The 72,089-nt window shown below is 35.9% G+C and overlaps 2 protein-coding genes across 2 annotated transcripts; one reads left to right on the top strand and one right to left on the bottom strand.

Moving 5' to 3' along the window:
- Nucleotides 1–4,672: 4,672 nt before the first annotated feature.
- On the bottom strand, nucleotides 4,673–40,610 carry LOC124534475 (protein singed wings 2). Its single transcript, XM_047110371.1, has 9 exons — nucleotides 40,379–40,610; nucleotides 29,608–29,800; nucleotides 28,649–28,808; nucleotides 22,164–22,326; nucleotides 20,660–20,817; nucleotides 12,618–12,791; nucleotides 10,720–10,878; nucleotides 9,737–9,937; nucleotides 4,673–4,887 (listed from the first exon to the last, which is right to left on the bottom strand). Exons 1-9 carry the CDS (start codon nucleotides 40,395–40,397, stop codon nucleotides 4,702–4,704), a joined length of 1,413 nt encoding a protein of 470 aa, XP_046966327.1. The 5' UTR covers nucleotides 40,398–40,610; the 3' UTR covers nucleotides 4,673–4,701.
- Nucleotides 40,611–45,366: 4,756 nt separating this feature from the next.
- Nucleotides 45,367–45,984, top strand: LOC124534170. Its single transcript, XM_047109881.1, has one exon. It carries the CDS (start codon nucleotides 45,367–45,369, stop codon nucleotides 45,982–45,984), a length of 618 nt encoding a protein of 205 aa, XP_046965837.1.
- The last annotated feature ends 26,105 nt before the right edge of the window (nucleotides 45,985–72,089 follow it).

Consider the following 72,089-nt stretch of genomic DNA (forward strand, 5'->3'; position numbering starts at 1 on the left):
ATTCGCTAGACAATAAATTCGACCCAGAATCGTATGTTCGGAAGTAGGAAATGACTCGACCCAAATGACGGAAACAAGTTCAGCTTATTTGTACTCATCCCGGATACACTCTAAGAGATTTCCGTAGCTATACTAGAAATTTCGTAACAATTGTCCTCTTTACTACCGAGATCGAAATAGCGGATAACATTGCACGTCCTCTAACTTATTCTATTTATAAAACCAAAAGAGAATAAATGTACGGTCTATGGATAATGCGCACTTCATTTAAACTAAAATCTTGAGAAAAAAAAGATGTTAATAATCTATATTAATATATGTAATATGTATCTATTTTATTTAAATTAAACTTACAACTTGGATATCGATTACGATAAAATTCCATAATATATGAAAAAATGATTCATGTAATTATTTGATTTTTTTTTTGTGATCATATATTTCGTCGATTCGTATCGATAGAATTTACATTTCAATGTTTTTTTTTAATTATCTTATAAAATAGCAATTCCAAAGAGCTTATAAGAGCTCATTCAAATAAAGTATATTTAGATTTTAATTTTTTCTTTAATCTCATTCACCTCATTGTGAATACATCTCATCATTCTACATTGTCTAAGAATTTTTCTGTGGCACGATTTTCTTTCACATTAGCTTCCTTGCCAGCCTTCAGTAGACGAGAAAATTTTGAATTTCCCTTATCGCTTCTCGTTCGTATTCAGAGCACATAACTTCAATTTTCATTCTTAGTGATTGTTTAGTTATATCCCTCACGACTTCACTGCAGTTTAGGACCGCTGTTCTCGCTCGTATTTTAAAATAATGAATTAATGCAAATTGCTTTATTTCCTTTAAATTTACATTACATATTAAGAAAATATATTTACTATCCTATTAGTTTAGAATTGTGTTAAGGAAATATATTCACTTGGTTAGGTTACTATTCTTACGTTTTTATTTACTTTAGTAGGTGAAATAAATAAATGTAAATAGCTGCTAGCATACTTGCCACCATTCCACTAGTTAAGATTTATACAGTAAATATTTTAAATTAATATTCGTATATATTTAAGCTCTTAATGTTATTAATACTTTCACACCGTCTGTTTTCAGTTATTTTGCAATTTTATTTTATAGCTTTTTTATGTTAAAAAATATTTTATCAACAGAATCAACAGATTTTTAACATGTGACGTCCCGTGACAACCGCGTTGCTTTGTGTATCGAGTTTCGTATTAGACTATAATAAATTCTAATAATATTACTGAGAAATTTTACTACACATCATTTTTTTATTGAAATAAATAACATTTAATAATAATTTCATATATACACATAAATAATTAAGATGAAGATACCAACTTCTCACTTAGTATGAAGAAATCTCCATTTTGAATATATCTAATATTTAGTTTGATATTTCATTGTAAATAAATTTAATGATTCATAATCAGCAAGTAAATATGTGCTTGTAGGCCGTTTGCTATATTTCTATTGTGAACAGTAGGTATATTAACGTGAGATCTCAGAAGTTCTCTTAAAAATCTTTACAAAGGGGTGGCCCTTTGTAAAGATTTTGCCAGAACGCGATTGCAAACGGGCCCTTGTGAAGTTGAGCTAAGCTAAGGGTCCGGTCACAATTTGAATGAATTGATAAATATAAAGACCTATTCTATACATCTATTATTTTTACACTATGAAACGGGACTAATGATCGATAATTTTTTTAGCAATTTGTATCAAATTTAGTATGCTTATCTTAAATATACTTACATATAATAGTTTATTTACAAATAATGTCTTGAAAATTCACAGCAGCGCGATTTACAAGTTATTTTCTACCTCGCATAACCACTCTGTGGAGCCAGCTTTCGCCGGCGGTTTTTCCGAACCGATTTAGGAACCTTCAAGAAAAAAGCGTACTCCTTCCTTAAAGGCCGGCAATGCACCTGCAAGCGCCCCGATGTTGCAGATGTCCATGGGTGGTGGTGATCACTTCCCATCAAGTGAGCCTCCTGCGAGTTTGCCACCAATAACATAAAAAAAATAATTAAATCTGACTTATAAAGTTGTCTCAGGGCTTTTAATAGAATTCAATGAAAGTTTATTTATTGAATGAAGCGACATCTTCATATTATAACATCAATTTCAAATGAAAAATAGACAAGCTAGGATTAGAGTCCTGTCAAGTTCCTAATGCAATCCATAGATGGCGCTTAGCAAAGTACTGTACGCCATCTATTGTATTTACATACAAACTCATAAGGACCGACTCTCTTCCATATTTTCTAAAAGTTGTAATGCTTTTATTGCCAGAACATAAACTATTTTACCATTGCGTCTATTTCTTTTCAATTTAAATATATAATATTCATATTTTACAATTGCAAATAAAAAGGTCGATATTATCTTTCCATACGACTTATTACTTGTGCACGTACACTGCTGGAAAGACGGTTGGTTCTTTTAAGAAACAATTGAATTTCTAGTACAACACAATATTTTATCAAGTATATGAATGGAATGAATTAAAATGAAATACAATTATTTCGAGGCGCATAATAATTTATGATATATTTATAGTAAATACTAAAAAATAAGAGTACAAACAGCTTGTAACGTCTCATTATGTATAATGAGAAAATCAGAAGGTTGTTACTTTATTCTTAAATAAACATAAATCTTATAAAGTACGAAGTTATATAACATATTTAATGTAAAAGTGAAAAGTATGTAAATATCCCAAAACTCGGCATAGATTTCCTCTCTCATCTTAAGGAAAATATGTTGCTCAATTTCACCCTCCACGAGCTTGTCCGTTCACGATATTATCTTTCACCACCGAACACGAGTTGTATTTCATATACAACACAAGCTGAAAACTCAGTAAATCGTGCCCAAGTACGATCTCCTAATCTTCGCTTAATATTCAGGTATTCTATCTCTCGTCTACATCGGCTAATTTAATATGTAAGGTAAGGAGTTTTTATGCATGTGTAAGGAGTTTTTATGCATCGCCCTCCCACTCGACGAAAAATAACTCTTAAGAAATGTGACATTTGGCTTGCCATCGGTGCTATAGTGCTGATCATAGAGATAATCTTGATATTATTTTATTATTGAAATTTGCAGTATTTTTTATTATATTCTTTGTGTTTTACCTCGCTCCTGGTTGCTAATAGTACAATATAATTAAAACTCTATCATTAAAATTCAGCAACCGATGTTGTAAGCATTAATTATACCCGATAATAAAACTAAAACGGGATACATTTGATATATTTATTTTATTAAACATAATTACATAATCTCATTTGCAAGCAACGTCAAATAGTATAAAATATTACAAATATTATTTATTGAGGTACATTTATTATGCCAACAGATAAATACTTAAACTTTTTATAAAAAATATAAGTAATTGTGAGACATATTTAAATTTATAAATACATAACAATCTTAAAAATATTTAAAAATCGAAGTGTTTTTATGTAAATATATTTAAAGACAATAAGACTAGCATAGCGTTACACTTACAACAAATATCTTTAGATATTTCACATTCATCTCAATTATCTTAATATTGCACTTTTTAACTAAAACATTAATTGTAATTTTAAGCCTATAATACTAGAAACATTACATTTGACGAATGTAAAGAGAAATTAAAAAAGAAAGGTAAATATAAATCTACTTATTACCTGTAGCACCTGACAGTTGCTAAATATAATCTGTACCTTTTTGGCACAGATAGAAGCAAAAAAAAAAAGAAAATGTCTATTACATTGAATTGACATTATGTCATTGATTGACATTTGAAATAATAATATACATCTATTCGTGGAAAAATAGCGTTGTAAACTTTGGTGTTATCGTAACTTTGAAGCATAATTAAGTGGATATAAAGAGTTAAATAGAATAGTGTTGTATTGTATTAGAAACAGTAATAGATTATGAAAATAATTATGTTTGTATTGCATTATAAAGCAAGCTATTATGAAATCGCATCGAATATGTAGTATTGTAGAACGAAAACCGAGTGACGTGTCAAAGATGTGACGTCAGCCTTCAGGCAGAAAAATAAAGGGCCTTGTCGTCTTGATCTTGACATCTTCTTTCAAGATGGACGATCTTGGGTGGTAGCAAAATTTGAACTGTCAGTTGAAAATTTGATGAATTTCATAATATTTTGTGGATATATAATTAAACTTGGTTAAACAGTGTGCATTTATATTTATTTAAAATACTTTAGAAAGTGGTCGATTATAGTAAGCAAATCAAAGGTTTGGTTATCGTTCTATATATGTTGATACATATATTTGACGATAGTATGGTGACCACCGAAAGGGATTAGTGTAGAAAAAAACTTCTTGTTACATGGATATTTGTGGTAACTATGTGAGATTATTCCAGCAGGGCCATTCTGTTAAATGACACTTCATACATCACTAGTGAACCGTTTTAATATGAACTTATGGTTACACTACATTTTTGCGTGTATTCTGTTAATTATTTAATTATTCTGTTATGAGTTTTAGCATGTTTATACAGAAAAGTTTTATTTGGGACTAACACTATCAAAAACGGTACATTTTTACCTTATTTTGACAGTGTCGTTTTAATGACAGTTATGTTCGGAAGCCGATACAATATTGTTAGGTTATTTTTTTTATTAAAAGACATAAGTCTATTTAGTTATGATTACGGCATAACTGCAGATATCCAAGGTAATTCCCCCGTTGTTCTAAACCGGTGCCAATCGTATAAGAACTTGCCAATAACTGACGTTATAAGCGCCAGAAGGATCAAATTAACAATATTAATAGTACTTATCGGCATTTTCATGTCATTGTTCCGGCAAACGTTGCCTAGTGACATTGTACTTATCTGCAAGAGAATAAATGATCAACTTTAATAAAACTATTCAGTTAGTTAATAAAAACTCAAAACATTCTATGTATGTAAGTCTCATTTTTTGTTTAAAATAAGAATAATCAATTTGTAACTAAGGGTTTTTATCAAAGAGCACGTATGGTCATTATATACAATCAAAAATGAAAATGCAATTTCATTCTCATTTGGCTTTGGCCTTTTTTTTCCGACGAAATGATTGGAATAGTATGAACTGTTCATGACTAATCAGTCATGAAAATAAGTGTCAATAACAGAACAATTCTTTAAGATATTCCTCTGAAATCATTATGTATGTTATGTGAGCATTTTTATAAATCATGTAATAGATAGCCCCGCAATTGAGCCTCGTGGTAAGAGGTAACCACCGCCCATAGACAGTGGCGCTATTAGAAATATTAAACATTCCTTACATCACACCTATGCGACGCTAGCATTGGCAAAGATCTCTTGCAAACGTAACCTGCACAAGTAACCTACACAAGATCACTCATCCTTCAAACTGGAACACAAGAATATTAAGAATTGCTGATTGGCGGTATCGAATGTTTATCTAGCGTAAATGGTTACTATCTACCCTGAAAAGAAGATACCTGAATAACATAAGGATCCTGCCTTATGTAATTCAGTGAAAAACTCCACAACACAATAATATCATTGACGACTCATATTATTAGGTTGTTATCGCATTGTATTATCATCACAGTCATTGCTACTACTATTTTAAAATGGTAGCAATGACTTATTATTATTTTACCCCTTTAATTAAACCTTAAAATTGTGTGAGGACAACAATAGTCCCAAAATATTGTCGATTCAATAATGCTGTATTGTGAAGCTCGCTTGAATGAAATATATTTCATTTGATTTGGATTTGATTTATATCGCCAGACGGCCTTTAACCATTTTACTATTGACACATATAATTGGGCTATTGCGTCAGCTTAAAAACGTGTCTAACCTTTTCTATATGTTAGAATAAAATATATTTTCAATAAATTTTCGTACACTGTGGTGTAATAAAAAATTTTTGATTTTATATCCAATTGATCACCATTAAAAGGTATTTACAGGATGATTATAATACTTAAAAAATACTGAATCAAAGTCACCTGCTCTTACAGCCTTATTCAACTAAGCACTGCTTTAAATTTCCTTAGTCTGTAAATACTGGTAATATACGAACCCGTTCGGTGAGCCAGCGAAAACACATCGCTACCATTAAGGACGTACACTCATTTGCAAGTGCGGTTTTATATTTTTTTATTATGAAATTGAAATAAAAATAGGAGTATTGATATTCAATCTAAAAGATAATTAGTATCCGTTTAACTTTATGATCAGGATTCTATAATTTCAAGCACCTTCACCACTGACACATACTTGCATTCAAACTTCTTTTTAGTAACGGCCGACTGAAGGAATATTTTCTGTTTGTTATTGTTTATGTCGTAGTAAGCTACAAGAATAGAGTAAATACTACGTTTTTATGATCATAATCACAATGGGCTTTGCGTGATTTTTTTAAATAGAATATAGTTTTATGAGTAGGATATATTTTAGAGTACGTCATATTCAGGACACAGTGCGTAAAGCAAAATTAACATATCTTCAACTGACAGTGAAATAGGAGAGCATATATTGTGAGTCAAATATTTTTAAGTTTTACGAACAAACATATATGTTTGATTCAATATCAAATGCAAGAATATTTTATGAATAAAGAATAAAGACACTTATTGATAGCAAGGATAACACTACCACCGTATGCCATATAAAGTTTTCTAAACCGTTTCTCGTTACCCAATGCAACGTCCGATTACATAAACAGCATAAGTATTGTTATCAAAGGTTTCAAGTAAATAAAAAGAAACAATAGGTCAATAAATTGAAACTTATGTCAAACACATTACAGAGGAAGTTGGTCTCGAAACGATTATTATTAAACAAAGGTCCATTCAGTCACTAAGATTTTTGAAGTGCACACTTACAATCGCCGTGCGCTTAAACAATGTGCCTATTATTACTGACTAGCGACCCGACCCGACTTCGCGCGAGTGCAATACTGATACTAAATATACTACAGAATTTGTTTATTTACGACGTCACATTACAAATTTCTAAAATTATCAGTTATGCTTTGTAATATTGTCAATGTTTTGTATACAAAAACATTCCTCTCGAATCACTCAATCTATTTAAAAAAACCGCATCAAAATCCTTTGCGTAGTTTTAAAGATTCAAGCATACATATTACATAGGGCTATAGGGACAGAAAAAGCGACTTTGTACTATACTATGTAGTGATGTCACTTAATTTGTCGATATATTTAAATAGCTTTATTTTTCCATCATGTTCCTTTACCAAATTAGCTTAACCTTCCTCGGTTCTTCGGGTCATATTGACCCGAATCTGATGTTTAACTGGCAATAAAAGTTGTAATTTTTAATATAATTTATTAAGACTTCAGGACAATTATTAATTATGTATTCATTCTATATCAGTACTGTAAAATTATAGAAAAGTCTCTTATCTTAGCTAGAATAAGTTTTTTCCATATGAGGTTCCTCGGGTCAATAATACCCGAGTATGAAAAAAACCCTCGGGTCACAAAAGCCAGTGTTCGTTAACAATGATGCTTTGTTGAATTCTAAGGATATGGTTACAATTTATAAATATTAGTCAAACCTCAATCATCACTGATTGTGTTATTGTTGAAAGTAAATTGAGAAAAATATTTGTTTACATCTGCATGCGGTTACATTACATTAGTTTCGTGAGACGATTATTTTTATTTGATTCATTTGTTGTTTGGATCGGACGTATTCCGCTAGTGTTTGAAATGGCTCACAATTTGACTAATTCTATGATTTCGCAAATCCTAAACTACGATATAAATTCTGAAGATAAAATAGTTAGTGAAATGGAGAATTATCCTAAACCTGTGTTTCATCTACTGTTGCATTCAATTCAAAAATGGTTCTCTCAATAAAAATGTAATTCTGTTGAGCACAAATCACAAAAAAAAAAACAGAAATACATCATTCAGAGCAGAAGAAACCAAAAATGATCATGGACAAGAAAAGGTGCTGTAGACTTTCTAGATAAAATGGCATCGGTCTATAGTTGTGACAACAAACAAGAAGGTGGCCAATAGTTATATTTCATAATATGATTGATATTTCATGTTTCTATGCTTTCTTATTATACCGTGACACCCATCCAGACTGGAGACAATTTCTAGAGAAATTAGGCATGGGATTGGTAAATGATCACATCGAGCGTAGGCAAACTCTTCTTAGGACAAATGCTTCGCGGGAATTAGTGCTATGAAGTACGAATACAGTCAGATGTAACCGAGACAACTAATAATTCAACTACTCAGAGTTGTAATAAAAGGAAAAGGTGCAGTGTATGTCCATCTTCAAAAGATGTAAAATCTTCAAAAATCTGTAAAAAATGTAAGAAATACATAATATGACTAAAACATTCTGAAGTTTTGAGCCTTTCGTGTTGCCAAGATAATGAGCAATATACGTATAATATAGTCGTTTAATGTGATTTTATTCGTATTTAATAAATATGATTTAAAAATATTATGATTTAAACATTAAATTTTGTATTTAATTCAAAACAATTACTTCATATTTTTGCCATCGGGTCAATATGACCCGAAGGCCTCCAGAGTACAGTGTATTTGAAGAACCGAGGAAGGTTAAACCTTCAACTCCAAGAGAGACCTTGGAGATTTGAAATAGCTGTAACTATGTTTTTTATAACATACCCTATACCCTACGTTTTTTGTACTCCTTACAAGTACTTGAGACTTAAAAGCGTAACAAATAAATAAACAATCTTACTTTCATATATTTCATCAAATTCATTAGGATTATATTTATTACTACGTGTTAGATTCTTGATACCACACAAAATAATAGCAGCGGTTTATTCAAAACAGTGTTATGTTCTTTACTTTACTTGTTGATATGTACAAGTGAGTTATATAACAATGTCTATTAATTTTAACGTTTAATATATATTTATTTAATATACTGTATTTATTTTCAAGAAAGAGAAGAAAGTATCAGGATCAGAAAGGATCGCTTAAAACTGTTAAAGGGGTTAATGTAAAAATGTGTGTTTCCCCTTGGAAATTTAGGAATGTGAATATTTAAGAATTTAAAAAGAGATATGTATCTAAAAAAGTTCCAAAAATTTCTTAAAAATAAAAATAGGGAATTTATTTTCTTAAAACAATTTACCGAAAAGTGAATCTATATATAACTTATCGACTAATTATTCTTCCAATTAAATTATTCATAAGTAATAAAAATATAAGTTAATGGTAAAACTTTGTCTATTATAATATATTCTATAGCTAAACTAGTTTGAAGGGTGAGTGATCGAGTGTAAATTCAGGCACAAGGGACATAATACGTTTTAGTTCTCATGATTGGTAACGCATTTGTAAGACAAGATTTCTCATAACACGAATATCTATGAGCTGAGATGGCCCAGTGGTTAGAACGTGTGCATCTTAACCGATGATTTCGGGTTAAAACCAAGGCAAGTACCACTATATATTTGTCCTTAATTTGTGTTTATAATTCATCTCGTGCTCAGCGGTGAAGGAAAACATCGTGAGGAAACCTACATGTATCTAATTTCATCAAAATTTTACCACATGTGCATTCTAACAACCCGCATTGGAACAGCGTGATGGAATATGTTCCAAACACTCCTTAATGGAAGGGGAGGCCTTATCTCAGCAGTGGGAAATGTACAGACTGTTACTTTACTTTATAAAAAATATGTTCAACTCACCTGAACAAAAGAAATAGATTTGTCGTCTGATTTAGCACATCTTATATCTGTTAAGTCCCGTATCACCCTCTTATATTTCAAGAGCAACCCTTGAAATCTCGGTATAAAGTGGCAATCGCATCGCCACGGATTGTGTCCTAAAAACACATGCATTATATTGTTGTTCCCTTGAAAGGCTTTATCGAAGGCGTACACTGGTATCTGAAAGATAAAAATTACATGATAGTAGTCAGTAGAATAATAAGTTGAAATTCTTGTCTACCACTATAGAGACTGTTCTAAAAAAATAATGATGTATTTGTCATCATTTAAAGTAAAATAGTTTTTTTTTTATTTACTAGCAACCCGCCCGGCTTCAAACGGGTGTAATGCTGATTCCAAATATACTACAGACTGTCTTACAGTGTTCACAGTTTTTCAATCATTAGATAATGTTACTATGTAACATTACATAGTTTGCAATATAATCGCAAAAATGTTTTATGTTAGTGTTTTTATAAAAACGTATTTATTTACGATATCAGATTAGAAACTCCTAAAATTAGTATACTTTATTGTACATGTATTATAATATAAAAACCTTCCTCTTGAATCTATTAAAAAAAACCGCATCAAAATCCGTTGAGTAATTATGAGACTTTGTTTTATACTATGAAATGAAGATTTAGATTAAATAATGTCGTATAGCATAAAAAGCTGTTTAATTACCCTGTAAGTCTGTACGCAATGTCAATCATATGTTTTTAATTGAATTTAATCATCGAATATAATCATCACAAGAAACATTATAAAAAAAATTATTAATACTTAACCAATACTTTGGAATTTCAAGTATATATAACAGTTATATATGAGTCTGATTTGAGTTGCTTTATGATTTAAAATGTTATGTCATCTGCTTAATGACAGAGTACAAAAGTTTAAAAGATTAACAGTAATAGAAAATCCAGTTCCCCTTACTTTTAGTATTAGTTATAATTCACCTGCTTCAACATGTTTCCCCGGAGACTTAGAACTCTAAAAGTAGTAAACCACTCAGATCCTTCTAGTTCCTTGACGGTTTGAATACTGTTGTTGTCAAGGTATAAGTCTACCAGCTTCTGGTACTGAGGATTTTGGACCAGCTGTCGAATACTGCTTAACTGGAAATGACAAGGAAACATTATAAAACATTGTTTTAGTTTAAACATATTTTCAACCAAACTAATTTCATTTCAAATTCTTATTCGTTCTCATATTTTATTTAGTAAGTCCACATATGTCCATGTATATTATGTGTTTATAAAGTCTAAGAGTGTACTGGCAAATGGTCAACTTTATGGTATGTAAACAGCACATAGAGACATCAGTTTTAAATATTATATAATGTTTAGAGAACACGTAAGGCATACACAAAATTTAGAATTAAAATTAATATTTATCTCAAGCTCCTAAAACGCAAATTAAAGTGAACTTAGATAATTTCCTATTAATCTTGACCCTTATTGGTCGCCTATTGTGTCATCGCTGCCGCTATCCAATGAGCGTTCAGATTTAAACCAAAATTTGGCCAAAATTGGACCATTTTTGCAATGATGATTACTGAACAAAGTCGTTCCCCCTAGACATCATTTTGTGATATATAAAATAATTCTACTAACGTTAATGCGTAGACAACAATGGAATCTGAGATTCAATGACTTGACAAGTCAAGCCATTTAATTACCCCCTCAAACCGAAATACAGCACAAAAAGTATAACGGTTTGGCAATAGAATAAATGGTAAATATTCAAAAGTTATGATTATAGTTTTAAAGTCTGTTTAGTAAACTAGCATCGTATTTTTATCAGACTGTCTTTCCAAATTATAGAATATTATTGGAAGAGATGGCTAATAAGCCATAAGTCCGCCCCTTGTACAACACTTTTAATGTACTACTTTTGTATTTTTTTTTAATTATTTTTTTTTATTTTATTAATTTTGTGTTCCTTTTTGTGTTTTGTTTGTGGTGTGCAATAAAGAATAATTCAAATATTAAATTCTGAATTATTTAGTCATATTTTTATCGAACTGTCACATATTTTTTTACTTTAGTACCACGAATTTCGAAATATAATATACAAGTGAATACAAATGCAATTTCGCAACGAAATGCTTGCAATCGCTTTTAATCGATAACAAAGGTACGAAAAATTCCTTGACCAAACAAAATATCAGTTCTCCAATTACGCAGAGGAAGCAATTAGATCTTGTTACATGTGTGAATCCAAGTGACATGATTGGAAGGAATTATGTTTGCGATCAGCGAATCAGACCACACACACAAATAAAACCCTCATTTCATTACGTCGACGCGGCACTTCAATGCAAACATTTGTGTTAGTAAGTACTATATACATATACATACGTTTCTTATTACAAAAAAATCTCTGTTACAAATTTAAAACAACCAAAAAAGGGACGTATACGAGGAACACCCAAGTAGTACGAAGTTGTTTTCGCTATATATTACTTATTAAACAACAGATACGATGGAATCGTTTGAGAATCTCATAATCGAATTACTATGTATTATCATTATTCAACTTATCGATCATTAGATAACAGTAAACAGACCGGATTATTCCGGTTATTAGACAACAATGAACTGACCGAATTAAAACAGATTCGGCCCACGGGTTCTAAAATGCAATGTCTAATATACTGGCTCAATTGCTATATCAAAGGCAATAACACAGCAATACTAAGTTCGTGAAAATATAACTATAACTTACTTACTATGGGATACCTTTTTGCATAATATAGAAAGCTCTTACTATTAACGATTTATTAATAAACAATATCAAAAAAGCATACATACTTTTATTAAATATGTATATGTATGTATATTGTATATATTACCTTATTTCCTTCAAGACGAAGAGTTGTAGTACTGGGCGGTAAAGAAGAAGGAGGGCTCTCTAGGTTTCTCTTTGAACAATCGACTGTGATTAATGGAATCACTGTCCCTTTACGATCAGAGACCACGTGGGTCATTGCGCAAGCACAAGGATCCGGACAAGTCTCTCGCACCATCTAGATCATAAATATATATTGTTGGAATGAACAAGCAACATCGGCGTCACTTATAACAAATTCCCTTAAAAAAAAGGCGGGAGTTTTGCGGCTGACAAATTTCGGATCGGCATTATGATTATAATAATAATAATAAAGTCATTTATTTTCTCTCTTCACAAAAATACTATAGACATCTTACATACATACTAGACATACATAATAGACATCTTACATAAGAAGACATTTGTGAGAGACTGGCGCCCGTGATGGGTATAAGAATACCTATATTACAGGTCTCCAGGTCTTTATGTCTGTGTAGTGTGATTATTGATGGTTTTTTGTGTTGTAGACTAAATGTTTTTCTTTTATGGTTGATTGACTGTTATTGTAAATTCAGGATAATTGTTTTAGAGGTTAGCCTACTTCCTACTTCTGGTTCTAAAAATATACTTTTAAGGCAATTCATCATTATTCGTCATTATTAGTGGATACTGATTTCTAAAGAGGATAAATGATTAATTTTAAATTCATCCTTTTAAGGATAACGACTTTTCGGATATCCTCTGCATGGGTATCTTGCATATGCTTTTGACGGTATGACCTTTGCGGGCATCCAGTACATTAAGAGAACTCCCGCTAATCTTTACGAAAAGCGCCTACGCCTTTTCCTTAGTCACTAATAAATTATGTTCGAGGCCGGGACAGAGACACTAGTACTATTGGACTATTGTTGAAACCATGTACTATTAAAGGATAAGTAAGAAAGCGTAACTACAGACGCAACGTACGTAACATTAAATCCATGGTTCTGGGTCCATACGAGTTTAAGGTTGGTTGGTAAAAGTTTTCTTTACTAACAAATTGGTTATTTATAAGAGACCACGTAGCATTACATAACCTAATTATTTGTAAGCCGTTCTGTTGTTAAAACACATATTCATTATATTTCTATGAAACTATTACTCAAAAATCGTAAAGAATATACAATTATATAATAAAAACTGTAGCAGTATATCTGTACGTCGTTACGTCACTAGCCACTTGATAGTCACCTCAAGCGCATACCACAACTGCACGCCATAATTACATTGTAAATCATTCCATAGGCCACTCCAAGCGCATGTCAACAATTATGCATAAAAAACTATGTTTTCGAAACAAGATAGGCTCTGGTAAGAATTGTTTTAGTCGCCGAAACTAGACGAATATGTATATACGCGAAACATTTTTTAATAAATATTCCACAATCCTGCTCGATACTAAGGAGACGTTTTATTATACTCAATATTAATTATAATCAGCCATATAGTTAGGGATATACTAAATGTTTATAACTTCAAAATTGCGCATCTAAGTGTACAGTTTTGATTCAGTGACCCAACTTGCATGGTGTACTAACTATGGAGCATTTTTCAGATTTTTTTTTTGTATCGGATTATCTATGAATTTAGCACAGGGTAGCTTAGTAGCTTAATTGCGATATAAATAGAAATCGGAGCAAAAAACATGTTCTCACAGAACAAACATCTTCTTAAATTATTTAATTATTATTATATTTATTACCTTTAATTATTCTTACACAATTTATATCCATAATAAAGGTAAAAACAATCAGAAATTGCCAGTGATTACCCATAAGTGTATACCAGTGCTCTCTTAGTAAAGAAAAGTATTTTTGTTATTACAAGCCAAACAGCGAGGAAAATGGCCTTTTCCAGTACAGGGATTCAACGACTTGATTATGTCCAAAGTACTTGTGAGATGCTATGAGCAACTAAACCCTGATTTGATATTATTCTATAAAATTTTGTAACAAAATAAATTGTTTTACGAATTAAACTGTCTAAAAGGAAAGGTAGAATTGTATAGCTAATGGACAGTGATTTATTGCTAAAAGTTGTACTCAAAAAAAGTATGGACCCTTTTTACGAGTCCTATTCTATATAGGGATATTTGACAAATGTCAATAATAAACTTCTCAAATTCTCTTGTCTTTAAATTGTTTTATTTTCAATACGTTGTACTAAATAGCACCTCTCACACAATATTAGGTAAAGCTCATTCTCAGACCGTTTATTATCAAAATTGACTTAAAATACTACTGAGATTCTTCGTACTGAGTAGCGGTCTATTGTCCACGCAAGCAAATATAATTGACGGCTGTTAAGAGCAGCGAATTATCAATTATTATTACTCGTAGACATTAGTCTACGAGTAATAAAAAGTTAACTAATTGATAAGTACATGGAAGATATTTAAAAATAATAACATTGGGGATACTCATTAAAGTAATAGATCACAACACAATTATTTTAAATAAAAAATCGGTAGAAACGGATTAACTATAGTATTTAAAATGGTGATGATTAAAAGTACAAATGTACACGACAAACAATTTAAAAAGTAGCAGATCCGGGTATTAAAAAATTACCAATAAATTCCAATGTTAATGGATCTCTAATTGATTTAGAAATAAAGTTCAGTTTAGGCTGGACTGCGTTTAAGGGACAGGTGATTGTGTGTTTGCACCATGGATCGCTCTCACTCTAACCTTTTCATTTAGTTTTAGGAATCCTTTATCCACTGAGGATAGTCTTTATGTGCCTCTGTCAGGTCTCGAGCGTCTCCAAACAACTCTACGCTTTAATCCCCTACACCACTACGTGCAATATCGTGTACAACAAAGCATTACTGTAAGAATTAAAATAATAATTGGGATTCTATGGACAACCCACTTTTTTTATTTTTTGTATAAATTACAAATACATAACTTTTTACCAATGATGAAATTATAAATTTTAACCTCGGTAACATTTAAAAGGTTAGTCATAGCAATGAAAGTCTGTCTGATGTGGTCCGAGAAGAAAATAGCAGATAAACATTCGTTTTACGGTTCGCTTGTTTATGGAAGCGCATCCTGATAACTCGCGTCTGCGGTTGGGAAAACCAAACCGACATTAGTATCTCTAAATTATATTGTATGAAGTCATAAGTGCGTCATAAAATTATCCATAGACTATACTATCCAGAGACTTGGGGTCATGAATACGTTACGTTTGACAGCTACGACGTGATGAATAATGTTAACAAAATGGAAAAACATAAACAAAACACTGCAATGACAATGAGTTTAATATGTAGTTTTATTTCTCTGTGCTCCTTAGATTAGACAAAATAAGAGTTATCTCACAAAGGTTTAAAAGAGCTGGAAAAATGTAGGAGATGCGTGGTAGTATAAAAAACGACGGCATTGTAGTGAGCAGGATTGTGCAATATTTATTAGATAAATGTTTCGGGTATAATACGGCACAACTTGGATGTAGCATCGGCAAATTCAATAAAACCGATTATTGCCGATTTATACAACCAATAGATAGCTCCCTATCGCGCCATTCGACGCTAATCGTCGCTATAGATTCTCGCGTCAGTGACGTGTCAAATTAACCAATATATTAGGTCATATGATATTACATGTTATTACGTTTGTATAAAGGTTATAATCACATACGAAATAAATATTGATAATTTGGGATAGCGTACTTAATTCGGATGTGATCGGTTTTACGCTGCGATGCCGATGCTGAATTTTGCCGATGCGACGTCTAAGTTGTGTGGTACTGTACCTATATACAAAAGTTCCGGTGACGTGTTTATGTAGATGGCTCTTGGAGTGGCCTATGAAGTTATTTAATATATAATGAAGATGAAGTATGAGCATGAAGTGGCTATCAAGTGGCTAGCGACATGACGACGTACAAATGTATTGCTTAAGTTCTGTGAGGCGCTATGTAGCTCGTCACATACTCGTAATTCTTCCACTTGAGTTTAGAGACGTGACGCTTAAAGTTTTTTATTTATTTTATCCTTATCCTTTCCTTACTACTATATAAATCTCTAGAATCTGTCTGTACACTCAATTTTTTTGTCGAATTTCGTCATAAGTATTCATTTTATGACTGACTGATATCAGCGAGCATGAAACTCGCTTTAATGCTCCCATGACTCCTAAACTCACAGCTGTAATTGTTAGTATAGAAATTACAAAGCGAAATATTGTTACCACTAAGCGAAACAAGGCAAGGTGTCGCTAAAACACACTGACCGTATGACGATTACTACGATCGAAATAAAAAACTGGAGCTACACTCTTCACATTACCTACAATGCCACAGATGAAACAGAATATCGAAACATCGACGAGAAATACGCTGCGTCATACAAGCTGAGCTACTGAAACATCACACCAACAAGAAATACGTATACAAGTAAATAAAATCGGAATTTATTCTTTGAGAGCTACCGAAACAGTTAGTCAACGTAATGATCAAGTTGCAGATTTTCGGACAAGAGCATCTTCATCAAGAGCTTCTGAAAAACGACGAGCGAGGCCAACGACTGGGTTGATCAACGATAAAAACAGACTATATCAAGAACTAGAACCAAACCTAATAATTTAGCCTTCAATTACGGTATAGGTTATTATAACAGAGCGTCCAGATGGCCCAGTGGTAAAAACGCGTGCATCTTAACCGATGATTGCGGGTTCAAACCCAGGCAAGCACCGCTGATCCATGTGCTTAATTTGTCTTTATAATTCATCTCGTGCTCAGCGGTGAAGGAAAATATCGTGAGGAAACCTGCCTGTGACAAATTTCATAGAAATTCTGCCACATGTGTATTCCACCAACTCGCACTGGAACAGCGTGGTGGAATATGTTCCAAACCTTCTCCTCAAAGGGAGAGGAGGCCTTTAGCCCAGCAGTGGAAATTTACAGACTGTTGTTGTTGATGTTGTTGTTGTTGTTATAACAAGATGCATCTCGATCTGTCACGCTATCAAGTTTAAAATAAACTGTTTCATATGTGCTGCTCCACTAGCAAACTTTATTAACCGTAACTGGTTGAACCACCAGAACCTCTTCTTTGTCGTCAACTGTCAAGTGTCGTAAATGTTATCAACTGTTTCAAAAAATCATTGATAACATGTACGCTAAGGTCGAGAACGAATAAAAACTACATTCGATACAACCAATTAAAACTTCGAGTCGAAGAGTACTTTCATTTACGAGATACAATACCGAATGAGAGAGTAGCTGTTGATATTGGACAAAGAGCCATACTTCCGTCTTCGTACACTGGAAGTCCAAGGCATATGCACGATATGCCAATGTCCAGCAGTGGACAAAAACGGGTTGATGTATGCCCATGGATGCTTTGAGGTACGGTTGAAAGTTTCGACGTGTCGGTGTGATGCAAACTTTTACAGACTATAGAAATTTAAATAATAAGGTACAATCAACTTTACATCGACAACAAATAAGTTATAACTTTTGAATTAATTAATATGAAACTTAGCTACATATATAAATATATCGTTAGTATGCTATTGAATTATAGAATACAATACATAAATGTAAAATAGAAGCTACTACACGCTCTACCTTTAATGTGTTTCTTGTGTGATAATTAATTTGATCCGTGAGGGACGACCGAACTCATACAAGCATGATTTCCAACAGGGTTTTCGACAATTACTGTATTTAGCAACTCGCGCTAAGAACCCATTTTGAATTAAACAGTATAATTTATAATTCTCAACAAACTTCAACCACAAGTTTCATGATAATGATGAAAGTGAAAATTTAAAAATTCATTTTGATGCGACAAATGCCCAAGAGACCACATGAGCCGAGATGGCGCAATGGTTAAAACGCGTGCATTTTAACCGATGATTGTGAGTTCAAAGCCTGGACAAGCAACTAAATTTCAGACTGCTCGATGGTGATGGAAAACATTACGCGGAAACCAACATGTGTTTAATTTCAATAAAATGTGTAGATGTACTAATGAATGTATAGATACACATGTAGCCGAATTTCATTGGTAGATTACCAACCCGCATTGGAACAGCGTGGTGGAATATGCTCGAAAACTTTCTTCTCAAAGGGAGAAGAGGCATTAGCCCAGCAGTGGGAAATTTACAGGCTGTTAATGTGACATTAACGTAATGCCCAGCGAAGTGGGTGGGTAAAGCTTGTATAATATATAATTATAAACCAAAACTCTATTCATATCATTACAGGACCTTGTTCCAAATCGATATATTCCAAATAATAATCATATAAGTCACTCAGGGTGCAACAAAACAAATCCACACTTTCTGCCTGATGGCAGAAAGGTTGAGAGCACGTAACGTGCGTGTCAATGGCGCTTCCTTGATCAACTTGGTTCCCGGGGGGCACAGCTAGCATGGACGGTCGATGTCTCCGCCACACATATTTATCTAGGGCGCACAGACTCAACTGGCTGGACACATCAGCATTATAGACTACACCTCATAATACAAGTTATGGTAACTAAGACTCAAAACTTGCTACCGTCCATACGTCAACTTTTCTTATGAATCAAAATATGAAACTTAGCTACATATATAAATATGTAAGCATATCGTTAGTATGCTATTGAATTATAGAATACAATACATAAATGTAAAATAGAAGCTACTACACGCTCTACGTTTAATGTGTTTCTTGTGTGATAATTTGATCCGTGAGGGACGACCGAACTCATACAAGCATGATTTCCAATAGGGTTTTCGACAATTACTGTTTTACCCGTATTTAGCAACTCGCGCCAAGAACCCATTTTAAATTAAATAGTATAATTTGTAATTCTCAACAAACTATGTTAAGATTTAGGTTCAACAAGATTTGCTCGCAACCTTGTACGCGTTTGAATTAAAAAAATATATTATTGTAGCCTAAGTTACTCCTTATTACATCATTTATCTGCCAGTGAAAGACCCGTCAAAATCGGTCCAGCCGTTCCATAGATTGGCCGGAACAAACAGACAAACAGACAAAAATTGTAAAAAAATGCTATTTTGGTATATGTGTACCATGTAGGTATACATAAACAATGAGTAAAAAAGGGCTATTTTAATATTATAAACAGACACTCCAATTTTATCACACGTATAGATGTATCAATTATTTGTTGTTGTTTTGTTTTTTTTTAATTTTGGTATTCAATTTAAATCGAACTTAAATGAAACTTTTTACCCTCAATTGCTTCCACTATAATATCTTTATCGTTTAAACTGGTTTTTAATGTTATTTTTTTATTATTTGATGATCTAGCCCTGAGTATTATTTTCATAGGCTAGGAAAGAGCATCTTTAACAAAACACTTCTCAGTTGTCTATCATTGAAATATATGCGTTTGTCGTTTACATGCTCCAATATCACGCTACCGTTCAACTGATCCTTCAGTTTTGAATTACGTCTGTTTTATATGCGTAGAGTACATCTTCGGTAAGTTGAACTTGAAGAGACTCGAAAAATTAATAGTTGTCAAATTATGTACTTAGAAATATTTTGTTTTATGAAGATTAACTTGAAAGTTTTTATAAGTCTATGTTTGACTAAAATAATAATAATTTTCATATACTAATTTCAAGTTAAGGAAATGTTATAAATAAAAAAACCCAATCCTTTTCTAGAATTGTTACTAATTTTTACATCAAAACAATTTATACAACCACAACAGCCTGCAAATTTCCCACTGCTGGGTTATGGCCTCCTCTCCCTTTGAGAAGGTTTGGAACATTTTCCACCACGCTGATCCAATGCAGCTTGGTGGAATAAAAATGTGACAGAATGTCTATGAAATTACACACATGCAGTTTTCCTCACGATGTTTACCTTTACTGCCGAGCTCGAGATGAATTAAAAATACAAATTAAGCACCTGAATATTCAGCGGTGCTTGCCCGGGTTTGAACCCGCAGCCACCGGTTAAGATGCACGTGTTCTAACCACTGGCTTTCAACAGAAAAATGTATGCACGCCTTTAATGTAATAATAATAACCTTCTCTGATAACTTACCCGAATAATATCCATTACTTTGTGAAGTGGTTTCCCTCTATACAGCCTTTGGTGACACACCAGTTCATAATAATCTAACAATCTCCGCCTCACTGTTCCATTTCTATCCTCCATAGCCAGCCAATCGAGTCCGCCATCGCTGCAGTCCCATTTGTTATCTACAATTACAATAATTATCAAGCACAGAGAACAACCTTGTAATCATATATTATAATAATATTAGCGGATATCCCCGTAAACAGGTCAGAATTTTTCCAAATCTCTAAAGAATATTCATCGACGATGAAATTTTACATTAAATACTTATATTTTCCCCATCTTGTGGTTATTCAGAAATACCTATTCCCAAAATCTCCGTTGGTATGCATTGAGAATGGACACTTTTTCCTGGAAGGCACTGATGAATTGTACTCAAGAGATTTCTAACATTCATTTCACCTTACAATTAAACAACCTACCACGGGTTTTCTTTAAAATACGTTTAAATATTAATTCAGATTATTATCAAATTGTTCTAAATATATCGCAAGAGAACACTGATTAGATGCTTTGGGCATTGATATGGATTGTGTGGAAGGATAAATATATAATAACGTAATAATAACTATACGAATAATGGGCACTGTCAAATGTGTGGTAATATTTTGAATTCTGACACGCCTTTTATCAACTCCTGTTGATAAGTGCATTTAGTTATTTACTTATTTACCGTTTTAAATAATATTTCCGATAAGCTATCCCTCAATAGTGAGTCCGCAGCCTGTTTTTTCTTTTCTTAAGTACATAATATATTGCAGGACTATAAACAAGGAGGCAAAAATATACTTGGACTTTATGAAAGATAACATTTCATTTTTAAAAGAGAGACTATGTAGGTTATCAAATCAAATAAATATCTTCGGATAATATTTTAAATAGGCGCAATCCCAAACAAATAGCAAAATAATATGACCAACATTATCATCTACTTAGTCGAGATGGCCCAGTGGTTAAAACGCGTGCATCATATCCGATAATTGCGGGTTCACACCCAGGCAAGCACCCCTGATTCATGTGCTTAATTTGTCTTTATAATTAATCTCGTAATCAGCGGTGAAGGAAAACATCGTGAGGAAACCTGCATGTGACAAATTTCATAGAAATTCTGCCACATGTGTATTCCACCAACCAGCATTGGAACAGCGTGGTGTAATATGTTTCAAATCTTCTTCTCAAATTGAGCCTTTAGCCCAGCAGTGGGAATTTACAGGCTGTTGTTGTTATCATCTACTTGCTGCTCTGCGATTCTGTAAGAACTCACTTCGTATCTCACTCGTGGAATGACAATCGACTTACGGTACGCCATGTTGATACGTGTAGTCTATAAATTTTATAATTATTATAGTTAGTGTCACATAACATATTCTGATATTTAACGCTCGGATTCTGCAGTGAGTTTCGAGTTTCTTCTTACAGAATGCCTCTACTGACCATTATTCATATAATATTTATTTGACAATAGTACCGCCAAGGTAAACTGTTTGTAAATGAGGTGGCCCTCGTAAGAGATTTGCTTTCATGTGCCTCAGCATGTTGCTCCGAAGATCTAATTCTCTTAGCTGCGTCATATTTTCCACGACGGCCGCGGGTACTTCCCAAAGTGATGTTGCGTTGTGTATTGATATTTTCTGTAAAAAAAAATCAAATTCCTTTACGTATTTAAGAAACTCGACTCCTGAGTGATTGGACTGATTCCGATAAAGATTTTTTGTGTGTTTTCTATGTGAAGGGTTTGTAGGCCTAAATGTGTATAATCAGATTGAATTTGATTGGTGCTGCGATCTGGATAAAGCAATGAGCAGCTAGTAATTATATGTAAAGTAGATCTTTCTTGAATACGGAAACATTATGTATTACAGGACAATTGATCAGCAATTTTTCTGAACGTCATTCGTTACTTTTCTTAACTCTTTTACTTACGGCGTTTATCAGGGTTTTATATGCCAGTGTTGTACCGATGACTTAGTACAATACACCCAAATGAGTTAACGCCCTGGTAAGAGCAAGTTCCAAGTGGTAACAGTTCTAAGTTAAGAAGTCTAGCTGTTCACTTGACTTCCTTTTGGTATGCAAGCAATTATGCTTCTGAATGAAACGATCAAGCTCTTTGAGAAAAGATGGTAGGCATTCACCACCATGGGGAACACAAACTGGACCACAGAGGCAACCAACGGCGCCTAAACGCCCCGAAAACTCAGACCAGTGAAGCGATGATCCGGTGGCAGATGATCATCCATTCAAGAGATGGATGAATCAAGAATGGAAAGAAAGCAAAGTGACTCAAGAAAAAATAAAATAATGATACGACTTTTGGCTCCATACGTGTTTCATATCATCTGCTAGCACAAAACAATAATCCGGCTTAAGGTTGAGTATCGCGCCTTTCCATACGAGATAAGTTTCACAGAAATTAATTTCACCAACGACGACATTATAATAATATAATATAAGCTTACTTTACAGTAACTCGGGAAGTATGTGATCTTCGAATTTTATCGAATGTGTTTCCTCAAATAATATTTTCCTTTGAAGAATATATTAAGTAACTTTTACAGTTATTTGTTATTAATATAGAAATCGTTTTTATTTAATTAAGAATATATGTATTTGCGATAACATAACATTGATGATACTTATATTTAATGGATATTAATATTGTAGCCAACATAAATAACAATAATGCTTTAACCACAGACGGTTGACTGAAACAAGTCCCCGTAGATTATATGGTATATCGAAGTTACATTAAGATTTATCACATCGTTGACATGGGAATTTGTAAAGTTTAATTCATATCTACGTAATTTCATAACTTATACTCATGGGAAAACATCAATTATATTACAGAAATACATTAAGTTCATAACGACAAAGGAACTTTAAAATATGTATTTTCTACTTTTAAAATACATTACTATTTCAATTATTATTTTACGTGTAGATGTTATCATAGATATTAAGATATTCTAAAAGGAAATAACAACTTTTAGACTTACTCCTAACATCACCCTTTTATACTTAAAACTCTAGTCTATATTCGTCTTAAGTAACAAAGGTACTAATTAGAAACGACTGCACCGTAAGGACAACAAATTAGACTGCCTCAAAATTTACTTGCTATTTTGTAGCTTTCCCATTTACTTTAACTTATTTAATTGTAATTGTTGATAACTTTACATTTAACTGAATAACATGAAAACTGAATTAAAATGATAATTACGATTTAAAAGTATTTATAGGAGTATTTATATTACAAAATATTCACTCTATACTCAAATTTAAGGGTTTATCCTGTCTATGAATATGCCTTATGAATTATAAAAGATAAGAAACTACTCAAAAAAGAAATTAGAGTAAAACCGGACTTACATTAGGTACTGATAAACTAAGAACACTAAATGAATAATTAAACATTTTAACAAAAAGAAAAACCGACTTCATACAAGACACTATTTTAAAACAAATGAATATGCACTAAAAAGTAATAAAAGAATTGGGTGTTGTGTTGTTGAGTTATTCACCTACTTACTTATCGCGCACATACATATGGCAAATTTCAATTTCATATGGATACCATCATCAGAACTGGACTAAATTAAAATGGGACTACAAGGGAAGCACTAGCTTTCAAACAAAAAAAAATTGTCAAAATCCTTCGACACAATAAAAAGTTAATTAACGTTGATGAGTTGATTTTTTTTTTAAATAATAACCCACAAGGTATATTAATATGAGACAACATCACATACATATATAAGTAGCTGGAGCACTTGTGTTATGGAAGTAACGACGGTACCACAAACACCCAGACCCAAGACAACATCGAAAACTAATGGTAATCTACATCGACTCGGCCGGGAATCAAACCCGGGACCTCAGAGTAGCGTACCCATGAAAACCGGTGTACACACCACTCGACCATGGAGGTCGTCACCTCCTCCTTTATGAAGAAAGTCGTCAGTAACGATTGGAAGTGTAGGGATACCGGAGTTTAAGATCACAACGCATAAAATATTGCTAAAATCGAAAAATAAAGTTGACACGGTTGAAATTTTAATTTATTTTTTTTTAACCGCATAAATTACGCAAAGGCTTATATAGTGCGGGGTAAGAGAAAATATTTTTAATTTATCATCTGCAAAATATGCGAACACATTATCTAGTCGAACGTAGTACGAATATGTCAGTCCGACTACAGGACCAGAACTCGAAACCTATCCAGCTGCAGCGAGGAATGAGACAAGGAGACTCACTCACCTTCGAGATGCTGACGATATAGTAGTCATGGCTGAAACCATGGAAGACTTAACCACAATGCTCAATGACCTCGGTAAAGCCTCCGAACGAGTGGGTCTTAAAATGAACATGGATAAGATGAAGATAAGACAACAGAATCTTCGTCACACAACATGGGTTGTGCCCACTCCTATAAAAATCGGTAAATCTACACTCGAAGTTGTCGACGACTACATATACCTGGGAAAAACGATCCAATTAGGTAAGTCCAACTTCGAAAAAGAGGTCAACCGTCGAATCTATAAATCGGGCGGCGTTCGGGAAGCTACGAAAAATCTTCTCGTCCCATATACCGTAGTGTCTCAAAACAAAAGTCTTTGACCAGTGTGTGTTGCCAGTGATGACTTGCGGCTCTGAAACGTGGTGCTTCACAATGGGTCTCATAAGAAGGCTCATGGTCACCCAAAGGGCAATGGAGAGGGCTATGCTCGGAGTTTCTCTGCGAGATCGAATTAGAAATGAGGAGATCCGCAGAAGAATCAAGGTCACCGACATAGCCCGAAGGAAGAACTGACCGCCGATGAAGCCGACGAGTTCTCGAGTGGCGACCACGGACCGGAAGACGCAGCGTGGGCAAGCCCCCACGAGGTGGTCCGACGACCTGGTAAAAGTCGCGGAAAGACGCTGGTTGCGGGCTCCATAAGACCGGCGTTGTGGCGATCTTTGGGGGCGGCCTATGTCCAGCAGTGGACATATCACGACTGAAATAATGATGATGATGATTTTCATAATTTTAAAATTGTTACTTTTATTGAATGGAAACTTTTCGTCCAAAGTTAAAATTATGAATATATGTAAGGTTTTTAGTCGTAAATATTCTTTATCAAAATACTTATCAAATAAATAAATATTCAATACGCAGAGGTTTATTGCAATTTTTATTTTCATTATGGGTACTGTTCCGATGGTTTGTTTATAATTTCGATCGATTGGGAGCAGCTTTATAATCTAATCGAGCTTAATTCTGTTATCAACGTGTATAACACAGGTAAGTGTGATAACATCAATTTCGGATCTGCTTCTAATGAAATAATAAAACGTTAAGCATATCATTATGTTTTTACGTTCCATTTATAGAACGAAGGCTATATCCTGATTGGGGCCCAGTCAGTAAATGAAGTTTGAGACTAGTGATGAAAAAGGTATTGCATTTTTTTTGAACTTTGGTACTTTGGTGAATAACCCGAAATACGGTCCTTTTATTAACCTAACCTATCCTAATCCACTACTGACCTACTTAAACCTATAGTCATCAAATTTGACCTAACCCTTCGCATCCCTTACTTTTCAACCCCGACTTTTTTAAAAATCCCAATCGATTACTGCTTGATGTCCAATGCTTATTTCCGAGAATTTATGATCTTGTGCCATATAGCCCATGACCATTGGATTTGGTTGTGGATTTCTCATTGCCGTGTATAGTATGTTTCCACCGTGTGATTCGGTTTCAATAGTAATTCCCGTTTTTACCATTATAATAGGTTGGGGAAAAAGTTTCTTCGTATTTTATATGAAAATTCAAAAAGTTTTTTTTATAGTTTATTTACATTTGACCAAAGTATGTAGGTGCCATTTTGTTCCATAACTTTTTGCCATCTTGTTGGTAGTGACATGATCCCATTGCTGTAAAAATTTTGGGGCTTCTGATCGAAAAACTGCGACAAGTGGTTTTGGCAGTCCTCTCGTGATGTTAACCTGACACTGCCTAAAGAATTCTGCAGAGACCGAAACAGATGAAAATCTGAAGGTGCAAGGTCAGGACTATACGGCGGATGCATTAATACCTCCCAGCCAAACTCGTAATTTTTGTTGAGTGGCTAAAGATGTGTGAGGTCTAGCGTTGTCATGGTGAAAAACCACACCCCTTCTGTTGATCAATTCTGGCCGCTTTTTCTCAATTTCTTGCTTCAATCTCATCAATTGTTCGCAATACAGTTCTGAATCGATGGTCCTGCCGGGCGGTAACAGCTCATAATGAATGATGCCCTTCCAATCACACCACAGCATTACCTTGTTGCGAGTTAATCCGGCTTTTGCCTCAGTCTGTGAAGCTTGACCGGCCTTTGACCACGATCTTTTTCGCACGTTCTTGTCGTATGTGATCCACTTTTCATCACCAGTTATCAGCTTCTTCAAAAATGGTTCGGTTTCATTACGTCGTAATAAAGAATCACAAATGAGTACACGGTTCATTAGGTTTCTTTCAGTGAGTTCATGAGGCACCCATATATCGAGCTTTTTTGTGTACCCAACTTTATTCAAATGAGTCAAAACCGTTTTGTGGTCAATTGCCAGATCTTCAGCTACATCGTAACTACTAATATGCCGATCTTGCTCCACTTTTTCAAAAATGGCATCAATTTTGTCCGTAACAGGGCGACCAGAGCGAGATGCATCTTTGATATCAAAATTTCCTCACAGATACTGCATTAGGTCCATAAACATCACAATTTTTTTTCGCGGCTTGAGTTGCATTTTTACCTTTTTTATAGTAAAATTTTAAAATGTATCGAATTTCTTCTCTTCACTCATTTTAACAACAAAAACAAATGAAAATCACACAAATTCCTAATTTGAATTTGGAAGTGCCTTCTTTAAAATTAAAACTTTTTAATGATACCAAAACCAGTCAGATACAAATGGTATAGCCAAAGAGATTTTATTTCAAGTTCATACATACTATATGCGAAAAGACTTTTTCCCCAACCTAATATTTAATATGCTGTTCTCGTGGTTTCCGTCTATGCTAAGTAGTGGAATTATTCCTATTCCAATTGGTGGTATGAATTGTAAATTAGGATTATATTGGTAGGTATTGTATCTTGTTTTACGTTTTCATCACCAAGACGCCACCAACCTTGGGAGCTAAGATTTTATATCCGTTATGTCCCACTCACACTGTCTCAGTCACCTTTCAAGCAGGAGCATAAAAATACTAAGCATTGCTATTTATCGGAAGAATATTCGATGAGTAGTAGTTTACTGATCAGACAAGTTTGCTGCAAGCCCTACCGAAAAGTAACAAATTTTACCAAACGTGATTTCTACAAAAATAATTTATTACTTTTAATTATATAAATGTGACTTTGTTGGACAGCTCAAACGTGCTTTGATGAAGATATTTTCTTTTACCGCCGAGCATAAATTAACATATATGCATGTTGCAGAATCAAAGATTAAACACCATACGACCATATGTCATAAACATCACCGTTTTCAGAAACGTGAAGTACCTAGTGCACTTGAGTTAGGTCGATACAGGAAGTGCTAACTTGACTATTAGATAACGTACTTGGACGTCCGACTCATCATATTTGGGACTGCTCGTGCACTTGACTTTGGAAAATGACTCGAACGGTCGTCTTCCTGTATCGATCTTACCGCGTTTCCATTTATTTTAATCGGCACTTTTTTTATTTCAGAATTACAAAATGTCTGATAATTATCTCGATAGTGAATGGCCGATGTACGTGGTCGATTCTACGCCAATAATCATGGTTACAGAATGAGGTATTCTAACTGGGCCACCTCAAACCACAATTAGTCTAGCGTACCAAACCGTCCGTTAACACATGATCAATATTGATCCGTTTGTATTTAATTAATTGTTAGTAAAACGAAAACATTCAAGAATATAATTAAAAACACACCAACCTCAATTTTGCTTTGAGCGTCAAAATGACCTTTGAAATATTTGAGACTTGTGCTATTGCTGATATACAATGACCTTAGTTGAGGAAAATGTTTCTGAAGACGACCCACGTTGATACATTCTCCAGGCCATTCCAATAACAGTAAATGGAATATATCGTATCTAAAAAGAAAACACATAAGACAAATTCAAATCTTTGTCGTAGGTAATAAGGAATAATTTTACTTATATGATTGGAATCAGCAAGCATCCCATTTAATTAAACGGTTGACTGAACTTATTAACGAAATATTGAGGGACTAATACTTAATTACTATTATGCTATATTGTATATAATATATATATCAATAATGGAGGTTTTTGTGAATAAAACTTATAGCAGAAGATGCAATGCGTTTCGGAGCAAAGGTATGCTGTACAGCATATATATATCACATCCCCACAGGTCTGCCTAATAGTCCGTTATTTTAAAACTGTACATGACTTTCACAATTTAACATATATAATTATACCTACATAAATTAATTATATGCTTAAAGTTGATTCACTTTATTAACTTGAGGATTTTTCCCAGGACAATGATAATCTCTGTGGAAAAGGTTAACGGTTTTAAAGTACTTCTAAAATTTTTGACCTAAGTTTGTGACTTGCGTCCCTTCTTATTGTTAAATAGTATGTACATATATATGTATTATGAAGCATCATTGTTTTTTAATAAGGATTCTATGAAACCATTAGACATATTTTGTTATTAGTATGTATAATAAAATATGTACGCTTCAACAATGCGGGCATCCTAGTTTTGTAAAGTTTCAATCTAAATATTTCCCCATTTTATGCAATCTCTACTTCTGGCACAATATTTTTATGGAGGAAAAAAGTACCATTCACAAAAAGAAAATATGAGAGTTTCTTGTGGTCTTGTAGTATAATAATACATTTACATAAAATCTATTTTTACCTTACATTAATTAACCAGATATTTGTAACGCCATTCGTACAGGTTAACTTATCATTAGAGCGCTCACAATAAGCCTTATTTGTGTATTCCGATAGCGAACACGGCGTTTCTAGACGATTTGTGGAATTGTGACGTCCTTTATCGCCCGAAATTGAATTCTTCACAAGACTCAGCAGAAGAAATGACTTGATAACTGAAAAAAAATATTAAAATAATATATAAATAATGTCTTTACAACAAAGGCATAACAGCGGTTAAGGAATCAAGGGAGCATGCGTTCCCAGCGCGACCCTCAAATATTTTAATACTCAAATACACCTAGATATTCAACGTGGCTTTGCATCACGAAAAAATCCATACTATATATAAATTAGCACACAATTTTGTGTGCTTATCAGATGTTCAAAATTTATAATAGTTAAATAAAATTTAATAAATTTTATTGTCACCAATACAAAAACGTAGGAAATGTTTCAGAACATAGTTTGGTAAAAAATGTTTAAATTTCATTTATTACATTGTGAAATTCAATAAAAGCATGTATCAGCCAGGTTTTATTATATTTCAAGCGCCGTTTCAAATTTTCTGACTGAAACTGAATGTACTGAATATCGTTATACACATACATATTTTAGATCAATTATTTAAATCAAATCGTAATTTTTGCACAATCAACTAACATTATAATTTAACAAGACTAACTATTGAAATAAAACTAGCTATAACGGATTTGAATCTCGTATATTAATTATTTTTAACATCCCGACGTTTCGAGCACTTTACAGCGTTCGTAGTCACGGGTAGACTACCCGTGACCACGAACGAATTCAAATCCGTTATAGCTAGTTTTATTTCAATGTGTAATCGCGAAAATTTAAGACAACATTAAGACTAACTATAATATTACTATTTACTATAAATTACTATAAATTTTGTACTGATGTGCATAATTAAATCGGTAAAAATATCCCATAGATAAGTATCATAGGTTAGGTTTGCCGGGACATATTTTACGTCCAGTCATATTTAAATAAAGTCGCTTTATTAAAAGTTACCATTCAGCTTTACAACATGAGACTTAAATAATTTTATTATAAATTGTATGTGAATGGATTTGTTAAACCCACTTCCAAAAAAAACGATAGTATTTTTTTTCTTTTAAATTATCGTACTTTATTTTTTTTTAACGAGTATCTCCAAGTAACAAGAAAACAAAAACTCAACTAATAAAATAACTATTATACCCTTACACGATACTAACAAATAACACAGAATTCATTTAATTTATGGAGACTATTAGATTCAGAGTAAACTCATGAATTCCCTATTATGATATTTATTTTGCTTACAAATATATGTTCTGCTAAAATAGAGTTCATATGCAAATATATGTCTGATGGTAATTGAATTATAAGGCTGTTCAAACAAAATAATACATGAAAGTAATTTCCGACGTCAATAAAAAAATATTATTAAATAAATCTATAATTGTTTCCACAAATATACTAATGGAAATCAAACTTAGGTAGACAGTTCTGCTCACTGTGTGTTGTTTAATTGACGATTCAAAAGTGCTTGCAAAAGCCTTTTTTTTTCTCGCTGGAAAAACGCTTTACGCGCTTCACCCACGTGATGGAAAGTGGAGGGGTGTGTGGGACTCCCCGATTTCCTTGACGCTGAGTGCGCCTAGGTCCACCGGGTTTACCCACTAAAAAACCAGCGATATCCTCTCCATCTTTCGGTGGGCGCCACGGGATCGCTTACGTGACGTCATTCACGGCGTCACTCCCACGCGGCACACTCACTCAGGGTGTGGTGCGCCGTGTCAACTGGCGCACCACACTCTTGGCAGGAGGGTGACGCCTCCCGCCGCGCTATTCCGTGCAAGTACTTACCGAAGCATCCGTGCCCGGTAAGTACCTGCGTCATCCTGAAGGTGAGCGTGCCCTTCTTCCTCGCGACCCAGCAGCTCAAGTGGGGACGGATCCCCTCCACTGTCGCCAGGCCCGCCGTGGGTGACCCCAGGTCCTCCTGCCGATCAGCGATCAGGGCCTGCTGGGCTAGAGCCCTAATCCGCCCGACCTCCGCCGACCTTGGACGGTCGCCGCGGTTCCTAGCCTCAACCCGCAACCGGTACACCTACGCGAGCACCTCCGCCTGGAGCTCCCAGGGCGGATCACCCGCGAGAAATGTCGCAGTCCACGACACCGTACCCGTATCCTCTGATGCCTCTCACCGTTATGACCCTCTGCGGCTTCCGCAACAGAGCCCGATTGTCAGCGGTAAGGGAGTCGACCCAGATCGGGGCACCGTACAGCGCCATCGACCTCACTACACCGGCGTACACATGCCGGAATAGCGATCCCGGGCCATCTACATTCGGAAGGAGGCGGCCGAGAGCGGCGGCGGCATTGATGAGCCTCGGGCAGAGATACACAAAATGCTGCCCGAAGCTCCATCGACCGTCCAGGATGAGGCCCAGATACTGCATCTGGGCCTGCACCTTAATCACCCTCCCCCGGACGGTGATACTCGCTCCTGTGGGGGTCCCCTCCGTGGACTGTGGAATAGGAGGGTCTCCGTTTTGGTTATGAAGACCCTCAGGCCCAGCATTCCCATACGGTCCACGGTGAGAGCCGTTTCGGCCTCTGCGAGGCCAGTCGCCTCCCGAAAGTCCCGCCCAGTCGCCGTGACGAGGGTACCGTCGGCGTAGCACAACACCCCCATCCCGGGAAGGACGGGAGCTCGCAAGAACCAGTCGAAACCGACGTTCCACAGGATTGGGCCGAGAACCGACCCCTGTGGAACGCCGCAGACCACCCGACGCCAGACCTACCTCCCGTCGACCCCCGCCCAGAGGACCTCCCTGTCCTGGAGGTACGCCTCCAGCAGCCTCCTCAGATAGGTCGGCACCCCATGGTATCGGAGTGCCTCCCGTATCGTCTCGAAAGGGAGACTGTTGAAAGCGTTCGCCACGTCAAGCGACACCGCCAGGACGACCTGCCCCCGGGCCACCGCTTCTGTCGTCCGAACCTTCAGGGCGTCGACAGTCGACCGAAACTGAGCCTCTGAAAGGCCCGGACCGACCTCCTCAAGGTGCTGAACGAGACGGGCTGCGAGAATCTTCTCGAAAAGTTCTCGTTCAGTAGCACTATTGGCCTATATGCCGAAATCCAGCGTCCGACCTTCCTTCGGCAACAGGACCAACTTTCCTTCCTTCCAAGGCTTTGGAAACTGTCCGCTGCACAGACATACGTCGAACAGCTCCCAAGCCTTGCACCTATGAATTCCAGGGCGCCGCACAGAACACGCCCTGGAACCCCGTCCGGACCCGGCGCCGTGTTTTTGGCCCTCAGGCGACTGAGGGCCATCTCCATCTCCCGCTTCGTGATCAGTGGTGGAGCCACTGCGTCTTCGATCACGGAGCGGGGTGCCATCTGCGGAGGGACATGCTCGCCTGGATGGGGAAAGAGTTCCCCAACCAGGCGCAGGAGGACTTCTGGTGACATCGTCTCGGTGACGGGGGCGCCTTGAGTGCGGAATCTCCCGCGTACGCTTCGGTGCGGGCGCCCCACGGATCTCGATTAAGACCCGCCAGAAGCTCCTCCCTGGCCTTCTCCTTGGCCTTACTTATCGCCAACTGCATCTCTTTTTTCAGCTGGCGATAAGCGTCCAGCATTTGTCCCTCCAGATCCGTGTCGAGGCCGTTGCGCTTCGACAACGGACGTAGGCCCTCCGCGCCCGGCACCACGTCGGCAGAAGTTCGGCAATTTCCGGCGACCACCAATATACATGCCGGCGCGAAATCCTGCGCCGGGTCCGAGGCATGGCCGCATCGCAGATCTCTCTAAGCGAACTGCGCATGCGGCCCGCCAGCTCCTCTGCGCTAGCGCACTCCCTCCTTCCTGCGGAGCCCCAGCGCTGAACGATGGCGGCCCTGACCAGCTCTCGATCAACTTGCCCCAGGCACGCGACTTCGCATTTAAGTCACCGAGAACCACTATCGGTTTCGGCGACTGCCTGGCCACCGCAGCTCTGACTAAGCCGAGATAGGTCTCAAAGTCAACGAGGCTGCGGTTAAGGGAGAAGTACGTCCCGACGACGACGTACTCTCCTTACCCCACCACTACGTAGCCTGATCCCCTCTCGATGAGGAGCGGAACGGGCCCCCCCGTTCCGTTCCTTGTGAGGACCGCCACGGTGTCATCCGAGTCCCCCAGCTAGTGAGGTAGGGGAGGGACGAAGTAAGTTTCGCAGGCCACCGCCAGTTCTACTTGCCACTCCGCCATGGACTGCAGCAGCAGGTCCTGCGCTCCAGCGGTGTGGTTAACATTCGCTTGGAGGAAGCTTAGTTGTCCAGTCCATGCTGTTGCAGTGCATGACGGTGCCAGGGGCCCTGCGCCTCCACACCTGTAGCACAGCGAGCTCCTGTCAACTTTTAACGGACAGAGGGCTCTTGTGTGCCCGAGACCAAAGCACTGGAAGCAGTGAAGAGGTTGCTGCTCCAGAACCCTGACCCTAGCGGAGCTCCATCCCACTAGGAGCCTGCCGTTGTTGACCAGGGTCTTAGCCACCACCGTTGGGCACCTCACAGTAGCAATGCCCACTCCCGCAGGCATTATAAGGCAGGATGCCGTTTGTCACATGTATAATATATGTATCATCGTAACTTTTCCCTTCACATAAAATTAAAACAAATGAAAACCGAATCTCGCTTGGTTGGCTTAGAAACGAATCTGCGATCTTCGATTGAGGTTACACCTTTTTATTTAATGAGCCACGGTGACACTTGGAAATATATCTGTGTTCGAATTAAATTGATAACTATTTACTGGGTGTTAATCTCTGATAAACTTCAAGCAACTAATGACTTAGCTGTGCCTTTGTCTTAACCGAGACACTTGATACTTAGTTCGTAATATACCCAAATTTAGTCGTTAACAAGACCCTTGATAACACCGTCTATTAATATACTTATTGTTATTAAACATTTTATACAAACTGTTCATAACACAAATGATTAATATTGAGCACTCCCGGCGCAAATAAAGGGCAAATCAGTAAACTTAAATACCTATTTTTTAATTGAGAAGGTACAAATTAAAGAAAATCAAGATGTATTTTGTTATTTAAAAAAGCTACACGGACAAAGGGATTCTTCGTTCAAATTGCTTCGATATTTTGACCTAGACTCATTTTGCTGATCGTTACAAAAATCAACTAATTGTACTTTTACTTAGGGTAATTTTTTTTTTATAATAATAAGTATAACGAACAATAAATAAGTAAACATACTTATTTAAAAATATTTTTTACTTATAAAATTTCGTAATAGTAAAAGTAAGTAAAAAAAGTAACAATTTTGCAATATTGAGTAAAATCTACTCACTTCCAATATAACCTACGTTCGTTTCTGTTATAGTTTACAGAAAAGAATATTTTCAACCATCACCTTCGAAATGACGTAATAAGTCATAAAGATATTCTTAACCCTAGTAATCTGAGATTATAATTGCGTTTAATATCTAGCCATAAAAAGAGATGAAAGATAAAAATTATAAAGCATTTAAGTAATTTTTGATGTTATATTTCATTCACATAAATAGCTACATTTATCTTATACTTATTTCTGTAACCTTACAGCTTTTTACAGATAAATAATATTTATTAAAAAAAAGGTTTTAATGTTTTTAAAAAAAAGTTCAATATAGCTATGTATTTTTATAGTAGACTAGCTGAGCCCGCGACTTTGTGCGCGTTTGAATTTAACAAAAAAAATATTGTTGTAGTCTAAGCTTCTTCTTATTATATCAGTTATCTGCCAGTGAAAGTCCCGTCAAAATCAGTCAAGCCGTTCCAGAGATAAGCCGCAACAAACAGACAGAGAGAGACAAAAATTGTAACAAATGTTATTTGGGTATATGTACCATGTTGATACATATGCATTGAGGAAAAAGAGACTATTTTAATATTACAAACAGACACTTCAATTTTATTATATGTATAGATCTGTTGACTAATCAAATCAGTATAGATTTTTTGCGTAATAAAATGGCACTTGAAATCTGGCGCCGGATGAACGTAACTGTTAAACGAAACAACAAAGTGAAAAAGATAAAACGAAATTTCGAATTCTAATGAATCTAAACTAACGAAATACAAAAGTATAGAGATAAAGAAGGAGATTAAACTCATTTTATGCGCTTTCAGTCTAAATCTTGTTACATTAACGACAGTCAATAGAATTGTTCTTGAAGATTCTAAACTTCTTTTAGAAGACAATTGTGAAAGAAAGAATGAATAAATTAATGAGAATAATTGTAATTTTTCGATATAGATTCAATTGAATACACAGTATAAAAAAAAGTTGCTTACCGCTGTCTGTCCCTATGTATGCTTAGATCTTTAAAATTATGCAACGTTTTTTTTTAAATAGATATATATATAGAGGAAGGTTTTTGTATATAATATATGAAGAATATAGTAAAGAAACACGGATTATTATTTTAGAAGTTTCTAACGTGATATAGTAATTTTTATTTTTGTTTAAAATTCTGTGATATAATTAGTATTAGTATTGCACCCGTGCGAAGCCGAGGCTAGTATTGAATATAATAGTTATCATAACATCATATACATTATAGTAGTCCGTTTATTATTAATGCAAACAAACACATTGTTTCTGTGTACCGGCTTGCAGGGTAAGTGACCCAGTGTACCACGGATAACATACACGAGGAAATAAATAGTAGAAAAATGACGCCATTGTCTACAGGCAGTGCTAACTTACGCTGTAAATAAAAACGAAGTAGCTCTCGTTTTGAAATAAAACTAGTTTTAACGGATTTAAATCGCGTATATTAATTATTTTTATTTTTATCATCCCGACGTTTCGAGCACTTTACAGCGTTCGTGGTGACGGATAGACTTAAATCCGTTTTAACTAGTTTTATTTCAATGTGTAATAATCGCGAAAATCTAAGACATCATTATAGCTCTCGTTTATTAATAAACTATATTTATTTGTATAATACTAGCTCGCGTTTTAGGGCGTTGGTTGTCATGTCTTAGGCAAAAAAGTAACCTATGTCCTTTCTCGGAGTTCAAATTCAGTACAGCGTTTTGGTCGTGGAAGAGAAACAGACAGGCAGAGTTACTTTCACATTTATAATAATAATATAGATTGTAAAAGTCAGTCATCAACATTTCACGAATTCAAGAACAATGAAAAGCAGACGAACTATGCGAGTGACACATAAGCACGGAAAATGCAATGGAATGAATATAAAACCGATTACTGCCGATTTACACAACCACTAGAAATAGCTCCCTATCGCGCCATTCGACGCTATTCGTCGCTATAGATTCACGAGTCAGAGAAAGCAAGTGCATGTAAATCGACGCGTCAAATTGACGAATATATTGGGTCATATGATATTACAAGTTACTACGTTTGTGCAAAGATCATATTCGCATGAGAAATAAATATTGATAATTTGGGATAGCGTACTCAATTCGGATGTGATCGGTTTTACGAATTTTGCCGATGCGACATCTAAGTTGTGTCGTACTATATTTATATATTTGTGACAACGAAAACGAAATAAACAAACATTGACAATTTAAATTTCGCGTACTGTCTTATGTGATAATGTCTGAGCTGGGATGGCCCAGTGGTTAGAACGCGTGCATCTTAACCGATGATTGCGGGTTCAAACCCAGGCAAGCACCACTATATAATTATATGTGCTTAATTTGTGTTTATAATTCATCTCGAGCTTATCGGTGAAGGAAAATATTGTAAGGAAACCTGCATGTGTCTAAATTCATCGAAATTCTGCCACATATGCATTCCACCAACCCGCATTGGAACAGCGTGGTGGTATATATTCCAAATCCTCTCCTTAATGGAAGAGGAGGCCTTATCCCAGCAGTGGGAAATATACAGGCTGTTACTTTACTTTACTTATACTTATGTGTTAATGGAAGCCTGAATAGTATATCTGAGTTAAAGCAAAACAGTGATTTTTCAGCCGGTCCATTTACACCAAAATATACGAAAAATCAATAAACAATTTATTATACAAACAATAAGAAAAATAATAGATAAAGTATGAATGACACCAATATCGGAATACTTCGATACTTTTTGTTAAAAGTAAATATTATTTGAAATTGTATTTATGAATTTCAATAAGGGCTTTGTTTTATGTACGGCTACAACTTCGTGTATTAATTTACTCTTCAATTAATTTAATTATACAGAACTTTTATGTTTTCCTTTTTATTTCATGAAAAATACAATTGTATTTTTCATCTACAATTGTATTGTTTCAAAGCTGTAATTTAAATTAGTATAAAAAAAAATATTGTCATGTCATGTGAAATATTATATAAAATTATTGGTAGAAATTGTTTCAGAAACAAAACAAAATATACAGTGAAATAAAAACGTATAGCGTCATTAGCAAAAATAGAAATATGTTAAACAGTAACGAATTACATACATACAAGAGACTCACATAGGAGAGAACAACGTTATAGAGCGTTTTACAGTCTTGGGTATAAGAACTCTTACGACTTGGTATAACTCTAAGACGCGCAAATTGTTGTCTCTCATAAACATTAAGAACTTAGTGACACTTAAGATCGTCGTTTGCATGTGTCGTCGTCGTCGTCGAAAACATACAAAACTAATTATAATCTACATCGACTCGGCCGGGAATCGAAACCGGCACCTCGGAGTGGCGTACCCATGAATACCGGTGTACACACTCGACCACGGAGGTCGTCTATAAAAGGAAATATAATTTATCTATTACACTAAGCGAAGAAATTCATTCCGATGTAAGCAATCCATTAAAAGACAAACACATCAGGCTATATTGTCTGCGACAAGGTGCGCCGTACTTACACAAGATCATTATTATGAAACATTGACATAGCATAGATTACCATAGAATTGCCCAAATCAAAAGCTTAATGATAGTTACTTATTTGCTTTGAATTTTAAAGTTAATCGTTTTATTTTACGATTAAATTCATCTAGGTATTAGTTAGCCCATTGATACGTAATATTAATATTTGATAAAAAGGTTCAGTGACCTTTTGTAATTACAGTCACAAGGGACACAACATCTAGATCAAATATGGTATTGTGTATATCTTACAGTGCCAAACATCTATGGATGATAATTCGTAGGAAATCAGTATGAAACAACAGAAACAATATTTCATGAACTGTTTATTATGTAAGAAACTGCGTTTTTATGGCACTCACAGATCTCCATATTTTCATTATTGTTTCGAAGCATTACAAAAAGATTTAAAATTTCATTTACAAACCATATATTTATATGGACAGATAACATCAATGTGCAATATTTTCCATATATAAACACTATTTATTAAATTAAAAATATATTTATAATAATATGCATGTGTTTTTTTTTTCGAATCGTATATTCTATATTTTAATCTCACAGTCAAACTAATTTAACAGCTTTGTGTGGCAACGTTTTCGAAATGTGATGAATACTTCGTAATAATAATACTTAAATAAAAAAAATCCTAATACCTTTGAGGCTTGTAAAGAAACAATTATATTCAAATCTTAACTTATTCCTCAGAAAATAATAATTGTAACGTCTCAATATTAGGAGTAGTAGTTACTATTAGCGACTTAGTGCCACAAAGATGTTTTACGTGACATAGCAATTTACAAGAAATGATCGCAACAACCTTGTATTGATACGACTCGAACAAGAATGGTCTTGCTAACTTTTACAAGCGTGTTAATGTTAAAAATACACAATCTATCTATTTTAAGCATATACATTAGTTCTACATACAAAATGTGGAAATCATTTTGAAATTATGTTTTGATAATATTTTATTACTGACGCGATGTTCGTTTCTCTTTGTGTCTATTTAAATATCTACCTGTTAATGTTCCGATATTAGGCTCTAATTTAAGAATAATTGAATATTAATCTACCAAGGTGCTCAAATGCGAGTTATTAGATGCACATATGGGATATTTTCATCCGTCACATACGAGATTCCTTACAATGTTTCAATTTGCCGCCGAGCACTAGATAAACTTCATACAACCTAGTTGAGCACATATTAATTTTCAGTGATGTTTTGTTTTGTTTTGTTTATTTATTATTTAATTGTAGTAGATAAACTATTTGAAAATATTTCAATCACTTAAAAAAAGATTTAAAATTATGACTATGAAGTATATGAATACAACAACTGTTTGAAAAGAAAATATATATATTACTAATTTAAAATTACAAAAGGGCTCAAGTTACTGCATTAAATTTGATACTTTTAACCTTATTAATGCTCTCAAAGATATTGGAAATACCAGAATCGAAAATGATATTATTATAGTAACAAAATTGTAAAAACAAGTTCTCCTTTTTTTACTAAATGCTAAGCTAAGCTACTTTGGATCAGACGATCTTTTACACTAATAATAACAGTAATGATTTATAATTAACTAGAGCAGTGATATATCTGTTCTGAATATAGGTTCTTGTGATATTATTGCAAAGCCCTTATAAATATCAAATGATAAATTCGTTCATGAAATTTTATATAATAATATAAAATTTCATTAAAAAGTTATATATAGATATTTAGGAATATATTGGTATTAAATTGATTACGAAAAAAGTTATCTCAATAATTAGGACAGTATTATTGTAATTATTTTTGATTTGATTTTTAACAATATTCAAATATAATTCAAATCCCTTACCCGTAAGTGACATAGCCATTAACACTGATATATGTACTTATATATTAGTTATAAAAACAAAAAATAATAAAAAATTAAAATAAGAACTATTTTGCAACAGACGTTTAATAAAACGTTATAACAGAATCGAATTATACTTAAATTATTTATAATGGAATAAATAATAAAATATTTAGAAGTTAATTGCGAAGTAAAGTGAATTTTCGCGTGTGCTACGACAGCGTAGAGCGCGTCCGACGACCAAACTTCGACTGAAAACCTGAAAAGGAAGAACAAATAAATTTCACGTTTCGGCGCTAAATGGTTAGAATTACAGAATATATTATACTAATGAAGTAATTACAATTTGAAGCACAAAGCTATAAACAACCAGTTTATTTGGTCTTATGTTTTTTAAGTATTACATGGAGTTTCATACAATCACATTGTTAGCGTCTATGTGTAAAGCAGTGATGAGCAATTAACGCAAACGACCCTTATGACCTCATAACATCGTTATGAGTTTGCTGGACAAGTTTTGTGTAAATATATTTTTTTTGGTATTTATGCCTGAAGACTTGATGGAAAGGCTTGATGACGCTCGGTACCATACACTTATCATATACTAGTAGTCGCCCGCAGCTTCTTTTGCATTTTAGGGATGTCACGTGTTAGGCAAAAAAAAATACTACTGGTCTACGTCCTTCCTTGGAATACAAGTTTGCCTCACACCAAATTTCATTAAATACTGTTCAGTAATTTGATAGTGAACGAACGATGGATAGACAGTTAATTTCACATTTATAATTGTACACGTAGTTAATGTAGCTTGCAGTTACTAGATGGCGTTAAGTTAAAATAAATAATTTTCTAAATCGCGATGTCAAGATCCGAAAACGATTATATATAATGTTATGAATTTTCTTGAATAAACATGATTATCAGTGGCACCTATTAGTTTTACTGTGAAGCATCCTTAGGGTCTAGTGTTCTAAGTTATTCATTGGTCCTTCGAGCCGGTTGTGTCTCATCAGACGTAACCAGGAGGAAAGTGCAAGTCTTCGACTACGGAGCATGGTGGATCGCCGTCACGGACGCAGGTGGGACGGCTGAACCTCTGCTGCTGCTGGCGACTGGCGAGTACCTTGGAGCAGTACTGTCAAAGAGACATCAACGTAGATGCCCAGGACTTACTGAGACCCAGTGAAGTCATCGCGCTACGGAAACCTGGCTACCGGGGGTGAGTGGCGGTCATCGGAGCCCCCTACTACTCCAAGCGGGAAGCAGGAAAGTTGGAGTTTACACCAACATATCGTGGATAGTGATGTAAATATATCAAGTGAATTACTACTAATTTAAAATAGTACAATTACATAGTTTGAAAAAGAAGATATGAACTTAGAATTATTTTAATAATTTAGTTAGTTTATAATTTGAAAAATTCCTATGCTTGATTTTTATTTGAACTATCATACTTAGAATTTTTTTATTTAATTTTTTTAAATTGTATTTTATTATTATTCTTAGTTTATAAAAATCGAGTCTCTAATAAACTATGTTCGCGTATATCTAAATCTAGGTTAAATTTTAAGAAAAGCTTAAAGACCGGTTAACAAAGGCTTATATTGAAGGAAAATTAGAGGCTATTGATCAATTATGGCTTGAGTTTTTATGTGGTAACAAAGATTTAATGAGAAATTACGAACCTAAATTATTAAATTACACAAACTATGTAACTTCTAACAAATACAATGAAACTGAGGAAATTTACCTGGAATATAAATGTGAATTAAAGTCTAAGTTGGTAGATATGACACAATGTGGAAGTGGAGCTCACAATGTAAGCACAAGAGCTGCTCAAGTAAAATTACCCAAAATTAATATACCTACTTTTTCAGGAGTTTACTCAGACTGGGCTTCATTTAAAGATCTATTCAAATCCTTTATTATTCAAAATGTATCCTTGAATAATACAAAAATTGCATTATTTGAAGGGGCATCTTACGGGTGAAGCGAAGCAACACTTGAGGCATATACCAATTCAAGAATCTAATTTTGAAAGGTGCTGGAAACTCTTAGAAGAAAGATATAATAATAAAAAATACATCTGCCACCACGTTTTAAAACGACTTATTAGTCAAAAGAATATATCATTCGAGTCTGCAAATGCATTGAAAGATCTTGTTAATACAACTAATGATTGTTTGGTTACTCTCACAAATCTAGGTATAGATGTAAATAGTTGGGATATTTTAATAATTCATATCCTTACATTGAAACTGGGTCCAGAGTCTCGACGTCAATGGGAATTTAGTGTATCATCGAATATTTCGTCAGACGAACTTCCCACTTATACCCAATTCAAAGAATTTTTAACGAAGAGATTTCGCGCTATCGAGTTTTTGGGCCCGGTTTCATAACCAGAAAATAAATTTCAAAATATTTATAAAGTTAAAACACTTCATATTGCAAAATCTATAACATCTCCGTTCTGTTCGAAAGGGCATAAATTAAGTAAATGTAATATGTTCCATAAAGAAACGGTTGAATCTCGTCGAAAGTTCGTTTATGACAATAATGTTTGCTTTAATTGTTTGGGAAGCAATCACTCTCTCTCACTCACCAAGGAGTGTCAAACACTTGTCAGGTCTAGTGTTTGCAAGCGGACTCATCATTCGCTGTTACATCCTACGGGTCCTAATTCATCTGAAGTAAACAAGACTGAGTGTGTTGTCAATTCTTCAGAAGGTGCCACAACCTCATCTGCGAATGCGTCTCCATCATCCTTGATGGTTTCTTGTGTTGCAGCCGGTAAGAAACAACAACAAGTGCTACTTGCCACGGCTGTCGTCAAGGCTATTTGTAAGAATGGTAATGAGTACAGCATTCGTGCGCTCCTAGACAGGGGTCGCAGGCTTCGTTTGTAACCGAATCTACGGTACAATATTTGGGTTTAAAAAAAACTGTTTACACCAGTCAGATAAGGGCTGGGAGGAAATAAGGCAATAGTCTCTAAGACTATGGTCACCATGGAAATAAAATCTCGGTACAAACCAGATTTTAAAATTTTAATTAAAGCACACGTGTTTATTTATTTATTTATTTAATATGGAACTCCAACACAGGTACATACGTAATACAAAAAATACAAGTTTAGACAATAAAATATTAAATGTACCTCTCCAATTATAGGAGAACACAACATGCACTTATAAAGTTTTCAACTTAAGAAATAAAAATAAAAGAAAAAGAAAACTAAAACTAATAATTACAAAACAATGAAATAAAATAATTTATCGAAAACTATTTAACAAATTTAAACTAAACAAAATGTAAACTAAACAAAATGAAAATAAGTTCAGAAACAAATTTACTTTGACTAACAATTTGCATAAAAGGCATAACATTTCTTTTCAACCGACATCAAAAAGGAGGAGGTTATCAATTCGTCTGTATTTTTTTTTTTATGTTTGTTACCTCATAACTTTTTACTGGGTGGACCGATTTTGATAATTTTTTTTTTGTTTGAAAGGTAGTACTTCCCGTGGGGTCCCATTTTAATTTTATTTTTTTCCGATGATGGTATCCGTATGAAAACGACATAAGTCTTAAATTTGCATTATGTCTGTTCGCGATAAATAGGTGAATAACTCAAAATTGGTTTGCACCATTTTGATGATGATTTTTATTATAAAGGATATACTTTAAGGGTAGTTTGGTGAAAGTTTCGTAAGGTTCTGAGCATAGGATCAATGACAAATTAAGGGAACGGGAGGGAACGGAACAATTCTGAGGACCACGTTAGCAATACTCGGTCGAATCTTTTATTTATGGGTTACTTGGATATTTGAATCACCTTCCGGAACGTGGTTATGTTAATGTAATTGTCATAATCGAATATTATAATCAACTAGCGATCCGCCCCGACTTCTCACGGGTGCAATACTAATACTAAATATACTAAAGAATTTGTTTATTTACGACATCACATTGCAAACTTCTAAAATTGTCAGTGTTTCTTTATTTACTATATTGTTCATGTATTATATACACAAACCTTCCCCTTGAATTACACTATATATTAAAAAAACCGCATCAAAATCCGTTGCGTAGTTTTAAAGATATAGGGACAGAGAAAGCGACTTTGTTTTATACTATGTATTGACGGAACTCCTAAACGGCTTACAGTTAGGGTGCGATTTGGGGCAGAATTTCTTACTGTCTTTAATCAAATTTTGTGTATATGATGTGATGTCATATGATGTACGACATAGCATACGAATAGCTCTTTTGCAAAGTTTTTTTACTGCGGTCGATTACAGCTCATTCGAGTGTGGTGACACCGGCTCCAAATATAACAATAACTATAACTACGTTATATAATCGTAAATCGACTTTTTAGTAGTCTAATAATTTTCATTTCATTTTACCTAGGAGGACTCTAAAAAATATGTTAAATATGCAATTATTTTTATTACTTTTTAGTACATTTTTATTTGTTTTAAAATAGTGTTTTGTTTGAAGTCGGTTTTTCTTTTTGTTAAAATTTTATTTATTGAAAGTGCTAAAAGTGTCTAAACCCATATCGATAGTTGGTATTGCGTTACATGAGCGTGTCATTCGGGCTAATGGTGAATTTTTCCCAAGATCGCTATAGCTTTTTACGTGTACCTTCATTCTGTAACACAAGTGTCTCGATAATCGTTTTTGCACCTTTTCAATACGATCATCATAAACCTTATACAACGGTGACCATACTTGACAACAATACTTAAGTTTACTTCTAACATAACAATTATAAAGTCGAATCATCGTGGATGTCCTCCTGAAGTCTTTAGATTGTTGTTGTGTTCTTAATGTTATAAACATAGTATGTTATAAGTATAGGGTAGTTGTCAACGTGGAGCCAGTCCGAATAAACGATTCATGCGAATAGACGTGTTTTATTTAACAGTGGCGAACGCGGAAAAAAAAAACATAGTATCATACTTAGGAATTAATTTTACAAAATGTCGGTCGGACATATGCGTGAGTTTATTGTAAAATCGGGGAACTGGTTAAGTTATGTGGAAAGACTAGAAATGTACTTTATGGTGAACAAAGTGGCGGATGATTTAAAAATACCGACGTTAATTTCGGTCATGGGAGAAGAAGCGTATGATTTATTAGCTGCCTTGGCAAGTCCTAAGAAACCATCAGCCTTGAAATTTGATCAGGCAGTGCAGTTGCTATCAGCACATCTGCAACCTAAACCGTCAGTTTTATCTGAAAGGTATAAGTTTCGTCAGCGGCGGCAGCTTCAAGACGAATCAATAGCAGCTTACGACACAGAACTTAAGAAGCTTTCAAGGTATTGTGAATTCAACGCAACCTTAGATGAGAACCTCCGAGACCAGCTGGTTTGTGGGCTCAGAAGTGAAGTAATTAGACAGCGATTATTCTCCGAAGAAAACATAGTTTACAACCGAGCGATAGCTTTAGCGCTGTCATTAGAAGCGGCTGAGCGCGATGCAAGCGCGGTTGAAGACGTAGCCCGGACCGAGGGAATTAATAAAATGAATTTGAGCGAGTGTCCGAAATGCGGCGATAACAGACACAAAGCTACGGAGTACAGATATAAGGATTAGGTCACCTTAGGAAGATGTGTCCTAAAAAACATGAATCTTATCGTGCGCAAATGTTTGATTCGGCGGAGACAGCTAGTAGTTATCGGTTTATGAAATCACGCGGCGGGTACGTAAACAACACAGGGCGTTCAAGGAGAGGAGCGGGGGTCGCGGTCGGCGACCATTCGGGCAGCACGGAGCGTCCAGTGCCGGGCAACAAAGAACCCCGGTACATTTGATGAGTGAGCAAGATGACGAATACGAAGACGGCGAACTGAAAGACTCGAGTGAACAAAACATGTATCAAATGTCATTATGTAATTATAAACCGGTGCGTATAACACTTAAAGTTCAAAATTGTTTGTTAGAAATGGAAGTTGATACCGGTTCCGCCTTATCTTGTATTAGTAAACAAATTTATTATGAAAACTTTAGCCATTTACCATTAATACCTTGTTTATTAAATATCAAATTTTATGATGGCTCCATTGTCCAACCTATAGGGTTTATAGAAACAATAGTGGAGTATACTACTATAACAAAACGATTAGATCTATATGTATTAGAGAAGGGAACGACTAATCTTTTGGGTCGTCAGTGGTTAGCGGAGTTGCAAATACCAATATGTATACCGGTAGGCTCAATTCCGAATCATCACTTAGGAGCTAACAAAGTTCACCACAATGTGATTGCTGAAATTGTTTCTAGGCATAAAACCCTTTTTGACGGCACATTGGGCAAGTACACGGGCGGTCAAGCCGAGCTGTGTATTCGCGAAGGTGCGCAACCGATTTTCTGCCGAGCGCGGCCGCTGCCGTACGCGCTGCGCGAGCGCGTCGACGCGGAGCTAGATGCGATGCTGCGCGCCGGCATCATTGAGCCGGTGGAGCATTCCGATTGGGCAACACCATTGGTCGTGGTGCGGAAACCGATAGGTTTGAGACTCTGTGCTGATTTTAAAGTAACCTTAAATAAAGTTCTGGAAGTTGATCGATATCCTGTTCCAAAAATGGAAGACTTGTTTAGCAATCTAAGTGGTAATATTTTTTTTACTAAACTAGATCTTTCACAAGCATACAATCAAATCGTGCTAGCGGAACAATCAAGAAAATACACCGTTATCAATACGCATAAGGGCTTATATAAATATAATCGCCTTGTCTATGGGCTTTCTTCCAGTCCAGGAATCTTTCAAAAAATTATGGTAGATTTATTTAAGGGTATTAAAGACGTTGTTGTATTTTACGATGATATTTTAATTAAAAATATAGATTTAACAAACCATTTGAGCACAATAGAACGTGTTTTTGATATTTTAAAACAAAATGGTCTGAAAATTAAAAAGAATAAATGTAGTTTTCTATCAAAACAAGTAAAATACTTGGGGTTTGTCATCGATACGAACGGTGTTCGAGTCGATCCGGATAAGGTGGAAGCAATAAATTCCATGCCCCATCCAAATAATATAACTGAATTAAAGTCATTCATAGGAATGGTTAACTTTTGTGGAAAATTCATTAAAAATTTGAGCTCACATTTGGCACCACTTTATAACCTCTTGAGAAAAGGTAAACATTGGAAATGGGGAATAAAAGAAAACACAGCCTTTATTAAAGTAAAAAAAATGTTAGGAAATTCAACAACTTTAGCACATTTTGATATGGAAAAGGAAACCGTGGTAACTGTCGATGCCAGTTCCAGGGGGCTCGGCGCTGTGCTGACTCAGCGCGCTGTCGGCGCGGGGAGTAACGCGCCCGAGCGGGTAGTAGCTTACGCGTCACGTTCTCTGACAGCTCATGAGATAAACTACAGTCAAATCCATATAGAAGCTTTGGCAATAGTCTATGCAATCGAAAAATTCCATAATTATCTATACGGTAGAAGGTTTATACTCCGGACCGACCACAAACCCTTGGTTAGTATTTTTGGACCCAACATAGGTATCCCAAGCGCGGCAGCGAGTAGGCTTCAACGCTGGGCAATTAAATTGTCAGCTTATGATTTTTGAATACGTAAGAACAGACAAAAATACAGCTGACGTATTATCACGTTTAATTAAATCTCAAAAAAATGACGTTATACACGTAGACCTACCTGAACAAACGTACTTACATTTTTCTTCCGAAGCGATGCTGCTGGATTATAATATTTTAAGAAAGGAAACGAACAGGGATCCTATTTTGGCTCGCGTCTTAAGTTTCATAGTAGATGGCTGGCCTCAAGAGGTAGACATAAAAGAATTAAAACCCTTCTTTGCTCGGAGGAAGGAATTATACTCCGAACTTGGTTGTATTATGTGGGGTCACCGGGTAGTTATAACAGCGGTGTGTAGAAATAAAGTAATTTCAGAGTTACATGATACACACATGGGGATGGTCAAAACGAAAGCCTTGGCCCGTAGTTATGTTTGGTGGCCAGGAGTCGACGAGGCCGTGGAGGCGGAGTGCCGCGCGTGCTCAGTGTGCGCGGCCACGGCTGATGCGCCTCCTGGGCAGGCCCCCCGCTCGTGGCCTTGGCCGTCGCGTCCTTGGTCTAGGCTCCATTTGGATTTCATGGGTCCTATAAGTGGGGTAACTTATTTAATAGTAGTCGATTCTTGTTCGAAATGGATAGAAGCCATCAGTATGAAAAGAACGACAGCCAGAGATGTTATTTCTGTACTACGAGACCTCTGGGCAAGGTTTGGTATACCTAGGCAAACAGTAAGTGATAACGGACCTCCTTTCACTAGTTCTGAGTTTCAGAATTTTTTAAAACATAACGGTATTGAACATATTTTCTCAGCCCCTTATCACCCGACCTCAAACGGAGCCGCTGAAAATGCGGTCAAAACATGCAAGAGAGTAATAAACAAAGCATTTAAACAAAATTTAGAAGTATCCGTAGCGTTGAACAGATTTCTTTTAGCATATAGAAATACCGAACATCCTACTACCGGAGATAGCCCAGCAAGAATCTTGCAGGGGCGTAATTTACGGATGCGACTAGATAACTTAAAACCGGATAGGGCCTCGCGAGTTGCAAAGCAACAGGCGCGCAGCGAGCGAGCTGCGGGAGGGGCGCAGCGCCAGCTCGAAGCTGGAGCGCTCGTCTGGTATCGTGAGTACAAGGGCGTAGATAAATGGGTAGCCGGTACGATCGTTGAGGCATTAGGGAATAGCGATTACCGAATAAGATCCATTTTTGGAACAGAAATACACAGGCACATCGATCAAATTAAAATAAGAGTTACTAAAAACCAACTTAACGATATTTCCAGTAAGGTTGTTTTAGATGCAGTACAATATAAAAATCAAGGTAACAAACTATCTCGGAAGTCTTTGACAGCCTCCGTGACCAATGGTGATAACTCAAATCAGACTAATAATGGCGTGTCCAATTTAGAACCGCCACTCTACAATAACGATCGCTCCAGTTTAAGCACCAATGATAACTCAACTACAGGACCGAAAGAGGTGAGCGATTCGTTGATCCCAGCCCCCGTGGATGAGTCAAATGTGTCGGAGGAAAGGGAAGGGCCTAGCCCTGGTAGTAGTCGGTCATCAGATCGTCGGGTTATGCGAGTCCGGAAACCACCAGTTCGATATGGTTTCGGCGAGAACGATTAGATGTTATCGAGCAAAAAAATTTTTTATTGTTTATATTTTTTGTTTAAGTAGTATTACAATAAGTAAAGTGTATTTTAAGTATTTTTGTATAAGGGTGGAGGTGTTGTGTTCTTAATGTTATAAACATAGTATGTTATAAGTATAGGGTAGTTGTCAACGTGGAGCCAGTCCGAATAAACGATTCATGCGAATAGACGTGTTTTATTTAACAATTGTCTTATAATAAAACCCAGCAATTTCAACGCAGAAGTGACAATGACATCAACGTGAGCATCGAAGCGGAGCTTACTGTCAAATATAACGCCTAAATCACGAACCGTTTTTGACTCCTTTAGATGTTTTTCGTAGATTGCATATGAACTATTTATTGGATTTCTTTTTCTTGTGAATCTAATGAAACTGGGATTTAAATACATTTTATTTTTCTGACACCAGATTACTAGATTATTTAGGTCCTCTTGAAGCCCCAAGACATCAGACTGTTGCTTAATAATCTTAGTGATTTTAAGATCGTCTGCAAACATGTATACACGTGAGTGCTTCATTACCGTTACGAGATCATTTATGAACAATATAAAAAATGTGGACCCAAATTTGAGCCTTGAGGGACTCCGGAGGTGGCAATGTAGGGATATGATTCATAGCCATCGATGACGACTTTCGCTGGCCTATTACAAAGATAAGATTTACACCATGTCAATAAAGGATTGGAAATTCTGTGATGCGCCAGCTTAAGAAGCTAGATCATGGTCAACTTTGTCGAATGCCTTTGAAAAATCTGTATAGATAGAATCAATTTGCAAATTGCTGTCCACTGCGTCTATAAGATCTGAAAGGTAGTTTAATAAATTTGTATTTGTGGATCGCATAGCAATGAATCCATCTTGATCAGATGATAGAAGAGGCTTGACATGATGAAAAATAAACGGGTAAAAAAGGGATTCAAAAACCTTCGACATTGCTGATAGGATCGATATTGGCCTGTAATTGCGTACACATTCCTTATTACCGTCCTTAAATACTGGTACTATTCTGGCCTCTTTCCACTTATCCGGGAATATTCGACTGTAAATAGAGGTAATATAGATAATTGCTAGTGGTAAAGATATAGAATCAGAACAGTTTTTCAAAAATATAGGTGGTATATTATCCGGTCCCGCGGTTTGATGCACATCAAGTGTTTTGAATTTAATTGCAACACTTTTTTGAGAAATAAATATATTTTCCATTTCGTTACAAGATGTCGATTTACTTAAGCTATAGCTGGAATAGCCAAGGTTTGCCTCAAATACGCTTGAGAAGTTAAGAGCAAAAAGATCGCATATGCCTTTTTATTCTGTTGCTTTACTTTCATTAAATGACATGATAGGTGTGGATAGTTGGAACTATTTTTATGTTTATTCTTTATGTGTGTCCAGAAGTACCTTGGATTATTACTTATAACCGACTCAATTGACATAATATAGTTATTATAACAGTGATGCGTAAGTTCTTCACAATCATCGCGAAGATATTGGAATTCAAGTAAATCTAGAGGATTTTATATTTTTTATAACGAGTGTGATATTTATGTTTTTGCTTAATCAGATAAATTAAATTAGAATTAAACCAAGTTGGATACTTATTATTATATTTTTTACTTTTAGGAACATGCTGCTGGATTATTTCTCTTAATATACTGTTACATTAAAAATTATTTACATAATTTTAACTTTTTTTTATAATTATATAAAACGTCAAAAAAGTGTCAATGCGCTAAATTCCGTGCCATTGACCCATTTCCCACTTAATTTATATCAGTGTTGCTAGTATAACGCTTCAACTTGGCATTTTCTAAAATTTTATAGAATTTATCTATCATAAGATTGACATCGTCATAAATGAGGAGCTCCTCTAACCAAGATATTTTGTCCAAGGCTGATATAATTTTATCGTAATCTGCTTTACGAAAATTAAACCTTATACTTGTAGGATTCGCATTCACATTTTCTTTACTCAATGGAAACGAAACAAATATCTCTAAAGGAGGGTGATGTGAGTCGACTTTACGTAGTGGTAAATCGCATTGTTATATCTTAAGAAAATCCGAATCAAATAAAACTAAATCTAAAACTCGGTCATTCTCGTTAGTAATGCAGTTAAATTGCCGGATGTCGTTCAATTCCATAAAATCCGATAGGACATTATGTATGCCACAACCAGAATTAAATTCAAGTACTAAGTTAGAACCAGATTCGCTTGAATTCCATGTAATATTATTGATATTAAAGTCACCTAGTATTAATATTTAGAAGAATTCTGCTCAAATAATTTGTTAGCCTCATCAAAAAAAAATTTAAATGTTCTTAGGTTCATCGGAGGAGGAAGACATACAGCGCAGAATTTTAAAAAATCTTTACTTTAGCCTGAATTTACTTCTACCCTAATTCATAGATCCTCATAATCGCTACTATGTCCTAAAATCTTACATGACGGGAATTTTGTCGAAACCGCTATTAATACAACTCCTCCGAGCCTAGCACCAGCTCTATCAGTCCTATAAACATTATATCATAACAACATTTTGATAATAAATATTTAAAGTACCGAATTTAATTTTTTTATAAGAAATTAATAACACATAACCAACTTTTAAACAAATTTGAGATCAATTGAATAATAATAAAAACATTAGTTGTAACTATTCTAACTTATCAACAGAGTCTTGATTTTTTATAAGTTTATGTTCGGATGACTTATCCTTTCGCACGTAGATACGACCTGACCTAATCCAGACATATCTGTAATTTTTTGCCTTAGCTTTGATACTGGTAGCAGCATGAAGAGCTTTCATAGCCGGGGATAAATGTTCCATCACATAAATAGGTGTTTTATCACCCGATATGCCAATATGGCTTGTATTTAATTTATCCAATTTATTCTTCTTGTTAAAAGATAAAGTGGCGGCCAAAAACCCATCTCGTACTATTGGGGAACTAAATTTGACTAGTACAGACCTAGGGCGGGGATTTGACTTATCTAATTTCGATACGCGTGTACAGAGATGTATGTCAGATTCATTTAGTTTATAATTTGTGATGCTTGCTATTTGTTTTATTATAGTAACAAGATTTTCAGACTTGTGCTCCGGTATGCATTGAATCTCAACATTACTGGCCCTAGAATGTTGTTCCATTTGAGGTAATCTGGCACTAAGATCTGAGACAGTACATTTTAATTCATTATTTTTCGACTCCAAGTCTTTTTATACACACCGATTTAATCTTAATATCTTGTCTAATTTCTTCATATTTTTGCTCAAAAAAATTCAATGAATTGGTTAATTGTTCAACCTGCTGTAACAAGTCCTTGTTTCTAGCTTCAAGTATTTCGAATATTTTTTTTTCAAAGAAAAGAAGATAATTCATTTCTTACTACATAACGTATTTTTCTTAATAACATCAGGAAGATTTCGTGCATTCTAATTCCTGAGAGTCCGACGGATTTATATATTCATCTCTGACGGATCTGTGTTCATGTTCAATATTTTTGGATCGATACGTTACATTAGAAATTTCTGGACATGATGGGTTGATTTCAGAGTATTTTGAGCACCATAACGACTACAAATTGGTGTGTTCGTATTATCACACTTAGGTATTTTGTAACGACATGCTTGACAAGTCCAGTTATTTTTATTTTCTTGAGACATATAACTAAATTTTTTAGGTGTCAAGTTCGCACAGAGGAGATCATAAATATCTTTGCATTTTATGCAAGTCTTTTCGCGTTATTGATGAACGACAACCTGCGCATTGCTTTGACATCTTGCATAAAATAATAAATTTTAAAACAATTTGTTAATCTGGTAAACAGCGCTGATACTTGTTGCTAAATATAAGTAATTTCAAGAAGCGAACGTAATCCTAGTAGATAAGGACTTCTTCGCGATGCACAGGTGCGAGCCGTATGAATCATACTCACAGCTCGGCTACAGGTCAATGCCCTGTGTTATACTAACACACTGCTAATAATTTGTAATTTTAATTTCTCAACACACACAAAATCTTTGACTTGCACCACTTTTAACTTTAGTCACTTTTAAGTACTGGCACTTTATTATACAATTGTTCAATTTTAACATAAAAATAACTATAAATACTAGTTAAATAAAATAAATTTTGAGAGAGAGATACAATACTGTGCTAACATTTAAAGCGCGCGCGCGCGAATTAATGTTAAAGAATATAACTGAATATAACTGAATATAGCTGAATATAACGGAATGTTAAAGAATATAACCTCTCTCTTGCCAACTAGAAAAGTGGAAGCCAAAGAATGGCAGGAACTAGAAGGCTTAGTGCTTGCTGATCCGGAATACTTCAGTTCAAATCACATCGATCTTCTTTTGGGTGCGGACGTATATGGAGTAATCCTGCAGGAGGGTATGATGAAAAATCCTGAAGAAACCTAATAGCACAAGCAACCAGTCTCGGCTGGATTCTGTCCGGAACTATAAGCTGTAATACCAAACTCTCATCTCGTATAAGTGTAATGCATTGCTGCGAAAGTGAGGATTTGTTGAAGAAATTTTGGGAACTAGAGGCAGACGTTCCGAAACAAAAATACAGTATGTTTACAGAGGAAGAAAGGCTTTGCGAACAACTTTTCAGTCAGACTACCAAAAGAGATCCCAATGGGCGGTATATAGTTCAGCTCCCTTTCAAAAATGGATATCCCGATGTCACAGGGTCTAGAAACATCGCCGAAAATCGTCTTAAATCGTTAGAAGTCAAGTTCAGCATGGATCCGATTCTGAAATCAAAATATCACGAGGTAATAAATGAATATCTTACGCTGAATCACATGGAAGAAGTACCACCAGAAGACATAAATAATCCTATCAGAAATGATAAAAAAACTACGAAGGTCAGAATTGTTTACGATGCATCCTGCAAGGGTAAAACCAACCTATCACTCAATGATCAGTTGTTGGTTGGACCTACCTTGCAGCCAGAATTGCGGCATATAATTATTAAATGGAGGTGTTCACCGATTTGTATGTCAGCTGACATCGTAAAGATGTACCGGCAGGTTAAAGTGCAAAAGCAAGACGCAGATTGTGAAAGAATACTGTGGAGAAATAATAAAAACGAGCCTATAAAATATTATAGGCACACTCGAGTTACCTTTGGCACATCTTCTGCTCCATATCTAGCAGTGAAGGCTCTGCAACAAGTTGCTCATGATCATAGTGCTGATTATCCGTTGGCAGTCGAAAGAGTGTTCAACGATTTTTACGTAGATGATCTTATGGCAGGAGTTCAAACCTGTGAAGAAGGTAAACAAGTATTTGTGGAAATGAATGAACTGTTGAGTAAAGCAGGTTTTTCATTACAAAAGCGGAATAGCAATACTGATAGCCTAGTAATGGAGATGAATAAAAAGGAAAATGGAAAACAGGATATAAAGGAAGGAATAAAAATAAAAGAAGACGAAATAACAAAAATATTGGGACTTACCTGGAACCGCAGTGATGACACCTTCCGCTACGAGGTAAGTCTTCCTCATTTGCAGCAACCTATAACGAAGAGAAAAATTATATCTGATATTTCACGGCTCTACGATCTACTCGGGTGGGTAGGGCCAAGCATTATTATAGCAAAGGTATATATGATATATAAATTCTGGTAAGCAGGACTGGATTGGGATGAGGAAATTCCAGACAATTTATCAAAGGAATGGTTAACTTACCGTGAAGATCAGATTACATTAAGCAATATTCGCTTACCAAGGTGGATTGGGATAAAGTCAAATGATAATTAAGTTGAATTACACGGTTTTTGCGACGCATTAAAAACAGCATATGCAGCAGCAGTGTATGTACGTGTGATTGACTCTGAATGAAAGGTCCACACATCTTTGGTTACCTCGTTTAGAATTATGTGGAGCTGTTCTGCTTACAAGATTGATAATAGAAGTTGCAAAAGTCATGAAAATTGAAAAACACAATCTTCATGCATGGACTGACTCAACAGTTGTACTTGCGTGGCTAAATAGTCACCCAAGCAGATGGAATGTTTTTGTAGCAAATAGAGTGTCAGAAATATTAAGTAGTTAGATCCACAGACGTGGTGTCATATGATTTCGAAGCAAAATCCAGCTGATTATGCATCTCGAGGAATGAAGCCATCTGATCTAGTAAATAATGAGTTATGGTTTCATGGGCCGAAATTCCTCTCATGTGAACCCATTATTTATCATAAACCAAAAAATTTAGGAACTGAATTCGAAACTGTTAAAGTGCATCATGTTACAGAAGATGACTTGGATTGGACTAAGTTTTTGTTCCTTACCAGAATGATCAGAGTAGTCGCTTATTGTAGGCGATTTATAAATAATTCAAGGGCATCAAATCATAAATTAAATTAATCGTATCTAACAGCTAATGAATTAAAAGAAGCTATAAAAAATGCAATATAACATGTCAACTCAGCAATTTTAATAAAGAAATAAGCATTATAAAAGAAAAAAAGAACTTACCTAAGAACTGCAAAATCCAAATGTTGAACCCATTTCTGGACGACGAGGGCATATTAAGAGTGGGAGGAAGGCTGAAATTTTCGTCATTAACTTTTGACAGGAAACATCCTATCTTAATTGCAAACGAGTCTCATTTGGCACAACTTATTATTGCAGACGCTCATAGGCAGACACTTCATGGCGGGCCACAAATAACATTAACCTATATGCAATCCAAATACTGGATATTGTGAGTTAAAAAGCTTGTTAAAACATATTATCGTAAATGTGTAATATGTGCTAAAAATTCAGCTGTCACCAAACAGCCTTTAATGTGTCAACTACCGACAGAGCTAGTAACACCAACCCGACCTTTAAAAAATTGCGGTGTAGATTACGCGGGTCCGATCTTAATCAGAACGAACAAGGGAAGAGGTCATAAAGCTCACAAGGGATATATTTGTTTGTTTGTGTGTATGGCAACACGGGCAATACAGTTGGAGTTAGTAAGTGATCTTACATCCGAAGCATTTCTACAAGCATTCAGAAGATTGGTGGCAAGACGTGGCCAATGTACGCATCTATGGAGTGACAACGGGACGAACTTTACTGGAGCGTCACATGAGTTAAAGAAATGTGGCATATTTGAGAAAAACATATGGGAGAAGTCGCTGAATCATTAGCTCAGAATAACTGTGAATGGCACTTTATACCGCCTCACTCACCTAACTTTGGAGGACTTTGGGAGGCTGGTATTAAATCGGTAAAATATCACCTAAAACGAGTTATAGGGAACTCAACATTAACTTTTGAAGAGATGACTACAGTGCTAACACAAGTAGAAGTGTGTCTTAATTCTAGACCAATGTCAAGTATCAGCGACAATGTGAATGATTTTGAAGTGGTAACACCTGGACATTTCCTAATCGGAGAACCTTTATTAACTGCACCGGATTAAAATTTTGAAGAATTATCTATAAGTAATCTCAGAAGATGGCAACACACTCAAAGAATGTTGCAAATCTTTTGGCGAAAGTGTTCAAAAGAGTATTTAACGCGATTCTTACAACGCTAAAAATGGGCTGATAATAATAATTCTCAAACTTATATCGGGGACATTGTTATAGTAAAGGAGGATAATTTGCCACCATGTCGCTGGCTTTATGGTAGAGTCATAGCTACTCATTCTGGTGAAGACAATAATTATCAGAGTAGTTAGTCTTAAAACTAAAAATGGAATATTAAAACGGCCAATATCCAAGTTATGTTTCTTGCCCGTAACAAAGAACTAAAATTTTAAAATTATCATTTATATTATTTCTATTTGTTTTAACATTATTAATATGCGTTATGTTAAAGGACAAAGTTGCACTTTGCCTTGGGGGGGATCGATCGACGGGTGTCAGATCGCCCTGGTCTAGGCTAGACTTGTTACCCGGGCTTTTCCTCCTCGGTAGCCTCGGCTACCGCGTCATTTGTTTTTGACCCGATCAGGGTCCGTGGACCCAGTGGCGTCTTCTTCTTCAGTCCAGTGGTGGTCTAGTCCTTGGGTTGTCCTGTCCTTGGGGGTGTCATGTCCGGTTTTTTGTCGTCCTATTTTAGCTCCAGATCGTCTGCGTCGATGTCTGCGTCGGGGCAGGTGGTCGGCGGCAGCAGAAGCTCTCGAGATTGAGGACGCCCGTCAGGTGGTCTAGCATGCAATGGAGCGATACCGTGGAGGTGCCCGGACACACTCTTGTCCGCACGAGCGAACATGGTGCGCGCGAGGTGTCGGACGAACTTCTCCACGGTGGGCGTCCTGGTGTCTCTATGTTGGGGGGCGATGTATGTACACGTAATTAATGTAGCTTGCAGTAACTAGATGGCGTTAGGTTGAAATAAATAATTTTCTAAATCGCGATGTCAAGATTCGAAAACGATTATATATAATGTTATGAATTTTCTTGAATAAACATGATTATCAGTGGCACCTATTAGTTTTACTGTGAAGCATCCTTAGGATCTAGTGTTCTAAGTTATTCAATAATATTAGTATAGATTCTACCACCACTCAGTAACAACTCAGTTTCCAAGCTTAGTGAAACATTATTCAAGAAATGGTTTAAATTTTACAAGGCGTTTATGTTTATGGGCAGTGGTGACTTAACATGCCAGACCATCCAATGATATAAACACATTTTTCGATTATATCAGAATGTATAAAAATTACATTAAATATGTCAAAAATATTTTCTCTTTTGTATATGCTAATGTATTTGGGACTAGGAAGTCCGTAACAGACGGTCGATGTGAAACTTTAAATTTTATTTTGATATTAACGTAACTTCTCTTGTTGTTTACATCGGCAACCCGGTAACCGGTAGAACCGACTCGTACCCCGTGACCGTAAACGACTTGACGGTCTCTTATATCATGATGCGGCCCCCTCTCGACTTTTTTGTGTACGACGTATGCAATTTACTTCGACTTTTATCGAATTTATTTAAAGACAAAAAATTTGAGCCAGTTGTTAGAGTCAGTTCCGAGATACGAAAATTCTTCATTTATTGGCGATGAATTGCTCTTTTCTTATCTCTGCGATGCCATTATTGTAAGTGAAGACTTACAGTCATTTAAGTTTCATATATCAATAAATTAAAAAAAAAGACCTAAATATATCAAATTACTTTTTGTTCCATTTGCGGTCACGCTTTGCCCTTGGAGTAGTGTTGCAAAAAGCTTCAGCAAAAGCTTATAACACCTCGACTCATTGCCTCCACTGGTGATAGGAGTGCTGGTTCGTTTTTTGCCCAGATGATCGGAATTGCGATTCGACGGGGAAATAGTGCTACTAGCATTCTTGCCGTCATTCCACGCGGTCAAGATTTTTACAGTAACTAGTTTGAGTTCATATTTGTATATATTTAAGCATTTAATCTTATTAATTCTTAAGTTTCACACAACATCGAAAAAAAGTATTCAAAATCTTAAAATCTTATTTTGCATTTATAGATCTAGAAAATGTATCCTAAAAGGTCTTTACATTTATGAAATAACGTGTTTATCATGAATAATCCAATATATTTTAATTTTACTTACTAGATACTAATTTCGTTGTTCGTAATTTCTGTAAATGAATGTTCTGTTTTTATTTTTAATTACTTAAACTTTGTTATACTTGAGATGGGTTTTAATTGACAATTATTTTAATAAATTGCTTTCATTGCCTCTTGAAATACGAATCCTTAAAAATGTTGAAAATTGCTGTAATATTGTCGAATATTTTGTCATTCATTTATAATTGGAGTTACAAAATGTAGCAGGTTAAAGGGGAATAAATGTAAGGTTTCTTATAGTATTGTTTATTATGAGACCTATGAAATCTGTGAGAGGTGTGAGGTCTGTGAAAAAAAATCTGTACATTATTTCAGCATAGATGTTAGTTTCACTTGTCCCGATGTATTCAAATTTTGCAACGTAACTCTTGATACACTACCCGGTGTTCGATTGAGCTCATCTCACTTCATCTATCACGCGAATAATTGATATCTTTATTCCGATGCGTTGTATATTGTGCTGATGTGATGCAGGTCATTTTATGTTGATGCGTTGTATATTTATATCGGTTACAATAATGCGTCAATGCTGAATTTGCTGATTTTATCTACATAATTTCACTCTTTATTTGAACGTGATTTTTATTAATTTTAATAAAAAAAACTTTTGAATTACTAAGTAAAGGGTTATTGTTTAGCTACGCGCACCTTCTCCCCCCGCCTCCATAGGCGCTGCAGAGACCAGGGGGGGGGGGTTGTGTCAGTACCACGATTGGTATACACTTATACAGTAAATAATTTAGTTTTGAATGCTCAAAATACAAAATTTTTTAGCTTTTACCCTATACCCTTTACTTTTTATACATAAACGAAACGGTGGACATTTTGAATTAGTCGATACTGCGGTATTTTTGGGAATAGAATTGGATTCCGGACTTCAGTGGAGTCCTTATTTATCGTCCCTGACAGCAAGACTCAGCTTCGCAGCATATGTGGTCAGAAAAGTTAGACAACTAAATGATATTGAAACCGCCCATTTAGTATATTTTAGTTATTTCTAGAGTATTATAATACTAACGGTAACGCTGCAGATATTGAATGTGTTTTTATCTTATTTAAAAGAGCAGTCCGGTCTATTTATAATTTTGGAGCTAGAGACTCTGTTCGGGATGTTTTTTAACAAAGTAGGAATACTCGTGTCGTGTAGGAATGCGTCACAATATATTTACAACAACATTATGTATAATTAATAATATATAATTAATATTAACATTGCTCACTTTGATAAAATATGTGATAATCATTGTATGAGCACAAGATGTAAAGATAAATTTATACCGCCAAGTTTCCAGCTTCGCAAACTCAATAAATCCTTCATGGGACAAGGTATCCGTTTCTATAATAAAATTCCACAGACATTTTTAACTTTGCCGTTTGAGAAATTTAAATCATTTGTAATAAATACATCAGTAAAGAAGGCATATTATTCAATACAAGATTATACAGACGATAAAAAAGCGTGAAATTAATACTTGTTGACTTCCAGACAAGATATATTACATGCATATATAATTGTAATTATCTAAGATGACTGTTTTTTAAATGTTGAAAAAAAATACAGACGAATTGACAACCTCCTCCTTTTCGAAGTCGGTCGAAAAGAGTAACTACTGAGTTTTTTGCCTGTTCTTCTCAGTAGAATCTACTTTTTGAACTGGTGGTAGCTTCACTTAATATAAAAAAAAGTTGTTTCATGTTTTATGCGAAAGATACTGAGTTTCTGTGATATTTCAAATATAGTAAATTGAACGTTTTACATACGAATGGCCCTCTGCATATCTTTTCAGTTTTAAATTTATATCATACATATAAAAGTTCTGATTTAAATAAAGTAAAATTTATTTGGATATTTTTTTATTAACAAAACATTTTCGTAATATATAGTCGTCCGAAAAGAGAATGATTAAAATAAATAAATTAAAAAAAAGTCTGGATTGAAATCGGAGACTTCGTCTGGATTTAAGAAACCAAAATATTTAACGAACTTTAATCAATAAAGATGAAATAATTAATTCTATAATATACATACTCCGATATGTCTGTTAGTCGACGCGAGAACCAAAGGTGTCGGAATCACAGGTTAGCAGTATATAGTATATGTAGCTAACATATGATCATGTCACATCACATTATGCTGTGTCCGCTCTTCCTGAAACTCGGAGGCGGCAGGCTCCCTTGTGCAATCGATGGAATGGCATTGGACGCAGGTGAGGCGCATACACCGTGCTTTACTTAGAATTAAGTATGCATATGTATAACCTTTACTTATCATTGTATAATTATTGTAATCGCACAATTATTTTATTTTTATTCATCCAAAAGTTTTTTTTGTCTAGTCTTCTATATATAGAATTATGATTTTTGTTTAATACTGTATCAACTGTTTAAACATAATTTTTATAAGGTAAATTTAACATTAAATTAACATAAAAAACTTTCTGTAATACAATTAGATTCATCGGTGGAACTTTTATTCGAAATTTATACAAAAAAATTAAACATTTTTTTATAAATCGGAATTTATAAAAAAATGGTTACCTCCGGGTCGGATCGTAGAAATTCGGTAGGTACTCCGTAGATAACCCAGATTACATCACCGTAATACCACCAGATTACATCATAACAGGAACTACATTTACTTTATTATTCACACAATTATTATTGTAATTAATTGATCACTAATTTGTAAAACTTTAATAAATATTATTTTATATGGAATAACATTTCATACTGGCATGTAACACTGCTTCCTACTTTGAAAATGACTTAGCTGCCATGAGAAAAACAAAAACATTGGATGATTTTCAAGCATTGTAAAAAAATATATAAAAGAGGGCATCATTGTAAAACGGATTTATTACTACATCACGAATTACTGAAATTACATTTCAGAAGTGGTATTACCATCACGGTCACAATCACGATGTCTGGCCCATATTCAGCAGGCCTTGGAAAACGAAGGCGGACACAATTACCTCGACGGCCGACGAAACACAAAAAATGTTTTTCTTCAAGACTACCCATGAAATTTCTCCACCGAAAAGAAGACTGATTACGCCGATAGATGCTGAAGTTATACCGAAGTTTCAACCAGATGAAAAAACAAGCAATGTCGTCAACTGGTTGCACAAAATTGACCAACTTGGAGATATTTACGGTTTGGACAACAAAGATCGCCAATTTGTAATGCAAGTTCCTTTAAGGCGCTTTGCCAGGGACTGGTATGGTGACTTGGAGAATTATAATCTTACCTGGGACGATTGGAAACTTGCATTGCAAACCGCTTTTCCTCGGTTTACCGATTTCGTCGAACGATTGGAAGAGATGTTAGCGAGAAATAAAACGAATTCAGAAACCATGACAAAATACTTTCATTCAAAAATGTCACATAAAGAAATTCAAGATTAAAGGACAAGATGCTATTTCTTGCATCATAAACGGTCTTCCCTTAGAATTACGGGCGAACGCTAAAGCTTTCAAGTGCACTACTATTATGGATACTTGTCATTATTAGAAAACAATAAAATCGTCGAGATATATAATGCGATGAATAAATATATTTGAAAACGAGGAAGTGTTGGAAGTTTCATCAGCGGAACAATTAAAACGACGGGCGAGAATTCTTCTGCAACGCGACAATCGAACTCACCTAAAGGTTACTACACCTGTCGGTGCGTAGGACATATGGCATGTGACTGCAAAGCGAGTGATTCGATGCGAGAACTGCCAGCGGCTGGGCCACGAGACCTCGCGTTGCTGGTTTGGATCTTCCTCGTCGCAACAAGTAAAAAAGGTGAGCGGCGTTTTATATTTTAGTTATAATGTATTCCAAGATTTGTATAAAAATGTATATGTGAATGGTTTTAAATTGACGGCATATATTGATACTGGTAGTCAATTGAATATAATAACGCTTACATTATCCAGTAACTTACAGTTACAAGTAAGTCCATCAAATACAATTATGAAGGGCTTCGGAGGGGCTTTTACGCGATCTTTGGGCAAAGCAAATATTAATGTAGGGGTGATAATATTACTATTAATGGAGACGTAGAAGTAACGGACTGTAATTTATCTGAAATCGATATGATCATTGGTCAAACCATGATCAATCAAGAAAATATTAGTTTAATCATTGCTGCCAATTCAGTGACCTTTAAGGTATAAATATACTATTGATTTAAAAAGTTTTTTTAGTACAAACAGTTAAATCATGTTGATTATGTCAGTAAGTTTCCGATTTTCTTAAAATATGGTACTAAATATTGAAAAAAGTGAGGCACGCATTGAAATTTATGTAGGTATTGATTACAAACACGATCTAATTTCTTTCTTGAGTCATCCCGTTTACTTTGATTTAGGTAACTTTGGATATATTATATCACAGGCGGTTAACGGACGAAGTAAATATTATATGAAAGTTAAAAATGTTGGAGATGACGATATTCAGTGGCTTGCAAATAAACTGGTAGCCAGGGCTGACGTTATATACGATTTTAAACAAAATCAATACAATATAATGACTGAACTGTTCGAATCAGCACAATACAAATACACGTAGAATAAAATTGACAGATATTGATGTCGGTGTCGGTAATACCCTCAGACCAATATGAATATCTTAAAATGCTAATAAGGCTCCGGCAGTATTTTCCCGACTAATAAAAATGACATTATTAGATTTTAGTAATGCTTTCAACACTGTAGACTTTGATATTCTTCTTGCTATTTTGTGTTCTCTTAACATATCTCCTAAAGCAATTGACTGGTTTCATTCTTACTTGTATGGGCGCCGGCAACGGATAAGAGTTCAAGATTCTTTCTCAGAATGGGCTCCTATAACTGCTGGCGTTCCACAAGGTGGCGTGTTGTCTCCCCTCTTGTTTTCGGTCTTTATAAGTACCATCACTTCTCATATATCTTCTCTCTATCACCTGTATGCAGATGATCTTCAGATCTATTCACAAAGTAAAATTGCGAACCTTCATGAAACTATACACTTAGTTAATAATGATTTATTAAATATTTCTAAGTGGTCTACTGCATTTGGATTACGAATAAACCCAAATAAAACACAGGTGCTGATTATTGGTAGTTCAAAATTAATTTCTCGTATATCTTTTTCGGATCTCCCGGTTGTACACTTTAATGGTGTTAACATACCATTCAGTGTTACAGCTAGGAATTTGCGAATTACCTTGACCAGCACCTGTCTTGGGAACCACAGATAAGTGAGGTAAGTAAAAAAATTTTTGCAGCCTTTGGCTCCCTTCGAAGATTACGCAACTTTCTACCCATCCCTACCAAAATTATGTTAGCACAGTCACTCCTACTACCAATTCTCGATTATGCTGACGCATGTTATCTTGATCTAAAAGAGGAACAACTTAACAAACTTGAGCGTCTCCAAAATCTTTGCATCCGATTCATATTTGGTCTTCGTAAATATGATCACGTTTCTGAATTTCGTAAAAAGCTCAAGTGGCTCCCAATCCGGCTTCGCAGGAATACTCACATCCTTCAACTTCTGTACTGTTTTCTGTTCAATCCGTCTTCTCCTTCATATCTAAAAGAACGTTTTCAATTTCTCAGTTCTTCACATAGCCATAATCTTCGTTCTGAAGAGAATTTGGTTTTAAAAATACCACCCCATACAACATCTTTTTATAGTAACTCATTTACAGTCCATTCAATTCGTCTTTGGAACTCTCTTCCACTAGAAGCAAGACGTGCACCAAACATAACTTCTTTTAAAAAAATTATAAAAGAGCACTATCTTGCTTCATGAAGAAATACTGTAATTAAATATTTTATTTATTATGTAAGTATCTATAGTATGTAAATGTATATATTTTAGTATGCATTTATAGTTATAGTTAGTATTTATAGTATGTGTATGTATATTATATTATTATATAATTATATATTTATGGAATTTTTATTAATGTATCGTATATATACATATATATATTGTATCTATTTTTTTTATGTATTAAATAATTTGTACACCCCTACCATCCTATCTATCTCCTCTACCAAAGGTTGCCTGGAAGAGATCGCTGTTTTAGCGATAAGGCCGCCTATTGTACATTTTTCTTTTCTTTGTTTTTGTAAAATTATTTTTGTCTATATTGGTGTGCAATAAAGAGTATATAAATAAATAAATAAAAAATGGTCTTAGGCTCTGAAAACAGTAATATAGCGTTCTATCTAGATAACGTTATATTACCCACGGTTTCTGTTGAAGCAGGACTAGTCTTATTGAGGTGCATGTCAGTCGCCTTCTCGTAGCGCACCCTGGGCATCGGGGCCGGCTTGAGCTTGCTCGCCGGCCGCGGCTAAGACTGACACGGAGGAAGGCCGTGGGGTCGCTCCTAGTACTTCTCCGATCGGTGGCGGAGTGGACTGTGTAAGCGACCCCGGTGGCAAATGCGAAGGTAGTGTATATATGTATTTTATGTAAATAATGTAAATACTTTGTACAACTTGTATATATATGTATATGTAAATAGAACGGAGGGCTCTTTATGAGCGTCGAAGGAGGAGTGGTGGTCCACCGTCTGATGCGTGGTGGTCCACCTTGTGGTGTGGAGATACACCGATGGTCGGCGGCGGAGCCAGTCATCTTATCCGCCGCCACCAGGGCGTCAGCATTGTTGGCGCCCAGCCTCCAGTGGCGGACTCGGGGGAGTCCGTTTACGGGACGGAGGCAACGGAGGAAGCCGCGCCCTTAGGCGCGCATTCAAAGATTTGACCGCCTCACGGCGGTCGCCGCGGGGGGCCAACTACTTAGGCCACGAAATAACTGCTGGTAAAATATAGCCGGGACAAGCTAATATAAATTGCCTCACAAACTTTAAGCGACCAAGTAATATTCATCAAGTGCGTCAGTTCTTTGGTTTGGCATCATATTTTAGGAAATTTATACGAGAAATTGCTGCAATTAAAATAAAAATACAAAAAGAATGAAACACGTGGATGCCTTGAGCAGAAACCCAAAAACTAAAAATTTGCTAATCATCGATAAAACTGAGTGGTTAATAACACTGCAGTTACAAGATGACAACATACAAAGTATTATTACACAACTACAAGCGTATACAACAAATCAAGATATCGTGTCTAATTATCGTGTTAAAGAAAACGTTCTCTATAGGAAAACTTTAGCCGGTGATCGATTTGTTATCCCAAATATGACCTATTTCAAAAGTATCATAATCAAATAGAACATCCTGGATTTAATCGCTGTGAAAGAGCTATCAAAGTACATTTTTTTTTCTAGAATGACACGTTTCATACGAAAATACATAACCGCCTGGCCACGGGAAATTCGCGGACGCGAATATTCGAGTGGTAACTATGGAAAAACTGAAGGTGAACTACACCCTATTAACAAAGAAACCAATCCTATGCATACATTGCACGTTGACCATTTGGGCCCTTTTGTTAAAACTCGATCAGGAAATACCTACGTAGAAGTTGACTCTTTTACTAAATTTGTTTTTGCCAGATCAGCAAAAGGTTGTAGTTCTATCGAAACAATACGGTTGTTGAAAGAGATTATTAATCAATTTGGATATCCTAAAAGAATTGTATCAGATAGGGGCAAAGCGTTCACAAGTCGTTATTTCAAGCAGTTTGCCGAAGATACTCAATTTAAGCATGTTCTTAATGCAATAGCAAGCCCTCGTTCTAACGGTCAGGTTGAAAGTATAAATTGCACTATACTGAACGGTTTGAATACGAGGTCTGAAAGTAAGTGCAGTTAGTATCATAAGTGAGAATATGTCATTTGGGGAATTAATAACACAGTGAACGCTACCACCGTCTTTCCACCTTTTAAACTTATATTTGGTCACAACAACTCTCGGTTACCAGCGTATCCTAGTTGTGAGACAACTAACTTTAGTGCTCAACAAAAATAGAATAGATCATTCAGATCGACGAACTGCTGTTAATTTATAAATACATCGAAATATGACTGGAAGGAACGATTTAATGGGAAACATAAGAAATGTAGAAAGTATTCTTTAGGGCAACTTGTTTTGTGGAAAGGCGGAATTGCCAGAGATAATACTGCCACAGTGACTAGAAAGTTATGCGATGCTTACACTGGACCCTACAAAGTGTGCAAAGCTAATCATGCATTAGGTCGCTATACTATAACAACTATCAAGGGCATAAAAGGTTATAAAAAGTTTAACGCGGTAGTTCCAGGGGAAAGCCTCAGGCCGTATAACTTTACCGTATCTGATGGTAGTAGTTCCAGTAGTGACCGTGAAATTGAGCGAGAAGACCTAATTGATCTTTTAGAGAGTTAAAAATAATTAAAAAAACAAAAATATTACGTATTAATATAGTAATGTATAGGCTATTTGACTGGTTTTTAAAATCCATTTTATATTATTTAGTAGAAGTTAAGGAACCCAGTAAAAGTTGATTTTTTTATTTGTACTACATATATTCCGAAAATATCATATTAAAAGTTCCATGTTTAAATAACGTACATATAGTAGAAAAGCAAGGTTTAGAAGAAAGTGACTTCATCATTAGCCCGGCCAATTAGGAGCGTTTTGTGTCACGTGTCAAACGCTTGAAAAAATGCATTTTTATTTATTGATTTATTGATTTTTGAGTAAATTAAGTATTATTTTCAAGTTTCGTTACTAAATAACCATTTTTAAACTCATAATATGCACTGACTACAATAATACACAGTTTATTTTTCGCATTGTCAAATAGCCTATAGTAATATAAGCTTGAGATAAATAAGAATAATTGTCTTACTAATAAAACACCGCTAGTCACATCACAATAATAAATATTGTAATTATAATTGAAAGATTTATCTTTTATTTTGTACCAAGTAAAAAAAATCAAGGTCAGTGTGACAAAGAAAAAAAAATAAAAAAATGGTCTGTGTGACAAAAAAAGGTTTGTGTAACAAAAAAAAGGTCTTTGTAAAAAAAAGAGACCAAATTAAAGTAAAAAAAGTACATTCTAAAGAAACCTAAATGTAAGATAAAAGACATAATACTGCTTTTATTTATTTTGTTTGTTTGACAGAGTTCGGAGCCCGTTGATAAGAAAAATGAACATTGCGGGACGCGAACGCAGGTGTAGGATAGCCGAATTTTAGCGAGTAGCCCTAGCATTTACTATGGTGTTATGTCATTGCATTATAATGCAATCATTCATTATATCACATTATTATTATTACATATTATAAATACATATAACAGGAATTTTTGATTATTTACTTTATTATTTAAATAACTTTTTTTTATACTCATATAAGTATAATACATTTTAAACATAAAACACAAAGTATATAAAATATATTTATACTTCCTCATTATACGCGCCGTGCCGAGGAGTACTGCCTTCAGCATCAGGCCCTTGACTCAGTTGCCTAACGAGAGCCTCTTAAGGGGTTGGTCGAGGCTCTTAGCGATTAGGCCATTCGCTGAAATGACTATCGACACAATAACTGCTGTATCCACTTCCCACTTGTCGACAACCTCGTGAGCTAAGTCAAGATATTTTATTTGTTTATCCTTCTCAGCCTTCAAGAGATTCTCGTCATGAGGGCATGGTGACGAGAACAATTATCGTGCGGCGCTCTGACCGATCTATCACCACTATATCAGGCCTGTTGTCGACAACAGTTTAGTCAGTGATTATAGAACAGTCCCAGTTCAGTGTGATATGACCATTCTCGAGAACTGGGTCGGGCACATACCTGTAGTATGGTACCTCTGATGCCACAAGACCGTATCGAAGTGCAAGTTATTGATGGATAATCTTGGCCACTTGGTTATGTCTGTGCAAATACTCTCCGTTAGCAAGACGAGAACAACCGGAAATAATATGTCTTAGGGATTCGTCCGGAGTGTGACACGCCCGACATATGTCCACCGTGCCATCATGTAATACTATTATTTCATTCATCACAGACATAATACTATTAATCTTATCTCTCAGAATGGAGGTATGAATCTTATAGACCGTCGGTAAACAAGTAAGGAGCAGGTGGGAGACTCCGGTGGTAAGGAACTGTGGTAACGACCCAGACTTTAGAGCTGACTGAAACTGGGATACCAATATAGTTTTCCAATGAGCACTCTGATCTGATTAATACCCTTCTCAATCCTGCTCTGCCAGGCCGATGCAGCAGCCTTTTATCGTGTACCTCGTTCGGTGTCTTCAAATGTAACACCGGCTATACGACATGCTGCAACAGCCGCATAAAACAAAATTGAGTGCGTTTCCTCGAGATTTTCACTGCTCTCAAAATAATCTGCGAGCAATGGATCCAGAATGCACACTAGGTCTTTATTCCTAATTTTATAGTGGTAGTGCCACGCTGTATACCTTCGGGTTAATGCCGAATGGGCCGGCACGCCCGGGGAAGTACTACTCTCTCACTTAAAATCGGCGTAAAGTGGTAGCTATGCTACCGCGTTTCGTCCGGTAAGTGAGAGGTCCGGAGGCCCAATCCCCCCCCCCAAACTTGATAGTTGTGCAGAATATGGTGAAATTACCCCAGGAGGGTACCATCAGCGACAGCGGTGGAGAATCCCTCTCTGGGCATCCATGCTCAGGACATACACTACCTAAACAGGGATGCCCAGGCTGCCCTCCGAAATCTGGGGGGGGGTCAATTTTGCGCTCGCCTCTGTTAGGCAACCCCTACCACCCTCGCTGTGGACTTCTGCAACATTAGGGGACTTAACTCCAAACCTCAACGCCGTTCACTACCATTTGGAAACGGCAAAGTCGGCCTTGCTCTTTCTTACCGAGACCCAGATATCTTCTCCTGCCGATACGACTTTTCTTTCGTACCCTGGGTACAAATTGGAAAAATTGGAAAAATTGTTCCTTTGTACCACGAGCTGGGGTATGCGTTTAAGTCAGAGATGATATATATTCTCGACGCCTCGGCAGCCTTGAAGGACAGGACCTATCGATTACCTGGCTGCGTGAAGACTACGATGACCATCCGCGAATCTATGCGTGCCTTTATAGGTCCCATATCGGTAATGCCGACTGGTTGAGCACGTCCAATTGGCTACAGATTCCGTGCTGCAGCAGATTCCATCCGCAGAGATCATTATTCTGGGCGACTTTAATGCCCACCACGCTGAATGGCTCGGCTCACGCACCACCGATCATGTGGGTAGATCTGTTCTGGACTACGCTCTAGCATATGATCTGACACAACTGGTCAACTCGCCAACGCGAATACCGGAGGATCATACACCTTCCCTGTTGGACCTTCTGCTGACTTCGCATCCGGATGGCTATCAGGTTACCGTCGATCCCCCTCTGGGCTCGTCGGACCACTGTCTCGTCCGGAGTAAAGTGCCGGTTATGCGGTACTCACGGCCTCGCTTTGTTGGGTACCGCCGAGTATAGCACTACAAGTCAGCAGATTGGGATGGGATGCGGTCTTTTTTTGCATCTTACCCATGGGGGCAGATTTGTTTCTCGCCGGATGATCCGAACGCTGCTGCTGACTCTGTTGCCGATGTGGTGCTTCAGGGTATGGAACTATTCATTCCTTACTCTGCAGTACCTATCGGTGGCAAGTCCCAGCCTTGGTTTGGTCGCTTCTGCAAAACGGCATCACGCCGAAAGTGGGAACGCTATCAAACCTGGGCTAATGCATCTGCGTCTCCTGATGTAAATACCAGCGCATTCAAAAACTCTCTCTAGGTCCCTCAAAAACGTGATTGCTAGGGCGAAGACGGAGTACATTGGCAGAATTGGCGAAAGACTGGTGCGCCTCCCTTCAGGAACACGTGCGTTCTGGTCTCTCGCTAAGGCTGTCTTAGGGAATTTCTGTCAGCCTTCGTTTCCATCTCAGCACAGGGACGGTGAGTCATTGGCCCATACCGCGAAAGAGAAAGCTGATCTTTTAGGCTCTCTCTTCGCGTCGAACTCGACTCTGGATGACCAAGGAAAGTCTCCACCAACAATTCCGCGTTGTGATAACACGATGCCGGAGGTTAAATTCTGGCAAAGTGCCGTTCGCAAAGCACTTCTTTCTTTGGATATTCATAAGTCGAGTGGACCTGATGGCATCCCTCCAATCGTGCTACGGTCATGTGCTCCCGAGTTGGCACCGGTTTAACGCGTCTTTTCCGGCAATCCTACACATTAGGCGTCGTCCCGAACTCCTGGAAGACAGCTTTGCACCCGATCCCTAAAAAAGGCAACCGCTCAGATCCGTCCAATTATAGGCCTATAGCCATCACCTCCTTGCTCTCCAAGGTAATGGAGTCCCTTATTAACTGCCAGCTCCTGCGGTATCTAGAGGAGAACCAGCTGATTAGCGACCGCCAGGACGGTTTCCGTCGGGGTCGCTCAGCCGGTGATCTTCTAGTTTACCTTACTCACAGGTGGGCTAAAGCAGTTGAGAGCAAGGGGGAGGCATTAGCAGCCAGCTTGGATATAGCGGAGGCCTTCGATCGCGTATGGCTCAAAGCGCTTCTTTCGAAGCTTCCTTTCTATGGGCTTCCCGGGAAATTATGCAATTGGATTACCAGCTTTTTGGCAGATCGGAGCATCAAGGTCGTTGTCGACGGTGCATGCTCCGACTTAAAATTCGTCAATGCTGGTGTTCCACAAGGCTGCGTTCTATCATCCACTCTGTTTCTTCTGCATATAAATGATTTGTTGCAAATCGGGAACATTCAATGCTATGCAGACGACAGTACCGTTGACACCTTATACACCGGCCGCGCTAATATTTCTCGGGAAAACGTCGAAGAAAACCGGAACAAACTTGTGTCTGAAATCGAGTCTTCATTAAACGAAGTCTCGAATTGGGGTCGACTAAATCTAGTCCATTTCAACCCCAAAAAGAGGCAAGTTTGCGCGTTAACCGCTAAAAAAACACCATTTGTCGTATCTCCAC

This window comes from Vanessa cardui, chromosome 12, assembly GCF_905220365.1.
Source record: "Vanessa cardui chromosome 12, ilVanCard2.1, whole genome shotgun sequence".
NCBI classification, from domain to species: Eukaryota; Metazoa; Arthropoda; class Insecta; order Lepidoptera; family Nymphalidae; genus Vanessa; species Vanessa cardui.

What these genes read in the sequence shown, in the direction of transcription:
- LOC124534475 (XM_047110371.1), bottom strand. An exon ending in ACAAACAGTTTACCTTGGCG is followed by an intron (nt 20,818 to 22,163) that starts GTACTATTGTCA and finishes TTGTAATTGTAG; the next exon opens with ATAACAAATGGGACTGCAGC. An exon ending in GGGGAAACATGTTGAAGCAG is followed by an intron (nt 9,938 to 10,719) that starts GTGAATTATAAC and finishes TTTATCTTTCAG; the next exon opens with ATACCAGTGTACGCCTTCGA.
- LOC124534170 (XM_047109881.1), top strand. Translation starts at nt 45,367, where the DNA reads ATGTCGGTCGGACATATGCGTGAGTTTATTGTAAAATCGGGGAACTGG.